Genomic DNA, 70,891 nt, shown 5'->3' with positions numbered 1-70,891 from the left:
TTTATGCAGAACTCTCGCGAAACTGTTGTACGACGCATCCATAATAGCCGTCAGCTAATCTTTAAACAATGCAAAGAAAAGAATGCCTGCAGAGAAAATCAGTTACAGGTGACTAAGGCGAAACTACACCCAGTGCAAATAAATGAAATGCAACTTGTTTCAGAACACGACATTTTCTGACAGGTCAACACAATGTAACTCGGATCAAACCAGTTCGTTCTGTACTTGTTGTTGAGATACAGATATGTGTAACATCGCTGCTTCCGCATGTCACTTGTCTGTTGTTCAACCAATGCCGGGTATTTCTTGTTAACATTGTCTTAGATAATTTTTCTGAGCTTCTGCAGAGCGAGCAAACCGAATGTTTTTTTACATACAGGTAGTGATTGTCCATTGCAACCTTCATTCCTCTTCCCTGGTGAAGTCACATGCTTTAATGACAACAAAGCAAGTTCGACTCCAAATGGTCGCAAATTGATCGTTTCAATATTTGAAGGATGGAATACGTGAGTGGCCAAGCTCAGTTTACAATGCATTATTCAAATGTCCAAATCGGGGCTTCTGGCCCTTTGTCACAAATATTCTAGAACGCCCCATGATAATATCCCACGACCCAATTACCACGCATCACGGGTAATTTCTGTACGTCTAGACTCTAGAGCAGGGGTGGGCAAACTTTTCAGTGCAAGGGCCGCATTCAGAGGTTTTTAATCTTATCGGGCCGCATAGTATTTCACCAACGTACGCCAATTGCTTACTTGTTTTTTTGTTTTTTTCACATATATATATATCATTTTAAGTCGCCTAAAATGCCCAGATTAATAATTTCTAACTTGGTGCATTAGTTCAGCTGAACGGAGCTAACTGTTTATGACGTCATAAAGTTTATGTATGACATAAACTGTATTGTGACGATTGCGGTGCCTGTTCTTTCACATTGTTTGCACACAATAAGCGGATAAAAAGCCTGGCGTATATGGTCACTAGGCTGGTAATCTTTTTTCCAGTCTCACGAAAGCTGTTTTTAGCTGTTTGAAAATCAAAATATTAGGCAAAATAGTTTTAGTTACGTCACGGCCGCCAGTACATGTATTTTAACATACATGGCCACGACCGCACAAACTTGTCTCCGCGGCCGCATGTCGCCTTACGGCCGCACGTTGTGTACCCCTGATTTAGCCCAAAATATTAACATAGTATATTTTCAGCTATGTGCAAATACGTTTGTTGTCACTTTAATGATTGTACACACATTGGTTGAAACGCTACAATTGTAATTGTTTTCAAAAATAAACAAGCATTTGTTTCAACATAGGCTACACCACGTTTTTTTGTTAATAAATTCCTTGCGCTAACATTAAACAATGCGAGCCACTTTTAATAGCCGTGTTTAATGTTCGTTTGCAAAGAACTGTAACGACCTAAACTTGATCCAAAGTGACCAAAGTTTTGGCGTCAACATTGCAAAGTGGGCTGTATTTGAAAACGTAAACCGCTTTTACTTTATCGAACAAAGAAATTGTGTCAAGTGACGATTTGCATAATAACGTGGCAGAAACAACCGGCTAAAGCACATAAAAAGTATCTGCGTTTAGGCAAGTCGCATCCCCGGTATTTTTAAAACTCTACGCCTGTGCTTATAATTCTATTCAGCGTTGCTTGGTCACTTTCTCTTCAAAGTTTGCGAACATTTGGCGGGCCGCACAAACTCCTTTGCCGGGCCGCATGCGGCCCGCGGGCCGTAGTTTGCCCACCCCTGCTGTAGATGCATTTTAACATACATGGTCACGGCCGCACAAACTCGTCTCCGCGGCCGCATGTGGCCGTACGGCCGCAGTTTGTGCACCCCTGATTTAGCCCAAAATATTAACATATTAATTAGCAAAATATTAACAGTATATTTTTAGCTATGTGGAAATACGTTTGTTGTCACTTTGTTTGCACAAACATTGGTTGAAACGTTACAATTGTAATTGTTTCAAAATAAACAAGCATTTATTGCAATATAGGCTACACCACGTTTTTTTGTTAATAAATTCCTTGCGCCAACATTAAACAAAGCGAGCCGCTTTTAGTATCCATCTTAAGTGTGGTGTGGTATGTGTTAACGATTCTAAAGCCGTGTTTAATGTCCGGTTGCAATGTACTTCAACGACCTAAACTTGATCCAAAGTGACCAAAGTTTTGCCGTCAACAGTACAAAGTGGGCTGTATTTGAAAACGTGAATAGCTTTTACTTTTATCGAACGAAGAAATTGTTTTAAGTGAATATGTGCATGATAACGTGGCAGAAACAACAGGCTAAAGCACGTAAACATCCCCGGTAGTTCTTAAAAACTACGCCTATGGTTATAATACTATTCAGCGTTGCTCGGTAACTTTCTCTTTAAAATTTCCCAACATTTGGCGGGCCGCATGAACTCCTTTGCCGGGCCGCATGCGGCCCGCGGGCCGTAGTTTGCCCACCCCTGATTTAGAGTGTGTCGCATCAACTGACTTTAAGTGATACATTTTTGCGGGGCAAAGATTGTTAGCATTTGCGTGTGATACCCACTCTTTCGGTTTGATTATTCTCTATGATAAAAATGTATGATGAATACGTCCCGCAAATCATTACATCTTAAGTTGCTTTGGACTTTGATTGTAACAACCCATTACCAAGCTGTGCACACAAACTGCAATTGCGGACCGACAAAGTGGTGTTTGTGTCGAGTTTGGTTTAAAGTTTAAACGCTAAAACTGTTGTGAGATATCTATAAACAAAAAAACAAAAAAATATGAATTGTTTTATGAGAGTTACAGGGTCAAATGCCTCATCCTACTAAAAGAAATCTTAAGTTTGAAAATACAGATATTGAGTATATCAAGCGAACCTCACTGGAACTTCACTAATAAATTTAATTAGAGCAATATTTTGGGTTTCTACTATCGGGTTCTGGTTTTGGGTGGCAAAGAATGTTTGTTTTTGCGTATGTAGGTTCAGCTGGCGCAGGAGAACATTTACAAACTAAAAGTCAGTACAGGGCCTAGTTATTCATTGCAGGAACCGCACACACGACGCGCGCAAGCCACTATATAGGTTTAAAGTGTTTCCAATGTAAAAAGTCTTACCTGAGCCAACTTATGTTTGAACATGAATCTTTTGAGTAAAACTGAAGTAGTGGTTGAACCAGTTTTGTGAGTTTTCACGAACACAAAATTAAAAACCGGTTTGTGACATTGTTTCCAGTTCCCGATCAATTGAGTCAAATTTTTGGTCTGTGTCGATAACGGTGTACTCATAGAAGCAAAAACCTTCTTCTGCCATTAAACGAAGATGCTATTTAGGCATTATGTCAAAACGGACCGTTTGATTCCGAAACGGTGCCTATATCTTCCTAACTTAGTAATAACACATAAAACAAAGATTGATCACTTTGATATTGTACGTATCGTTTTCTTCCAAGTAGTAGAGTTTTGATAGACTTGCCTTTAATTCGATCCCCTTCAGGGCAACAACTTTGTTCATTTCCTGTTTTAGTAGAATACCCGGGGCGAAAAACAATATGTTCCACAAACACACTGCGGTTAATGACAGAAAGACAGAAAAAATAAAACTCAAATGACAAAGACCTGGTCTATACATTTTGGTTTCAGGGTTTCTGTAAACAATTTCTAGTTAGATATTGCTATCTCTTACCGTTAAACCTTAATTACAAAGTAAACGACAAATGCGGTCAATTATGTCCGTGAGATTTACCACTTTCGTATTTATTTTTTAGCCGATATTACACTTACTGACTTACTAGTATACAGTTAGTCTTCCATCTACGATATTGAGAACGTCGGGGAAAAAACAAGTTCCGTTAAGTGAGTCAAAGGCATTGTTAAGATTTATGATTTGTTCCCGAACTTTACACGGTGAGATTCGTGTCCTAGATTGATAATACCGGGTCACTGACTCGATGGCCAATGTTTGGCCTTTCAATGATCCCGTTACGCAATAGCTAATTTTCCGATTATTATTGCAATGTACTTTTCTGCGTGACAAACAAAAAAATTGTATTGGATTGAAATTACATCGTATTTGCTAGTAATTGATGATTTCTATTGATTCCCGCTTTTCCCCACCACAACTTGTGTTGCAATCTATTGCTTTGAATCTATACGTAATATTCGACTGCCACTTTTGCTTGATGACGCAACGTGGTTAGTTCTTTTCGTTGCTGACTTCCGTTGAGCAGGGTGCTGCGTGGGTTGTATTAGAAAAGACGTTTGTTGTCGTGTTGACGATTATTGTTAAGTCACTTTATATAAATGTGTTTGTGGACTCCAAAATATGAATTACTATAATAAATGCGAAATTAAGTGCAATGACTTAATATGTCATTTCGCTTTGTATCATTTGCACTGTACATGTAGTTGAATTCAGTTTTTCTTTAAGATGTATTTGTTTCTTCAGCATTCTTGTACGATACTCACGTGAAAAGCGTGATTTTTTCGATTTTTTTACACTGTCGCTCAACTTAGTTTGGTAACAGTTGTCAAACTATGAGTTGCATTGCTACATTTAAAGCACACTGTTAATGCCATGCTTTAGGTACAAACCGTTTACTACCGTCCTCTTCGTTCTTCATTCACTCAAGTGTTTGCACAATAACATCTACAATACACCCTATCTGAGTGGACAGCTTGTTGGAGGCCTTTAGGAATCGCGTTTTAATTCTCTTCTCGGGTGACGTTCCGAGATATAACCGGGGCGCGTTTACGGGACGTTACAACTCGATTTGTACGCACAAAAAACTGCAATATCTAACAACCTGTCGAAAATACAATTGTTAGCCGTTTCTGCTGTATGCAACACTATATGATTCGCATCCTTGAACGACAAGCACTGTACGACTGGTAATCTCTTAAATCAGAAGCTTACACTAACTTTTAATTGCCGACTTAATTAAAGCTATTTTACAATTTCTACCTAATTATGAAACGAATACATATATTATGCTAAACAGAGGACCGTATAGTATGCCGTGCATTATAAATGTACATCTGTAACTAGCTACAGCAGTAGGCTATACGCAATTGGTTGCCAAAAAATGACACCGCAAACTGATTGGTCAGAAACAATTGAAACGTCGGAAATGACTTCACAATACACGATGCAGCAAGCATTCAATACAATTGGAGCGTGCTCTTCGACAGGTTACAATAGTTACAATAGCCGAATTGAGCCATTAGCTCTATGACAATCTACTAAAATACAGCGCTGTATTTTCAAATCTTTTTGTGTTAATTTTGTAGAAGAAGATACATTTTTGTAGAAGAAGACTGTATCTGTTGGGTGTTAAAAATTCGACATTTTTTCCATTTTTGATTAATTACATTAAAAATGACACTGGGATAATGCAACTGATTTTACTGAAAGTTATCGCAAACATTACTTTCAGTTTTTTACTCAATATATGCGTGTTTGATATCCAACAACTTGAAGGTGCAACACTCAGTTTAATCATGTTAATTTTATTTGGCCCACGCGTGAAAATTGCACACCCCTGCTTTAAAGCATTGCTTGTGTCTCAACTAAGTTTAATGTGGGCATGTATAAATCCAGTTTATCGCTTAGCTAGAGAAAATACTCGTCGCAAGCCAGTCATTATCTGAGCACTGTGGCCACTTAAAACGCCTTTCAAGCAACTTTCCGACCATAGTTTTTTTCATCCAGCCCGGAAAAGTGCAAATTTGGAGTTTCCCAATTGATTTTCTAGGACATTTCATTGGCAGTAAGTTAAAGTCTTCCAAACGTTCCTGCGCCTTCAAATAGCTTTCGGAGTTTGCAGGTATGGGAAACTTTTGTCACCGTTTCATTCCTGGCTCTGCACAAATAATGAAAAATCCTACAATCGTGCTTTGGAATGACACGTAAGATTCATAGCAAAAACCTCCCAAGCGAATGCCGCGCTGTTGCATCATTCCTTGCACCAACTGCTGTGAGTAGCGATGCATCACATCAGCATTCCATCGGGCCTGTTTTTCAGCAATTGATCAATAAAGCTTGGCGCCGATTGGCGGACTTGGATTTTTCGGCACTGGCAGCTGCTTAGGTCGCGCCAGAAGTTGACGCATATCGTAACGTTGTCACTAACCTTAAATCAGAAGACAAACAGATCGATCAATCTGGAACAACCATTCTGTGTGACGTTTCCACTTTGTCCCAACATCATGGCAACGCAAAGTTTTCATCATGTGACACGGTCTTTTGCGCTCGTCTATATGGTCCACACGCAAACTTGTTGCTTCAAATTTAGTATGGCACGGCTGAAAACACAAAAAAAAAACACATCTCGCAAGCTACGTGACACGCTTTCAACATATTAACGTCGACATTGTTGGACCGCTTGCAGCTTCACAGAGAAAAATACACCTCCTAGCCTTAGTCGACCGTTTTACTCTGTTGCCGAATACAATTCTGTATATCTGATGATACCACAATAACGGGTTCATGGACATCCGCATTCCATTGCACATCAATATCTTTCCATTTATCGCCACACGAAAAGCCCACTCATGGCACAACAAGCAGGCCCGAGATGAGAGGACGAGCTCTCCTGGATCTGCTTGAAATCCGCACAGATTAAAAGAAAGAACCGTAGATTTTATCTACTTTAACCAGCAGCCTTCCTGACAATTTTATTCGCTCAGAACAAAAAACTTTTACCCCTACTTTAAAATTTCTACTTTAAAAATATCTCACAACAGTTTTTGTGTTTAAACTTTAAACCAAACTTGGTGCAAAAACCACTTTGATGGCCAACACTTGCAGTTTGTGTACAAATCATAATCACAAGTTTTTACAATCCAAAACCAAAGTTAATAACGCAACTTAAAATTTATTGATTTGAGCGACGTATTTATCATACATTTTTAGCATAGAAAATAATCAAAACCAAAATAGTGCGTAACACACCCAAAAACTGCCATTATTTGGCCCAAAATAAGCATAACTTACTAACAACTCATTTGGTGCGACACTTTCTAAATAATTTATATACGTTTTGTAGTTTTCGACGCGTAGGTTTCCCGGTTATTTTGCGGGTGGCTACCCTGGTCGCTTTAAATGCAAGTTATTGCTTCCAAAAGGATCTTCCATTAATATTCAGCACATGAGGTTTGATTCAGAAGAAATGAAACAGTGTTTTCATCGCGACACAAGGTTCGTAATGTTTATTGCACATGTTGCTAAACAACATGCGCATGGTTAGCAGAATGCATTGTGTTCTCGAAAGGTTCGACGAAAAATTTGCTTGATCATTACAGATATTTAACAATTATTCGAAAACCGTGGGATCAATTTCTTTCGGCATTAAACTTTTTTCCTCACCACGAAAAACGCTCCTTCATGTGCGGTGGAATGCCAACAGTTTACATCGAACAGGGTAAAAACATGAGCACCGCTCAGTTTCTATCAAGAGCTGCTGTCATGCTAAACAATTCGGTTCCATTTTATTTCAGGTATGATTTTTTTCTTTTGGTTTTAAGTACGGAAACAATAATTATAACAAACATATTTTAAATACATTTTCACTACGATTTAAGAGCAGTTCATAAAAATATTGAAACATTTTACTCCTGGTACAGTGAGTAACTTATTTGGCAGTTGAGCGAACCTTCTGGGACAAAGTAATAAACCAAAACAACTCCACTAACATTTTTTTAGGTTTCGAAATTATCAATCGTATGATTTGGGAATCGATCCTATGTTGGAAGACGTCAATGAAATAAACAGTCAAATACAAAAGTTAGATAAAGATATGAATTTGGTAATGTTGCTTGAATATTTGGATGAATCTCTAATACTTTTGAAGGTATTTTTACTAGATTTCATATTTTTCAAGCCTTTAAATGTTTGCTTTTTTCTTTAATGTTGTGTTAAATAAATTCCAAATTATTTGTTAATCTTTAATGATGAACAAGAGTTACTACAATTGTCGGTGTTGGTAATTATTAGTCAAATTTGTTTATTTTTCGCGTTAAATCGTGAAAAGCCTTACAGAAATGTTTAATTGTTTTAGGATCTGCTGTGTTTAGATTGGAACGATTTGAGCAAGATTGGTCACAGCAACAAACGTTCTTACAATCAGTGTTTTTTTAAAGGGCCCCGGCAGCGGCGATGTGACTTTTTCTACATTTTAGCTATTTGGAATTGCCATAATTCGGGGATTCCTTATCACTAATTTTTTTCGTCGTATGATTTGTCGTTTTCGAGATATCCAATCAAACAAGGAGCTCTCGAGCGACACCTTGGTTTAAATTGCAGCAGCGATTGTTACGTCACCTCGTACCAACTTTTTACAATGGCATTGGTCAGCTGTTGTTTTTGTTGCTTGTTTTAGCTTTGATGCGTACATGTTTTACTGTTTACAACTGATAGAACCAACGTAAATATTTAGTTGACAGTTAGTGTGGCTGTACACAGACTGCGTATTGCGTCAACGTGCGTAAACGCATGCGAAAAACGGTCCGTAAATTACGTTCCGAAAATAGATGCGTTTGGTGGTATGCACAGGATCCGGACGATGCGACGTTTTCCTTGAGTGCGTCCAAGCACAAATCAGTTGTTTGGCTGTAAAGGGTGGGTGTTTGATGAAGGAAGGCCGCTAATTTCTTGCGTTTGGGTCTTCACGGTGCTGGTGGGATTTTAATATAACTCGAACCCACCGACCAATAAAATAAATCAAAATGTTTACAATCAACATTATCCAACCAACCCTTTGCATTTGCTGGTCCTTAACCTTGTTGAAATATGATGTCAGGACAATAACAACGCTAGTGGAAAACAAATGTCACACAATGTTTGTATTTTATTCCTGAAACACAGTTTCAAAGCAGATACAATATAAAAGTACATACATAATTCGTATGTGTCGAAGTAACACACAGTGCACATGAGCAATATGGATAAATAGTAAATCCAGGAATGAACAAACATTTAAAGGATTATTTGTGTATTTATACACACTGTTTCATACTTCTAAAGAATTTCATTTGCTTTTTTTTAAAAAACATGTACACTTTTTTTGATTGCACCCAGCCTTTTCTTATTTTGGAAAATAAAAGGCAATCCTAACATCAGCAGCTGGCTTCTTATAATTTGACAATGTGCTGGTTGTTGCCTGCAGGTCTTCTACAAATAACAAAAACATAAATGCAAAAGTTAGTTTAGAAGTCTAGTTGTTTTGGATCAGCAAAAACTAAACAAACAAAATCTTACAATGAATGTATTGTTGGTCGTAATTTTTGAGAGTGTATTTTGTTTAATCCACAAGTGTAATCTTTCATTTCATTTGACTCTTCGGTTTCCATCTCTCATGTAAAACACAAACCTTGGTTACAAAACTACAATGACAATGTGAAAAATAATGTTATTTTTGATCAGAATTCCTTCCCTACAGTACTCTGATAGCATATTGTTTGAGTCCAAACCTTACAAAACATAACACATATAGTAGGGTTTATTTATTTTACATATGGTGTTGTGTATAAATCTTGAACCATTCGATTTTCGGCCTTCTTTTTATATAGTATGTCCCTTTTCTTTCACATTTTTTCTGGTGAAAAAATGAACAGGCAAGAGTCACATATACTTCACAAAAAGTATATTTGATAAGCAATGTAAACCCTTCCCAAAGTACAATAAAAAAGTTGTCAAAACAACTTTATGGTAAAAAACACCATATTTCTATCACCATTAAAAATGTATCCACATTGTGCAATCAATTTTACACAAAGGTAAACTTACCGGTGAAACTTTTTCCACACTAAAGTCTTCTGTGGCGACAGAATGTTCAGCAATCTGCAATATTTTTTAATAACCACATATCTTTTGTTATCACCAAGTAATTGGTATGATAATAAACTGATTTAGTAAAACATAACGGTACTATTAAAGACTATAATGTTAAATAAGGTTAGGTCAGAAAACATTTAACTAACACATACCATACGCTGTGTGGCTACTTTTCGTGCAGCTGCTCTCATTGGCATATCTTGCTGAAGAAGACTATTACCATGAATACATGAAGTAGGGTTTAACAGAAGAACTTTTGCCATACCCCTGTCAAACTGCAATTTATTTGTGAAACTCATCCGCGAAATGAAGGCTACAAAGAACACTACATTTTGTTGGTCCTTTCCACTTTCTCTTCACGTTAACAAATTTAATCCACGCTGACCGAACTCGCTTTATACTTGCAAGTTTCCATGAAAAGCGAAAAAGTGTCACATTGTTGGCCTTTTGATTTCCTCTCGAATTGCAACCATACACAGAACACACTGTAGGCATTTTTGCACACTTGAGTCGAAAAATAAGAACAATTAAATACCAAAATACTTTAACTGACCAACGTTATTGGCGTCGCTGAACGCTCACAACCACAGACAACAACACGCACCAAACCAAGTTGGTACGAGGTGACGTCACATGACGTTTGGACAATGTGACAAAATAAAAACGGTCCCCCAAATTTCTCCAGTGGTTTCCCAAAATTTGGACTTGCAACTACAGTAGAAAAGTAATGGTTGTTTCTCGCTATGTCTTGTCAATAATACGATAGCCTACGATCAATAGTTCACGTCCGGAAAAAAAGAATAAGTGGAGGTACAGCTAACAGCTGAATCAAAGAGTTATTCACAAAAGAAGTGCACCTTCGATACTCGTCTATGTTTATTTCTGATTGATGGCGCATAATGATCAGTTTTTACGTGTGGAAACATAACAAGCAGAAGCCAACAAGCACACTTTGTTTGATTGTGCAGCAAACTTGTTTGGCGACCGTGTTGGGCAGGCTGTTTGGTCGCTGTCAAAATCATTTAAGCTGTGCCTTGTCGAATAATTCATTTTATGTTGCGTTGATTGTAAGTTTAAATGCCTAGGTTTGTACCGCATCTTTAGAGATTAATGTTTGTCCTAAAGTAACCTTTGAAATCAGAAATAACGTAATAATTGTTTTCTTGTGAAACCTAGATTCGAGTTAATTCTATTCCTTCTGGACTCTTCTCTGACTTAAACTGAATATTATGAAGCTTATGATGTTATAAACGTATTTACTCAACCTGACGTTTAGTTTTAACAATTGTTTGTGACGTAACTTAACCGAAGCTTCTCGTAGGTGGGAGAATATTTTTGGCATTATATAAGGCGGCATATTTTGAGTCTAAAAGAGAGGAAGGACAGAAATTAAGAAATACGTTGAAGTGCTGACAGTTGCTATCAAGTTTTAATGCGTTGTTTGCAAGTGCTATTGTAGATTACATCGCCCTTTTTGCCAGTTCTCTGAAGATTTTGATCAGCGATCTCAGAAGTAGAACTATTCAGTCGTTAATTGATCAGCGATCTCTTTCCTGGTAAAAGAAAAGGAAGACGTGACAGTCGCTATCTTGAGCATTTTTGAGATTTGAAAGATTGTTTTTGCGATAAAATTTAGAATAGGCTATTTCTTAAATACTCTTTCTATTTTTTAACTTAAAAGTTTTTGTGAGTTATTTCAGGTGAAAATGTCGCAGCGTAAACGCTTATCCTCTGATAAACCTAACAATCGAAGTATAAAGCAGTTCTTTTCTGGTAAACCGAAAACACGTACTGCTGCTCTAACCCCCGAAACCGCATCTGCCAACAGCACCACAAGTTCTGATTGTGTTTTACTGAATGACCGCAATTCTGCTGAAAATGTTCAAGAGCAGTCGACTCTTCCTGTTGCATCGTCGACGACTGTTCCAGCTGCACCATCCAACAAGATATTTCAATCGTGGATTAAACTGAAAGGTTTTGATGATGCTCTACGAATGAACGTGTTCACCCTCCATGCTGACGGAGGCATAATATGTTTGCTTTGCTCTAAGCATCCAGTAGCTATCACTGGCCGAGGCAAGTTTGCTGATGTTTACACCAGCGTACCCGCCAGACCTCAGCGCCCCTCTCGTCTGGATATGCATCTGAGCTCGGAGCAACACCAGCAAGCAGTTAAACTGGAACAGAACCAACGTGTCTCGCTATTTCACACAAAGTATCAAGATCGTGTATTAAATAAAACCAAAACAGTGGCTGAGAGAGTACACCTAATGTACTGGGTACTGAAAGAGGAAGTAGCGAATCGAAAAGTTGCTTCCTTGCAAACACTGGTTGACCGCATTGGTCACAATGACCGGCTTCGTGACCTGCGACATACCAGTTCAACAGCATTGACGGAAAATATTTTGCTCATCTCCGACCATCTGACTGATCGTATCGTTGCTGATGTCAAGCAAAGCCTATGCTGGGCTACATGGTCGACGAGACAACCGATATTGCTACTTTGCAGCAATATATTACATTTGTTCAGTACGTCAATAAAAAGGGACGCCAGGCAACTGCATTTTTGGATATCCGTCGGATAGACGCTCGCGGGGCAACTGCTGCCAACCTATTCCGACTCTGAAAAGAGGTCGCTGCTGACTACAGTCTTGATGTGGGTAAACATGTCGCTATTGCATGCGATGGAGCTGCTGCAATGATAGGCCGCCGAAATTCCCTCTCACAGAAATTGACTGCACAAAATCCGATTACCTACACAGTGCACTGCCATGCGCATCGCTCAGCCTTGGCATGTACAGACACGGTAAAGGAGCTACAACACATCCAGGATTGCGAACGTGGGTTAGTCCAGACATGGAAGTACTTTTCAATTTCGCCGCTCAAGACCGCAAAACTACAAGAAATGCAAACTGTTGATGTTGATTCGCTGGCTATCTCATGGTCAGGCTGTAATCGCACTCTCGAAGAACGTTTCCCTGAGCCTGAGGTACTCTCTGCTTTTCGAATCTTTGATGCTAATGACATTCCTCTTGATACCCCTCAGCGCCAGCTTTATGGGAATGATGATCTCTCGCTGCTTATCAGAAGATTTGACATTGTTCCTGCTGAACAAACCTTGAAAGTACTAAATGACTATCAAACGTTGAAAGATAGAATGACAATGCCAGAATTTGAGTTCTGCCAAGATCCCGGTGATGTCTGCAGCGAAATTGCTCGAGACAACGTATTCCAGCAAATGTTTCCGGAGCTGCATCGACTTTGCTGCATTGCATTGTCAATTCCTCTAGCAACCGCCTGGCCAGAGTGAGGATTTTCGACTCTATGTCGTGTTAAAACCAAGCAACGAAATAGGCTACTAGATATCACCCTGAATGCTCTAATCAACATTTCGATGAACGGTCCGGAGCAGCTCACTGACGAGGATGCACAAAAGATAGCTGAGACAGAGTTGCAAGTCGGGCCGGGTTTTTCGGGCCGGGTTCGGGTTCGGGCCGGGTTCGGGCTTAGGTATTTGTCAGAAAACGGGCTCAAAACGGGCCTGACTTTACGTTCCGTTTCCGCCATTTTTTAGTAACAATTCTCTGGCTTTGACCTAATGCCCACCCTACTCTAAAACGTATTGTTTACCCCATTGTCTACTATTGTTCATTGTGTTTGTTAGCTTTTCTCTGTTTTTCTTTCTCATACTTTGTCGCAAGGCTTTCGTGGATAAGCCTGTCAATCAAAATTTCGGGCCTAAACGGGCTTTTCAAAAACGTTTCGGGTTCGGGCCGGGCTTCGGGCTTATACTTTCGGGTTCGGGCCGGGTTCGGGCTCAGATTTCGGACCCGCTTGCAACTCTGAGCTGAGAAGTGGCAAAAAACAAAGGACCGACGAACAGTGACAGTGCGAGCATTGAAGGCGTTGGAATCTGCAAACAACGAAGAAATGGAAGCTGGCGGATGGGAACGGGATTGCGAATCTGTTTTGTTGCATCAGATAGAACCTGAAAAATTTGTTCTGTGATTGTGCACTGCCAGTATCCTAATAAATAATTCGTTTAAGCAAAAATGGCTATTTTTGGTATCTAAATGAAACACTTGCGATCTCTTAAAACTACTTAGCGGTCACCCAAACCAAACCTTAAAAAAAACCTGCTTACAATCGAAAGCCTATATTGGACGAACAAGAAAAGGAAAACTTTGAGCAACACTACAACATAGTAAGTATATGGACCATTGCAAGAGTATGTTTCAACGTGTATGGTTACAGTATTGATCACCAATTGGCTGAAAAAGTATGTTCTGTATTTAAAGTAAACTTTTGTTCAAATAACACAGTTTATGCAATGTTGTAAATTTGGTCATCCTAGTTATTTCGTAGAACTGGGACATAATGAACTGCATGAGGCTAAAATAAATATGTTTTTAGCAAACAATTTCTCTTTTTCCAAGGACAACGCACTTTACAATCACTTTAACAAAACTTCCTGGAAACTGGTTGAGGTGTATGGACGAGGCAGAATGGACAAAGATGTGAAGATACTTCGCAGCAAACAAAATCCTTTGATTGATAAACTGCCTGTTTCACCTAAGTGGAAATTGAACATAAGTTCAACCCTAAGAGCTGATTTGCAAAAATACATGTTCGAAAATAACGGAAATTGCATGTACTCTAGCTGGAAAGAGCCTTTATACATTGTATGAATGGACAAAATTGTAATAAACAAGGTGTTGCTTAAGTAAGGCATTGGCAAGCATCAGCACAAAATATTTAATGAGCCACAAAATTTGGAACCTAAAAGTTTCTACTTAAAATAGGTAACCCCAAAAATCTTGCCTTTTTGAGATATCTTTCTCTTTTCTTCACCAGTTTGAGCTTGTGCAAAATAAATTGTCATTGATGAGATGGTGCAATCATAAGTGGTTTTCTGATTTGTTCTTCTTATTTAAATTTTACCATATTCAATTTATGTTCAATTAATTACATGTGAACCCATAGTTTGAATTATGCCACCGATCTTGTTCATTTTTGAAAAGACATCAACATCATACCTTGCGTTAGTGAATAAAATTGATAAATACCACTAGGTGTACCAAAGAGATGTTGCGTCTACATAAAAAAATATGTTAGAATGATAACTGGGGTTATTTTGGAAGGAGGTTTTTTTTAATAGAAAATGAAAATAAAAGTAACTTTAAATGTTATGTCCTAAAAAAATTAACACAAACTTTTTGCCAGCCATACCCTTGTCAAACTGCTAATTTTTCAATGAATGAGCAAATTTCGAGTAACGGAAAAAAATTATAAAAAAAAACATACCAGACGTCCAATAAATTTATTCTTTCTTTTGAAATAAGTATGTCATACTCATACTTCAACTTAAAAAGATTTACTTAGTGGGTTGGACAAATATTAGTCCTGCGAACTTATTCCTTTGAACATTTTTGTTTTCTTGTACCTCGCCAATAAAAACTGTCACTGTTATAAGGCAGTCGGTGAACATATGGTATGTTGACCGTACACAGTACAAACGTATGTTTTTTGTATGGTGGAATTTTGTAATTTAATTACTTGTTATGTGTGCTAATGCGTTTGAAGGGTAATTTTGTTTGCCTCGCAAAAAAACTAAACTAATATCGCCGTCCATAACATTGCATCCATAATTTTACAATAACAAAGCTTTGGAATCTCCTTACATGTATTTCGCTATTTAGTTTGTTGGTTTTCTAGACAAATAAATGAAAAGTCAGATATAGTATGACAAGAAAGAGTAGTGGCCTAGGCGATATTTAACATATATTCTCAAATCTAAGTTCGTGGATTGCACATATGTTCTCTTGCGATTTGTTTTCGTAAACAATTTTGGCACAAAATCGGTGACCAATTACAGCTTTATAGGAAGCATAAGGTTAGAACTTTATGTTTATCGAGTAAAGTTTGCATCCTAATTAAAATGTGACAGCAAATATTGCAAAGTTCATTCCATGATTTGGCAATACATTGAATTAAATTGTTACAAAGTTGAATATCCTGGCGAACTTTTAGCTCGCAAGTGCGAACGAGCTGGATAGGTAAACAACTGCTACTAATTTTGCAAAATAATCATCGCTGTGCTACTTCACTCACATATTGGGATCGTAGTTTCACATTGAATATGTTGTTTATGTCATACTGATGTGTCATGAACAATTTTAATCAGTTGAAGCATTAATAAGCGCTGCTCAGTTGACGTAACATTTTTTTTTTCATGAAAAATTGAAAACTTTTAGTTTAAACTAGAATAAAGAACAATCCAAGAACTGTAATACAAAAACCAAAACCAAAGTTTCCTCCGCTTAAACCACTTTATCTTAAATGACAAGAAAGTGAAACAAAATTTGCACTAAAAACAAGAAAACAAATCTTAATTTTAAGTAAGTTTTCATTTTACCCACTTCTTTCTACTCAGTGTCTTAATAAGGCATTTCGACTGACACGTCGTTACAACAGTATCTTTATATATATATACGGTGTGGTGGGATTCAAATTTGTTGTCAGCCGGTTCTATAACAAAAGTCATATTTTTCAGCCGGTTCTGTTACAAAAAGTCTACTGACAGTAACCAGTAATGCCAACCGGTTCGCTGATCTCATAAAATTTCCTGAGACGGTTCTATAGAACCGGTGCGAACCGGCTGAATCCCACCACGGTATACACCACTAAATAAGCAATAGGTTTATAATTGTAAATAGTGTGTCCGACAGCAATCCTTTATTTATTACGCAAAAGTATGAAAGCTAAAATGGTAGCATTCAAAGTTTTGGTAGTACACTGTACAAATCACCACATCATTCAACATTATCTGCCAATGCAATCGAAAAAAAACACGCATTTAGGGTCATGAAAAACATTAGATGACTCGTGCTGAGTAGGCATGGGCAGCTTGTGGAAATCATGAATCATTTACATATAGTGTCCATGGACTACTGTGGCAAAAAAATGTAGGCGCTCTCATATCTATTTTAATGTGCAAGTATAATTATAACATACTTATTTCAAGAGACAGCAAAAATTTACTTGTTCGGCATCGATAGGTGGTGAAAAGAGCTGAACTTGTAACTTTGGCCTCACAAAAAAACCGTAAAATTTGAATAAGACAAACCAATTACCAAACCACTTTGCACTTAGGTTGCATTTACGTAATTATTAGATTTTAAAACAATGACTTGTAAGACACAAAAATCATTTAATCAACAATAATTTATAATCAAAACCAAAAACTGGTGTACAATATACATATCTCAACGAGGCAAAAAGTGTTTAGGGTAAACTAGTTTTTTTTGACGTACAAAGGCTCTTTCCAGCTCGGGTAAATACATTTTCCGTTATTTTCGAACATGTATTTTTGCAAATCAGCTCTTAGTGTTGAACTGATGTTCAATTTCCTCTTAGGTGAAACAGGCAGTTCATCAATCAAAGGATTTTGCTTGCTGCGAAGTATCTTCACATCTTTGTCCATTCTGTCTCGTCCATACGCCTCAACCCGTTTCCAGAAAGTTTTGTTAAAGTGATTGTAAAGTGCAATGTCCTTGGAAAAAGAGAAATTGCTTGCTAAACATGTGTATTTTAGCCTCATGAAGTTCATTATGTCCCAGTTGTACGAAATAACTAGGATGACAGATTCACATGTTATTTAAAATTGAACAAAAGATTACTGTGAATACAGAAAATACGTTTTTATGCAATTGGTGATCAATATTGTAACCATACAGATTGAAATATACTCTTTCACTTACTATGTTGTAAAGTTGCTCAAAGTTTTTCCTTTCTTGTTCGTCCATTATAGGCTTTCGATTGTAAGAACGTTTGTTGCTGTGACCAATCTTGCTCAAATCGTTCCAATCTAAACACAGCAGATCCTAAAACAATTAAAAAATTCTGTAAAAACTTTCCAAGAATTTAGAAATTTGACTACACCGACAATTGAAATAACTCTTTTTCATAATTGAAAATTAACAAACAATTGGGAATTTATTTAACACAACAATTTAGAAAAGCAAACATTTAAAACAGTGGTGGCCAAACTACGGCCCGCGGACCGCATCCGGCCCCCAGTCCTGTTTCATCCGGCCCGCCAAACACCTTGCCTGGTTTTTTTATTCCAAAAATAGCAACGCTTGCCTAAGCACCATATTTACCACTGTGAACAAGCAGTGCAACAGCGCTGGCTGCTACTAGCACCAGCTTGTGGCAAGCGTTGCTATTTTTGGAATAAATGCCCAAGATGGTGTTATTTGTTGTTATTCTACTACAATAATATATATTTTAATAAAAATGGCAACCAGTTACGACAAATGTTTCGTAAATCTCATTTAATCCAGCCCTCCAGTGGCAAGACAGTTGCAAATTTGGCCCTCTGGTAAAAAAGTTTGGCCACCCCTGATTTAAAAGCTTGAAAAATATGATATCTAGATAAAATACCTTCAAAAGTATTAGAGATTCATCCAAATATTCAAGCAACATTACCAAATTCATATCTTTATCCAATTGTTGTATTTGAATGTTTATTTTATTGACATCTTCCAACATGGGATCGATTCCCAAATCATACGATTGATAATTTTGAAATCTATACAACAAAAATGTTAGTGCAGTTATTAATCGTTGATTACTCTGTTCCAGAAGGTTTGAGGAACTGGCAAACAACTTTGTGTCCCTAGAGGGAAATGTTTCAATCTTATTGTTAATTGAAATTGAATCGTAACCAAAATGTACTTAATGTATGTTTGTTGTGATTTTTATTTTCGTACATAAACCAAACGAAAAAAGCATACCTGAAATAAAATGGAACCGAAGTGTTTAGCATGACAGCAGCTTTTGATAGAAACTGAGCAGTGCTCATGTTTTTACCCTGTTCGATGTAAACTGTCGGCATTCCACCGCACATAAACGTGCGCTTTTCGTAGTGAGGAAAAAAGTTTAATGCTGAAAGGAAATGATCCCACGGTTTTCGAATAATCGTAAAATATCTGTAATGGACAAGCAAATTTTTCGTCGAACCTTTTGAGAACACAACGCATTTTGCTAATCATGCGCATGTTGCTTAGCAACGCATGCAATAAGCATTACGAACCTTGTGTCGGGATGAAAACACTGTTTCATTTCTTCTGCATCAAACCTCATGTGCTCAACATTAATGGAAGATCCTTTTGGAATCAAGAACTTGCACTTAAAGCGACCAGGATAACCACCAACAAAACCACCGGGAAACACACGGGTTGAAAACTGCAAAACGTATTTACATTATTTAGAGTGTGTCGCATCAACTGACTTTAAGTGATACATTTTTGCGGGGCAAAGATTGTTAGCATTTGCGTGTGATACCCACTCTTTCGGTTTGATTATTCTCTATGATAAAAATGTATGATGAATACGTCCCGCAAATCATTACATCTTAAGTTGCTTTGGACTTTGATTGTAACAACCCATTACCAAGCTTTGCACACAACTGCAATTGCGGACCGACAAAGTGTTGTTTGTGTCGAGTTTGGTTTAAAGTTTAAACACAAAAACTGTTGTGAGATATCTATAAACAAAAAAACAAAAAAATATGAATTGTTTTATGAGAGTTACAGGGTCAAATGCCTCATCCTACTCAAAAAAATCTTAAGTTTGAAAATACAGATATTGAGTATATCAAGCGAACCTCACTGGAACTTCACTAATAAATTTAATTAGAGCAATATTTTGGGTTTCTACTTTCGGGTTCTGGTTTTGGGTGGCAAAGGATGTTTGTTTTTGCGTATGTAGGTTCAGCTGGCGCAGGAGAACATTTACAAACTAAAAGTCAGTCCAGGGCCTAGTTATTCATGGCCGGAACCGTACACACGAGCGCGCGAAAGCCACTATATTAGTTTAAAGTGTTTCCAATGTCAAAGTCTTACCTGAGTCAATCTATGTTTGAACATGAATCTTTTGAGTAAAACTGAAGTAGTGGTTGAACCAGTTTTGTGAGTTTTCACGAACACAAAATTAAAAACCGGTTTGTGACATTGTTTCCAGTTCCCGATCAATTGAGTCAAATTTTTGGTCTGTGTCGATAACGGTGTACTCATAGAAGCAAAAACCTTCTTCTGCCAATAAACGAAGATGCTATTTAGGCATTATGTCAAAACGGACCGTTTGATTCCGAAACGGTGCCTATATCTTCCTAACTTAGTAATAACACATAAAACAAAGATTGCTCACTTTGATATTGTACGTATCGTTTTCGTCCAAGTAGTAGTGTTTTGATAGACTTGCCTTTAATTCGATCCCCTTCAGGGTAACAACTTTGTTCATTTCCTGTTTTGGTAGAATACCCGGGGCGAAAAACAATATGTTCCACACACACACTGCGGTTAATGACAGAAAGACAGAAAAAATAAAACTCAAATGGCAAAGACCTGGTCTATACATTTTGGTTTCAGGGTTTCTGTAAACAATTTCTAGTTAGATATTGCTATCTCTTACCGTTGAACCTTAATTACAAAGTAAACGACAAATACGGTCAAGTATATGTCCGTGAGATTTACCACTTTCGTATTTATTTTTTAGCCGATATTACACTTACTGACTTACTAGTACACAGTTAGTCTTCCATCTACGATATTGAGAACGTCGGGGAAAAAAACAAGTTCCTTTAAGTGAGTCAAAGGCATTGTTAAGATTTATGATTTGTTCCCGAACTTTACACGGTGAGATTCGTGTCCTAGATTGATAATACCGGGTCACTGACTCGATGGCCAATGTTTGGCCTTTCAATGATCCCGTTACGCAATTGCTAATTTTCCGATTATTATTGCAATGTACTTTTCTGCGTGACAAACAAAAGAATTAAATTGGATTGAAATTACATCGTATTTGCTAGTAATTGCTGATTTCTATTGATTCCCGCTTTTTCCCACCACAACTTGTGTTACAATCTATTGCTTTGTGTGACGTAATATTCGACTGCCACTTTTACTTGATGACGCAACGTGGTTAGTTCTTTTCGTTGCAGACTTCCGTTGAGCAGGGTGCTGCGTCGGTTGTGTTAGAAAAGACCTTTATTGTCGTGTTGGCGATTATTGTTAAGTCACTTTATACAAATGTGTTTGTGGACTCCAAAATATGATTTACTATAATAAATGCGAAATTAAGTGCAATGACTTAATATGTCATTTCACTTTGTAACATTTGCACTGTACATGTAGTTGAATTCAGTTTTTTTAAGTTTTTTTTTTTTTTTAGAAAAACTACAATATCTAACAACCTGTCGAAAATACCATTGTTAGCCGCTTTCTACTGTATGCAACACTATATGATTCACATCCTTGAACGACAAGCACTGTATGTCTGGTGATCTCTTAAATAAGAAGCTTACACTAATTTGTAATTGCCGACTTAATTAAAGCTATTTTACAATTCCTACCTAATTATGAAGCGAATACATATATTATGCTAAACAGAGGACCGTGTAATATGCCGTGCATTATAAATGAACAGCTGTAACTAGCTACAGCAGTAGGCGATACGCAATTGGTTACCAAAAAATAACACCGCAAACTGATAGCTCAGAAACAATTGAAACGTCGGAAATGACTTCACAATACACGATGCATCAAGCATCCAATACTCTTCGACAAGTTACAATAGCCGAATTGATTTATTAGTTCTATGACAATCTACTAAAATACAGCGCTGTATTTTCAAATCTTTTTGTGTCGATTTTGTTGAAGAAGATACATTTTTGTAGAAGAAGACTGTATCTGTTGGGTGTTAAAAATTCGACATTTTTTTCCATTTTTGATTAATTACATTAAAAATGACACTGTTTTGAACTGTTTTGGATAATTTGGATAATGCAACTGATTTTACTGAAAGTTATCGCAAACATTACTTTCAGTTTTTTACTCAATATACGCGTGTTTGATACCCAACAACTTGACGGTGCAGCACTCAGTTTAATCATGTTAATTTTATTTGGCCCACGCATGAAAATTGCACACCCCTGCTTTAAAGCACTGCTCGTGTCTCAACTAAGTTTGATGTTGGCATGTATAAATCCAGTTTATCGCTTAGCTAGAGAAAATACTCGTCGCAAGCCAGTCATTATCTGAGCACTGTGGCCACTTAAAACGCCTTTCAAGCAACTTTCCGACCATAGTCTTTTATCCAGTGTGGAAAAGTGCAAATTTGGAGTTTCCAAATTGATTTTCTAGGACATTTCATTGGCAGTAAGTTAAAGCCTTCCAAACGTTCCTGCGCCTTCAAATAGCTTTCGGAGTTTGCAGGTATTGGAAACTTTTGTCACCGTTTCATTGCTGGCTCTGCACAAATAATGCTTCCTATTTATGAGGAAAAATCCTACAATCGTGCTTTGGAATGGCACGTAAGATTCATAGCAAAAACCTCCCTAGCGAATGCCACGCTGTTGCATCATTCCTTGCACCAACTGCTGTTAGTAGCGATGCATCACATCAGCATTCCATCGGGCCTGTTTTTCAGCAATTCATCAATAAAGCCTGGCGCCGATTGGCGGACTTGGATTTTTCGGCACTGGCAGCTGCTTAGGTCGCGCCAGAAGTTGACGCATATCGTAACGCTGTCACTAACCTTAAATCAGAAGAAAAACAGATCGATCAATCTGGAACAACCATTCTGTGTGACGTTTCCACTTTGTCCCAACATCATGGCAACGCAAAGTTTTTAACATGTGACACGGTCTTTTGCGCTCGTCTATATGGTCAACACGCAAACTTGTTGCTTCAAAGTTAGTATGGCACGGCTGAAAACACCAAAAAACACCTCTCGCAAGCTACGTGACACGCTTTCAACATATTAACGTCGACATTGTTGGACCGCTTGCAGCTTCACAGAGAAAAATACACTTCCTAGCCTTAGTCGACCGTTTTACTCTGTTGCCGAATACAATTCTGTATGGTTGATGATACCACAATAACGGGTTCATGGACATCCGCATTCCATTGCACATCAACATCTTTCCAAGCCCACTCATGGCAAGACCAGCAGGCCCGAGATGAGAGGACGAGCTCTCCTGGATCTGCTTGAAATCCGCACAGATTAAAAGAAAGAACTGTAGATTTTATCCACTTTAACCAGCAGCCTTCCTGACGATTGTATACGCTCAGAACAACAAAAACTTTTACCCCTAGCGTTTTTAACACTGCTGCTATCGGCTACAGTGCATAAACTTCAATTTCACGTAAAGTTCCTTTCCATACCACGATCCCAGCAGCATTGGCCTCAATGCCGTAGGTTTTTTTCACGGGTTCGAACCCAGGACACCCCCGGGCACGAATCAGGTTTTTATGCCTCGTTAAGTTTCAGTAAAGGATGTACAGCCTGCGGCCGCAGAGACGAGTTTGTGAAGCCGTGTCCATGTTCATTAAAGTATATGTACTGGCAGGGATTTCTACTTGAAAAATATCTCGCAACAGTTTTTGTGTTTAAACTTTCAACCAAGTTCGAATCCCACCGCAGGCTAGATTTTTCTAGCCTACGCCTTGCCATATGGTGGTGAATGCTTGGTGACCGGCTGATTCGGTATGACGCCTTTAATGGGTCTGGCGTACTGTGATTCAACCAAACTCGGTACAAAAACCACTTTGTTGGCCAACACTTGCAGTTTGTGTACAAATCATAATCACAAGTTTTTACAATCCAAAACCAAAGTTAATAACGCAACTTAAAATTTATTGATTAGAGGGACGTATTTATCATACATTTTTAGCATAGAAAATAATCAAAACCAAAATAGTGCGTAGCACACCCAAAAACTGCCATTATTTGGCCCAAAATAAGCATAACTTACTAACAACTCATTTGGTGCGACACTAACTAAATAATTTATATACGTTTTGTAGTTTTCGACGCGTAGGTTTCTCGGTTGTTTTGTGAGTGGCTACCCTGGTCGCTTTAAGTGCAAGTTCTTGCTTCCAAAAGGATCTTCCATTAATATTCAGCACATGAGGTTTTATTCAGAAGAAATGAAACAGTGTTTTCATTGCGACACAAGGTTCGTAATGTTTATTGCACATGTTGCTAAACAACATGCGCATGGTTAGCAAAATGCATTGTGTTCTCGAAAGGTTCGACAAAAAATTTGCTTGATCATTACAGATATTTAACAATTATTCGCAAACCGTGGGATCAATTTCTTTCGGCATTAAACTATTTTCCTCACTACGAAAAACGCTCGTTTATGTGCGGTGGAATGCCAACAGTTTACATCGAACGGGGTAAAACCATGACCACTGCTCAGTTTCTATCAAAAGCTGCTGTCATGCTAAACACTTCGGTTCCATTTTATTTCAGGTATGATTTTTTTTCTTTTGGTTTTAAGCACGGAGAGAATAATTACCACAGACATACTTTAAGTATATTTTCACTACGATTCAATTTCAGTTCATAAAAATATTGAAACACTTTTGGCACACCAAGTATCTCTTGGCACACCAAGTAACTTATTTGGCAGTTGATCGAACCTTCTGGGACAAAGTAATAAACCAAAGCAACTGCACTAACATTTTTGTTTTTTTAGGTTTCGAAATTATCAATCGTATGATTTGGGAATCGATCCTATGTTGGAAGACGTCAATGAAATAAACAGTCAAATACAAAAGTTAGATAAAGATATTGATTTGGTAATGTTGCTTGAATATCTGGATGAATCTCTAATACTTTTGAAGGTATTTTTACCAGATTTCATATTTTTCAAGCCTTTAAATGTTTGCTTTTCTTTAAGGTTGTGTTAAATAAATTCCAAATTATTTGTTAATCTTTAATGATGAACAAGAGTTACTACAATTGTCGGTGTTGGTAATTATTAGTCAAATTTGTTAATTTTTCGCGTTAAATCTTGAAAAGCCTTACAGACATTTTTAATTGTTTTAGGATCTGCTGTGTTTAGATTGGGACGATTTAAGCTAGATTGGTCACAGCAACAAACGTTCTCACAATCGAAAGCCGGTAACGGACGAACAAGAAAAGAAATACTTTGAGCTACTCTACAACATAGTAGGTATGCACCATTAAAGAGTATATTTCATTGTGTATGGTTAAAGTATTGATCACCAATTGCATAACAAAGTATGTTCTCTATTCAAAATAATCTTTTGTTCTAGTTCAAATAACGTAGTTTGTCCAATGTTCTAAATTCTGTCATCCTAGTTATTTCCTACAACTGGGACATAATGAATTACATGGGGCTAAAATAAACATGTTTTCAGCAAACAATTTCTCTTTTTCCAAGGACATTGCACTTTACAATCACTTTAACAAAACTTTCTGGAATCGGGTTGAGGTGTATGGACGAGACATAATGGACAAAGATGTGAAGATACTTCGCAGCAAGCAAAATCCTTTGATTGATAAATTAACTGATCGTGTTTCACCTCTATTAAAACTTTCAACCATAAGTTCAACCCTAAAAGCTGGTTTGCAAAAATGCATGTTCGAAAGATTTCATTTCACCGCAGAGTTTACTCCAGGTAAATTCATGCACACAGCTGATTTGTTATCAAGATGTGTGGAGAACAGTGTGTCCGTTCAATCGCTTTCTTGTCCGTTCAAACTTATTCCTTTGAACATTTTTGTTTTCTTGTACCTCGCCTATAAAAACTGTCACCGTTATAAGGCAGTCGGTGAACATATGGCATGTTAACCGTACACAGTAAAAACGTATGTTTTTTGTATGGCGGAATTTTGTAATTTAATTACTTGTTATGTGTGCTTATGCGTTTGAAGGGTAATTTTGTTTGCCTCGCAAAAAAACTAAACTAATATCGCCGTCCATAACATTGCATCCATAATTTTACAATAACAAAGCTTTGGAATCTCCTTACATGTATTTCGCTATTTAGTTTGTTGGTTTTCTCGACAAATAAATGAAAAGTCAGATATAGCATGACAAGAAAGAGTAGTGGCATAGGCGATTTTTAACATATATTCTCAAATCTAAGTTCGTAGATTGCACACATGTTCTCTTTCGATTTGTTTTCGTAAACAATTTTGGCACAAAATCGGTGACCAATTACAGCTTTGTAGGAAACATAAGGCTAGAACTTTATGTTTATCGAGTAAAGTTTGCATCCTAATTAAAATGTGACAGCAAATATTGCAAAGTTCATCCCATGGTTTGGCAATACATTCAATTAAATTGTTACAAAGTTTAATATCCTGGCGAAGTTTTAGCTCGCAAGTGGGAACGAGCTGGATAGGTAAACCACTGCTACTAATTTTGCAAAATAATCATCGCTGTGCTACTTTATCACACATTGGGATTGTAGTTTCACATTGAATATGTTGTTTATGTCATACTGATGTGTCGTGAACAATTTTAATCAGTTGAAGCATTAATAAGCGCTGGTCAGTTGACGTAAAAAATTTTTTTTTTCATGAAAAATTGAAAACTTTTAGTTTAAACTAGAATAAAGAACAATCCAAGAACTGTAATACAAAAACCAAAACCAAAAGTTTTAAACCACTTTATCTTAAATGACAAGAAAGTGAAACAAAACTTGCACTAAAAACAAGAAAACAAATCTTAATTTTAAGTAAGTTTTCATTTTACCCACTTCTTTCTACTCAGTGTCTTAATAAGGCATTTCGACTGACACGTCGTTACGCCAGTATCTTTATACACACGGTGTGGTGGGATTCAAATTTGTTGTCAGCCGGTTCTATAACAAAAGTCATATTTTTCAGCCGGTTCTGTTACAAAAAGTCCATTGACAGTAACCTGTAATGTCAACCAGTTCGCTGATCTCATAAAATTTCGTGAGACGGTTCTATAGAACCGGTGCGACCGGCTGAATCACACGGTATACACCACTAAATAAGAAAAATGTTTATAATTGTAAATAGTGTGTCCGACAGCAACCCTTTATTTATTACGCAAAAGTATGAAGCTAAAATGGTAGCATTCAAAGTTTTGGTAGTACACTGTACAAATCAGCACATCATTCAACTTTATCTGCCAATGCAATCCAAAAAAAAACACGCATTTAGGGTCATGAAAAACATTAGGTGACTCGTGCTTAGTAGGCATGGGTAGCTTGTGGAATTCATGAATCATTTACATATAGTGTCCAAAATAGATGGGTTACTGTGACAAAAAAATGTAAGCGCTCTCATATCTATTTTAATGTTCAAGTATAATTATAACATACTTATTTCAAGAGACAGCAAAAATGTACTTATTCGGCATCGATAGGTGGTGAAAAGAGCTGAACTTGTAACTTTGGGGCTCACATGCCAAAAAAATAAAAATTTGAAACTTTGGGCTCACAAAAAAACCGAAAAATTTGAATAAGACAAACCAATTACCAAACCACTTTGCACTTAGGTTGCATTTACGTAGTTATTAGATTTTAAAACAATGACTTGTAAAACACAAAAATCATGTAATCAACAATAATTTATAATCAACAACCATAAACTGGTGTACAATATACATATCTCAACAAGGCAAAAACTGTTTAGGGTAAACTAGTTTTTTTTGATGTACAAAGGCTCTTTCCAGCTCGGGTAAATACAATTTCCGTTATTTTCGAACATGTATTTTTGCAAATCAGCTATTAGTGTTGAACTTATGTTCAATTTCCTCTTAGGTGAAACACTACGACGTGGTTTATCAATCAAAGGATTTTGCTTGCTGTGAAGTATCTTCACATCTTTGTCCATTCTGTCTCGTCCATACGACTCAACCCGTTTCCAGAAAGTTTTGTTAAAGTGATTGTAAAGTGCAATGTCCTTGGAAAAAGAGAAATTGCTTGCTAAACATGTGTATTTTAGCCTCATGAAGTTCATTATGTCCCAGTTGTACGAAATAACTAGGATGACAGATTTACATGTTGTTTAAAATTGAACAAAAGATTACTGTAAATACAAAACATACTTTTTCATGCAATTGGTGATCAATATTGTAACCACACAGATTGAAATATACTCTTTCACTTACTATGTTGTATAGTAGCTTAAAGTTTTTCCTTTCTTGATCGTCCAATATAGGCTTTCGATTGTAAGAACGTTTGTTGCTGTGACCAATCTTGCTCAAATCGTCCCAATCTAAACACAGCAGATCCTAAAACAATTAAACATTTCTGTAAAGCTTTTCAAGATTTAAGAAATTTGACTACACCGACAATGGAAATAACTCTTCTCTATAATTGAAAATTAACAAATAATTTGGAATTTATTTAACACAACAATTTAGAAAAACAAACATTTAAAGGCTTGAAAAACATTATATCTAGATAAAATACCTTCAAAAGTATTAGAGATTCATCCAAATATTCAAGCAACATTACCAAATTCATATCTTTATCCAATTTTTGTATTTGAATGTTTATTTTATTGACATCTTCCAACATGGGATCGATTCCCAAATCATACGATTGATAATTTCGGAACCTGTGCAACAAAAATGTTAGTGCAGTTGTTTTCATTGATTACTCTGTTCCAAAAGGTTTGATGAACTGGCAAACGATTTACTTATTTGTAAATCCAACATGGTGCGATTTGCTAACCATGGTGTTATAATAACACAGACAAACAATCATTTCCGTCATGTCTCAAACAGCAGGCGAACAGCAGAAGGATGTGATATAGCTCGGTTTGCTCGGATGGGACAGGAAACGTTTAGGCTTGCATTGTTAAAAGAAACAAACCATGCATTTCAAAAACGAATAACTGACGCATTCGTTGTCGCAACTCTTGTAACTTTATTCGCATGTAGTCTCTTTTTGTAATGTAAAGTCAGAAGCGCATGAAGCAAGCTGGCAACCGGATATAAAGGCCGAGCCCAGCTGCGGCGGGATAGATATGCCTCGCCTAGCGACGGCGAGAGAGATGTTTTTGACTAAGCCTTTGGTGAAGCGTTGTATTTGTATAATCTTACATTGTATTGTATTCATTAAATCAGAAGGTGGTGTGCTAAAGGTTTTATGTATTTAGGGACATAGCCCTGCTAAATAGTTGAACTCTAATTTCAACTGAAAATAGTGCACAGATTCCATAAGCGTCAGAGTGAATTCACGCTTGATTAAGTATAAATTGAAAGATTTAACCTTTGATCATAAAAAATATATTTTAGTTTGTGCGACAGTTTAGACTTGAGACAGATAGTTCAGTCTAATAGGATAACTGGGAGCGTTTACACTTAATGTCCCAAGAGTAAAATTTTTCAATATTTTTATGAATTGAAATTGAATCGTAACCCAAGATACTTAATGTATGTTTGTTGTGATTATTATTTCCGTACTTAAAACCAAACAAAAAAAGCATACCTGAAATAAAATGGAACCGAAGTGTTTAGCATGACAGCAGCTTTTGATAGAAACTGAGCAGTGGTCATTTTTTTACCCTGTTCGATGTAAACTGTTGGCATTCCACCGCACATAATCGTGCGCTTTTCGTAGTGAGGAAAATAGTTGAATGCTGAAAGAAACTCATCCCACGGTTTGCGAATAATTGTTAAATATCTGTAATGGACAAGCAAATTTTTTGTGGAACCTTTTGAGAACACAACGCATTTTGCTAATCATGCGCATGTTGCTTAGCAACGCATGTGATAAGCATTACGAACCTTGTGTCGGGGTGAAAACATTGTTTCATTTCTTCTGCATCAAACCTTATGTGCTCAACATTGATGGAAGATCCTTTTGGAAGCAAGAACTTGCACTTAAAGCGACCAGGATAACCACCCACAAAACAACCGGGAAACATACGGGTCGAAAACTGCAAAACGTATTTACATTATTTAGAGTGTGTCGCATCAACTGACTTTAAGTGATACATTTTGGGGGGGGGGGGGGGGGGGGGGGCAAAGATTGTTAGCTTTTCCGTGTGATACCCACTCTTTCGGTTTGATTATTATTATCTATGATAAAATATGATGAATACGTCCCGCAAATCAATAACTTTTTAAGTTGCTTTGGACTTGGATAGTAACAACCCATTACCAAGCTTTGCACACAACTGCAATTGCGGACCGACAAAGTGTTGTTTGTGTCGAGTTTGGTTTAAAGTTTAAACACAAAAACTGTTGTGAGATATCTATAAACAAAAAAACAAAAAAATATGAATTGTTTTATGAGAGTTACAGGGTCAAATGCCTCATCCTACTCAAAAAAATCTTAAGTTTGAAAATACAGATATTGAGTATATCAAGCGAACCTCACTGGAACTTCACTAATAAATTTAATTAGAGCAATATTTTGGGTTTCTACTTTCGGGTTCTGGTTTTGGGTGGCAAAGGATGTTTGTTTTTGCGTATGTAGGTTCAGCTGGCGCAGGAGAACATTTACAAACTAAAAGTCAGTCCAGGGCCTAGTTATTCATGGCAGGAACCGTACACACGAGCGCGCGAAAGCCACTATATTAGTTTAAAGTGTTTCCAATGTCAAAGTCTTACCTGAGTCAATCTATGTTTGAACATGAATCTTTTGAGTAAAACTGAAGTAGTGGTTGAACCAGTTTTGTGAGTTTTCACGAACACAAAATTAAAAACCGGTTTGTGACATTGTTTCCAGTTCCCGATCAATTGAGTCAAATTTTTGGTCTGTGTCGATAACGGTGTACTCATAGAAGCAAAAACCTTCTTCTGCCATTAAACGAAGATGCTATTTAGGCATTATGTCAAAACGGACCGTTTGATTCCGAAACGGTGCCTATATCTTCCTAACTTAGTAATAACACATAAAACAAAGATTGCTCACTTTGATATTGTACGTATCGTTTTCGTCCAAGTAGTAGTGTTTTGATAGACTTGCCTTTAATTCGATCCCCTTCAGGGCAACAACTTTGTTCATTTCCTGTTTTGGTAGAATACCCGGGGCGAAAAACAATATGTTCCACACACACACTGCGGTTAATGACAGAAAGACAGAAAAAATAAAACTCAAATGGCAAACACCTGGTCTATACATTTTGGTTTCAGGGTTTCTGTAAACAATTTCTAGTTAGATATTGCTATCTCTTACCGTTGAACCTTAATTACAAAGTAAACGACAAATACGGTCAAGTATATGTCCGTGAGATTTACCACTTTCGTATTTATTTTTTAGCCGATATTACACTTACTGACTTACTAGTACACAGTTAGTCTTCCATCTACGATATTGAGAACGTCGGGGAAAAAAACAAGTTCCTTTAAGTGAGTCAAAGGCATTGTTAAGATTTATGATTTGTTCCCGAACTTTACACGGTGAGATTCGTGTCCTAGATTGATAATACCGGGTCACTGACTCGATGGCCAATGTTTGGCCTTTCAATGATCCCGTTACGCAATTGCTAATTTTCCGATTATTATTGCAATGTACTTTTCTGCGTGACAAACAAAAGAATTAAATTGGATTGAAATTACATCGTATTTGCTAGTAATTGCTGATTTCTATTGATTCCCGCTTTTTCCCACCACAACTTGTGTTGCAATCTATTGCTTTGTGTGACGTAATATTCGACTGCCACTTTTACTTGATGACGCAACGTGGTTAGTTCTTTTCGTTGCAGACTTCCGTTGAGCAGGGTGCTGCGTCGGTTGTGTTAGAAAAGACCTTTATTGTCGTGTTGGCGATTATTGTTAAGTCACTTTATACAAATGTGTTTGTGGACTCCAAAATATGATTTACTATAATAAATGCGAAATTAAGTGCAATGACTTAATATGTCATTTCGCTTTGTATCATTTGCACTGTACATGTAGTTGAATTCAGTTTTTTTAAGTTTTTTTTTTTTTTTAGAAAAACTACAATATCTAACAACCTGTCGAAAATACCATTGTTAGCCGCTTTCTACTGTATGCAACACTATATGATTCACATCCTTGAACGACAAGCACTGTATGACTGGTGATCTCTTAAATAAGAAGCTTACACTAATTTGTAATTGCCGACTTAATTAAAGCTATTTTACAATTCCTACCTAATTATGAAGCGAATACATATATTATGCTAAACAGAGGACCGTGTAATATGCCGTGCATTATAAATGAACAGCTGTAACTAGCTACAGCAGTAGGCGATACGCAATTGGTTACCAAAAAATAACACCGCAAACTGATAGCTCAGAAACAATTGAAACGTCGGAAATGACTTCACAATACACGATGCATCAAGCATCCAATACTCTTCGACAAGTTACAATAGCCGAATTGATTTATTAGTTCTATGACAATCTACTAAAATACAGCGCTGTATTTTCAAATCTTTTTGTGTCGATTTTGTTGAAGAAGATACATTTTTGTAGAAGAAGACTGTATCTGTTGGGTGTTAAAAATTCGACATTTTTTTCCATTTTTGATTAATTACATTAAAAATGACACTGGGATAATGCAACTGATTTTACTGAAAGTTATCGCAAACATTACTTTCAGTTTTTTACTCAATATACGCGTGTTTGATACCCAACAACTTGACGGTGCAGCACTCAGTTTAATCATGTTAATTTTATTTGGCCCACGCATGAAAATTGCACACCCCTGCTTTAAAGCACTGCTCGTGTCTCAACTAAGTTTGATGTTGGCATGTATAAATCCAGTTTATCGCTTAGCTAGAGAAAATACTCGTCGCAAGCCAGTCATTATCCGAGCACTGTGGCCACTTAAAACGCCTTTCAAGCAACTTTCCGACCATAGTTTTTTATCCAGTGTGGAAAAGTGCAAATTTGGAGTTTCCAAATTGATTTTCTAGGACATTTCATTGGCAGTAAGTTAAAGCCTTCCAAACGTTCCTGCGCCTTCAAATAGCTTTCGGAGTTTGCAGGTATTGGAAACTTTTGTCACCGTTTCATTCCTGGCTCTGCACAAATAATGCTTCCTATTTATGAGGAAAAATCCTACAATCGTGCTTTGGAATGGCACGTAAGATTCATAGCAAAAACCTCCCTAGCGAATGCCACGCTGTTGCATCATTCCTTGCACCAACTGCTGTTAGTAGCGATGCATCACATCAGCATTCCATCGGGCCTGTTTTTCAGCAATTCATCAATAAAGCCTGGCGCCGATTGGCGGACTTGGATTTTTCGGCACTGGCAGCTGCTTAGGTCGCGCCAGAAGTTGACGCATATCGTAACGCTGTCACTAACCTTAAATCAGAAGAAAAACAGATCGATCAATCTGGAACAACCATTCTGTATGACGTTTCCACTTTGTCCCAACATCATGGCAACGCAAAGTTTTTAACATGTGACACGGTCTTTTGCGCTCGTCTATATGGTCAACACGCAAACTTGTTGCTTCAAAGTTAGTATGGCACGGCTGAAAACACCAAAAAACACCTCTCGCAAGCTACGTGACACGCTTTCAACATATTAACGTCGACATTGTTGGACCGCTTGCAGCTTCACAGAGAAAAATACACTTCCTAGCCTTAGTCGACCGTTTTACTCTGTTGCCGAATACAATTCTGTATGGTTGATGATACCACAATAACGGGTTCATGGACATCCGCATTCCATTGCACATCAACATCTTACCAAGCCCACTCATGGCAAGACCAGCAGGCCCGAGATGAGAGGACGAGCTCTCCTGGATCTGCTTGAAATCCGCACAGATTAAAAGAAAGAACTGTAGATTTTATCCACTTTAACCAGCAGCCTTCCTGACAATTGTATACGTTCAGAACAACAAAAACTTTTACCCCTAGCGTTTTTAACACTGCTGCTATCGGCTACAGTGCATAAACTTCAATTTCACGTAAAGTTCCTTTCCATACCACGATCCCAGCAGCATTGCCGTAGGTCTTTTTCACGGGTTCGAACCCAGGACACCCCCGGGCACGAATCAGGTTTTTATGCCTCGTTAAGTTTCAGTAAAGGATGTACAACCTGCGGCCGCAGAGACGAGTTTGTGAAGCCGTGTCCATGTTCATTAAAGTATATGTACTGGCAGGGATTTCTACTTGAAAAATATCTCGCAACAGTTTTTGTGTTTAAACTTTCAACCAAACTCGGTACAAAAACCACTTTGTTGGCCAACACTTGCAGTTTGTGTACAAATCATAATCACAAGTTTTTACAATCCAAAACCAAAGTTAATAACGCAACTTAAAATTTATTGATTAGAGGGACGTATTTATCATACATTTTTAGCATAGAAAATAATCAAAACCAAAATAGTGCGTAGCACACCCAAAAACTGCCATTATTTGGCCCAAAATAAGCATAACTTACTAACAAGTCATTTGGTGCGACACTAACTAAATAATTTATATACGTTTTGCAGTTTTCGACGCGTAGGTTTCACGGTTGTTTTGTGAGTGGCTACCCTGGTCGCTTTAAGTGCAAGTTCTTGCTTCCAAAAGGATCTTCCATTAATATTCAGCACATGAGGTTTTATTCAGAAGAAATGAAACAGTGTTTTCATTGCGACACCAGGTTCGTAATGTTTATTGCACATGTTGCTAAACAACATGCGCATGGTTAGCAAAATGCATTGTGTTCTCGAAAGGTTCGACAAAAAATTTGCTTGATCATTACAGATATTTAACAATTATTCGCAAACCGTGGGATCAATTTCTTTCGGCATTAAACTATTTTCCTCACTACGAAAAACGCTCGTTTATGTGCGGTGGAATGCCAACAGTTTACATCGAACGGGGTAAAACCATGACCACTGCTCAGTTTCTATCAAAAGCTGCTGTCATGCTAAACAATTCGGTTCCATTTTATTTCAGGTATGATTTTTTTTCTTTTGGTTTTAAGCACGGAGAGAATAATTACCACAGACATACTTTAAGTATATTTTCACTACGATTCAATTTCAGTTCATAAAAATATTGAAACACTTTTGGCACACCAAGTATCTCTTGGCACACCAAGTAACTTATTTGGCAGTTGATCGAACCTTCTGGGACAAAGTAATAAACCAAAGCAACTGCACTAACATTTTTGTTTTTTTAGGTTTCGAAATTATCAATCGTATGATTTGGGAATCGATCCTATGTTGGAAGACGTCAATGAAATAAACAGTCAAATACAAAAGTTAGATAAAGATATTGATTTGGTAATGTTGCTTGAATATCTGGATGAATCTCTAATACTTTTGAAGGTATTTTTACCAGATTTCATATTTTTCAAGCCTTTAAATGTTTGCTTTTCTTTAAGGTTGTGTTAAATAAATTCCAAATTATTTGTTAATCTTTAATGATGAACAAGAGTTACTACAATTGTCGGTGTTGGTAATTATTAGTCAAATTTGTTAATTTTTCGCGTTAAATCTTGAAAAGCCTTACAGACATTTTTAATTGTTTTAGGATCTGCTGTGTTTAGATTGGGACGATTTAAGCTAGATTGGTCACAGCAACAAACGTTCTCACAATCGAAAGCCGGTAACGGACGAACAAGAAAAGAAATACTTTGAGCTACTCTACAACATAGTAGGTATGCACCATTAAAGAGTATATTTCATTGTGTATGGTTAAAGTATTGATCACCAATTGCATAACAAAGTATGTTCTCTATTCAAAATAATCTTTTGTTCTAGTTCAAATAACGTAGTTTGTCCAATGTTCTAAATTCTGTCATCCTAGTTATTTCCTACAACTGGGACATAATGAATTACATGGGGCTAAAATAAACATGTTTTCAGCAAACAATTTCTCTTTTTCCAAGGACATTGCACTTTACAATCACTTTAACAAAACTTTCTGGAATCGGGTTGAGGTGTATGGACGAGACATAATGGACAAAGATGTGAAGATACTTCGCAGCAAGCAAAATCCTTTGATTGATAAATTAACTGATCGTGTTTCACCTCTATTAAAACTTTCAACCATAAGTTCAACCCTAAAAGCTGGTTTGCAAAAATGCATGTTCGAAAGATTTCATTTCACCGCAGAGTTTACTCCAGGTAAATTCATGCACACAGCTGATTTGTTATCAAGATGTGTGGAGAACAGTGTGTCCGTTCAATCGCTTTCTTGTCCGTTCAAACTTATTCCTTTGAACATTTTTGTTTTCTTGTACCTCGCCTATAAAAACTGTCACCGTTATAAGGCAGTCGGTGAACATATGGCATGTTAACCGTACACAGTAAAAACGTATGTTTTTTGTATGGCGGAATTTTGTAATTTAATTACTTGTTATGTGTGCTGATGCGTTTGAAGGGTAATTTTGTTTGCCTCGCAAAAAAACTAAACTAATATCGCCGTCCATAACATTGCATCCATAATTTTACAATAACAAAGCTTTGGAATCTCCTTACATGTATTTCGCTATTTAGTTTGTTGGTTTTCTCGACAAATAAATGAAAAGTCAGATATAGCATGACAAGAAAGAGTAGTGGCATAGGCGATTTTTAACATATATTCTCAAATCTAAGTTCGTAGATTGCACACATGTTCTCTTTCGATTTGTTTTCGTAAACAATTTTGGCACAAAATCGGTGACCAATTACAGCTTTGTAGGAAACATAAGGCTAGAACTTTATGTTTATCGAGTAAAGTTTGCATCCTAATTAAAATGTGACAGCAAATATTGCAAAGTTCATCCCATGGTTTGGCAATACATTCAATTAAATTGTTACAAAGTTTAATATCCTGGCGAAGTTTTAGCTCGCAAGTGGGAACGAGCTGGATAGGTAAACCACTGCTACTAATTTTGCAAAATAATCATCGCTGTGCTACTTTATCACACATTGGGATTGTAGTTTCACATTGAATATGTTGTTTATGTCATACTGATGTGTCGTGAACAATTTTAATCAGTTGAAGCATTAATAAGCGCTGGTCAGTTGACGTAAAAATTTTTTTTTTTCATGAAAAATTGAAAACTTTTAGTTTAAACTAGAATAAAGAACAATCCAAGAACTGTAATACAAAAACCAAAACCAAAAGTTTTAAACCACTTTATCTTAAATGACAAGAAAGTGAAACAAAACTTGCACTAAAAACAAGAAAACAAATCTTAATTTTAAGTAAGTTTTCATTTTACCCACTTCTTTCTACTCAGTGTCTTAATAAGGCATTTCGACTGACACGTCGTTACGCCAGTATCTTTATACACACGGTGTGGTGGGATTCAAATTTGTTGTCAGCCGGTTCTATAACAAAAGTCATATTTTTCAGCCGGTTCTGTTACAAAAAGTCCATTGACAGTAACCTGTAATGTCAACCAGTTCGCTGATCTCATAAAATTTCGTGAGACGGTTCTATAGAACCGGTGCGACCGGCTGAATCACACGGTATACACCACTAAATAAGAAAAATGTTTATAATTGTAAATAGTGTGTCCGACAGCAACCCTTTATTTATTACGCAAAAGTATGAAGCTAAAATGGTAGCATTCAAAGTTTTGGTAGTACACTGTACAAATCAGCACATCATTCAACTTTATCTGCCAATGCAATCCAAAAAAAACACGCATTTAGGGTCATGAAAAACATTAGGTGACTCGTGCTTAGTAGGCATGGGTAGCTTGTGGAATTCATGAATCATTTACATATAGTGTCCAAAATAGATGGGTTACTGTGACAAAAAAATGTAAGCGCTCTCATATCTATTTTAATGTTCAAGTATAATTATAACATACTTATTTCAAGAGACAGCAAAAATGTACTTATTCGGCATCGATAGGTGGTGAAAAGAGCTGAACTTGTAACTTTGGGGCTCACATGCCAAAAAAATAAAAATTTGAAACTTTGGGCTCACAAAAAAACCGAAAAATTTGAATAAGACAAACCAATTACCAAACCACTTTGCACTTAGGTTGCATTTACGTAGTTATTAGATTTTAAAACAATGACTTGTAAAACACAAAAATCATGTAATCAACAATAATTTATAATCAACAACCATAAACTGGTGTACAATATACATATCTCAACAAGGCAAAAACTGTTTAGGGTAAACTAGTTTATTTTGACGTACAAAGGCTCTTTCCAGCTCGGGTAAATACAATTTCCGTTATTTTCGAACATGTATTTTTGCAAATCAGCTATTAGTGTTGAACTTATGTTCAATTTCCTCTTAGGTGAAACACTACGACGTGGTTTATCAATCAAAGGATTTTGCTTGCTGTGAAGTATCTTCACATCTTTGTCCATTCTGTCTCGTCCATACGACTCAACCCGTTTCCAGAAAGTTTTGTTAAAGTGATTGTAAAGTGCAATGTCCTTGGAAAAAGAGAAATTGCTTGCTAAACATGTGTATTTTAGCCTCATGAAGTTCATTATGTCCCAGTTGTACGAAATAACTAGGATGACAGATTTACATGTTGTTTAAAATTGAACAAAAGATTACTGTAAATACAAAACATACTTTTTCATGCAATTGGTGATCAATATTGTAACCACACAGATTGAAATATACTCTTTCACTTACTATGTTGTATAGTAGCTTAAAGTTTTTCCTTTCTTGATCGTCCAATATAGGCTTTCGATTGTAAGAACGTTTGTTGCTGTGACCAATCTTGCTCAAATCGTCCCAATCTAAACACAGCAGATCCTAAAACAATTAAATATTTCTGTAAAGCTTTTCAAGATTTAAGAAATTTGACTACACCGACAATGGAAATAACTCTTCTCTATAATTGAAAATTAACAAATAATTTGGAATTTATTTAACACAACAATTTAGAAAAACAAACATTTAAAGGCTTGAAAAACATTATATCTAGATAAAATACCTTCAAAAGTATTAGAGATTCATCCAAATATTCAAGCAACATTACCAAATTCATATCTTTATCCAATTTTTGTATTTGAATGTTTATTTTATTGACATCTTCCAACATGGGATCGATTCCCAAATCATACGATTGATAATTTCGGAACCTGTGCAACAAAAATGTTAGTGCAGTTGTTTTCATTGATTACTCTGTTCCAAAAGGTTTGATGAACTGGCAAACGATTTACTTATTTGTAAATCCAACATGGTGCGATTTGCTAACCATGGTGTTATAATAACACAGACAAACAATCATTTCCGTCATGTCTCAAACAGCAGGCGAACAGCAGAAGGATGTGATATAGCTCGGTTTGCTCGGATGGGACAGGAAACGTTTAGGCTTGCATTGTTAAAAGAAACAAACCATGCATTTCAAAAACGAATAACTGACGCATTCGTTGTCGCAACTCTTGTAACTTTATTCGCATGTAGTCTCTTTTTGTAATGTAAAGTCAGAAGCGCATGAAGCAAGCTGGCAACCGGATATAAAGGCCGAGCCCAGCTGCGGCGGGATAGATATGCCTCGCCTAGCGACGGCGAGAGAGATGTTTTTGACTAAGCCTTTGGTGAAGCGTTGTATAGGGGGCAAAGATTGTTAGCTTTTCCGTGTGATACCCACTCTTTCGGTTTGATTATTATTATCTATGATAAAATATGATGAATACGTCCCGCAAATCAATAACTTTTTAAGTTGATTTGGACTTGGATAGTAACAACCCATTACCAAGCTTTGCACACAACTGCAATTGCGGACCGACAAAGTGTTGTTTGTGTCGAGTTTGGTTTAAAGTTTAAACACAAAAACTGTTGTGAGATATCTATAAACAAAAAAATATGAATTGTTTTATGAGAGTTACAGGGTCAAATGCCTCATCCTACTCAAAAAAATCTTAAGTTTGAAAATACAGATATTGAGTATATCAAGCGAACCTCACTGGAACTTCACTAATAAATTTAATTAGAGCAATATTTTGGGTTTCTACTTTCGGGTTCTGGTTTTGGGTGGCAAAGGATGTTTGTTTTTGCGTATGTAGGTTCAGCTGGCGCAGGAGAACATTTACAAACTAAAAGTCAGTCCAGGGCCTAGTTATTCATGGCAGGAACCGTACACACGAGCGCGCGAAAGCCACTATATTAGTTTAAAGTGTTTCCAATGTCAAAGTCTTACCTGAGTCAATCTATGTTTGAACATGAATCTTTTGAGTAAAACTGAAGTAGTGGTTGAACCAGTTTTGTGAGTTTTCACGAACACAAAATTAAAAACCGGTTTGTGACATTGTTTCCAGTTCCCGATCAATTGAGTCAAATTTTTGGTCTGTGTCGATAACGGTGTACTCATAGAAGCAAAAACCTTCTTCTGCCATTAAACGAAGATGCTATTTAGGCATTATGTCAAAACGGACCGTTTGATTCCGAAACGGTGCCTATATCTTCCTAACTTAGTAATAACACATAAAACAAAGATTGCTCACTTTGATATTGTACGTATCGTTTTCGTCCAAGTAGTAGTGTTTTGATAGACTTGCCTTTAATTCGATCCCCTTCAGGGCAACAACTTTGTTCATTTCCTGTTTTGGTAGAATACCCGGGGCGAAAAACAATATGTTCCACACACACACTGCGGTTAATGACAGAAAGACAGAAAAAATAAAACTCAAATGGCAAACACCTGGTCTATACATTTTGGTTTCAGGGTTTCTGTAAACAATTTCTAGTTAGATATTGCTATCTCTTACCGTTGAACCTTAATTACAAAGTAAACGACAAATACGGTCAAGTATATGTCCGTGAGATTTACCACTTTCGTATTTATTTTTTAGCCGATATTACACTTACTGACTTACTAGTACACAGTTAGTCTTCCATCTACGATATTGAGAACGTCGGGGAAAAAAACAAGTTCCTTTAAGTGAGTCAAAGGCATTGTTAAGATTTATGATTTGTTCCCGAACTTTACACGGTGAGATTCGTGTCCTAGATTGATAATACCGGGTCACTGACTCGATGGCCAATGTTTGGCCTTTCAATGATCCCGTTACGCAATTGCTAATTTTCCGATTATTATTGCAATGTACTTTTCTGCGTGACAAACAAAAGAATTAAATTGGATTGAAATTACATCGTATTTGCTAGTAATTGCTGATTTCTATTGATTCCCGCTTTTTCCCACCACAACTTGTGTTGCAATCTATTGCTTTGTGTGACGTAATATTCGACTGCCACTTTTACTTGATGACGCAACGTGGTTAGTTCTTTTCGTTGCAGACTTCCGTTGAGCAGGGTGCAGCGTCGGTTGTGTTAGAAAAGACCTTTATTGTCGTGTTGGCGATTATTGTTAAGTCACTTTATACAAATGTGTTTGTGGACTCCAAAATATGATTTACTATAATAAATGCGAAATTAAGTGCAATGACTTAATATGTCATTTCGCTTTGTATCATTTGCACTGTACATGTAGTTGAATTCAGTTTTTTTAAGTTTTTTTTTTTTTTTAGAAAAACTACAATATCTAACAACCTGTCGAAAATACCATTGTTAGCCGCTTTCTACTGTATGCAACACTATATGATTCACATCCTTGAACGACAAGCACTGTATGACTGGTGATCTCTTAAATAAGAAGCTTACACTAATTTGTAATTGCCGACTTAATTAAAGCTATTTTACAATTCCTACCTAATTATGAAGCGAATACATATATTATGCTAAACAGAGGACCGTGTAATATGCCGTGCATTATAAATGAACAGCTGTAACTAGCTACAGCAGTAGGCGATACGCAATTGGTTACCAAAAAATAACACCGCAAACTGATAGCTCAGAAACAATTGAAACGTCGGAAATGACTTCACAATACACGATGCATCAAGCATCCAATACTCTTCGACAAGTTACAATAGCCGAATTGATTTATTAGTTCTATGACAATCTACTAAAATACAGCGCTGTATTTTCAAATCTTTTTGTGTCGATTTTGTTGAAGAAGATACATTTTTGTAGAAGAAGACTGTATCTGTTGGGTGTTAAAAATTCGACATTTTTTTCCATTTTTGATTAATTACATTAAAAATGACACTGGGATAATGCAACTGATTTTACTGAAAGTTATCGCAAACATTACTTTCAGTTTTTTACTCAATATACGCGTGTTTGATACCCAACAACTTGACGGTGCAGCACTCAGTTTAATCATGTTAATTTTATTTGGCCCACGCATGAAAATTGCACACCCCTGCTTTAAAGCACTGCTCGTGTCTCAACTAAGTTTGATGTTGGCATGTATAAATCCAGTTTATCGCTTAGCTAGAGAAAATACTCGTCGCAAGCCAGTCATTATCCGAGCACTGTGGCCACTTAAAACGCCTTTCAAGCAACTTTCCGACCATAGTCTTTTATCCAGTGTGGAAAAGTGCAAATTTGGAGTTTCCAAATTGATTTTCTAGGACATTTCATTGGCAGTAAGTTAAAGCCTTCCAAACGTTCCTGCGCCTTCAAATAGCTTTCGGAGTTTGCAGGTATGGGAAACTTTTGTCACCGTTTCATTCCTGGCTCTGCACAAATAATGCTTCCTATTTATGAGGAAAAATCCTACAATCGTGCTTTGGAATGGCACGTAAGATTCATAGCAAAAACCTCCCTAGCGAATGCCACGCTGTTGCATCATTCCTTGCACCAACTGCTGTTAGTAGCGATGCATCACATCAGCATTCCATCGGGCCTGTTTTTCAGCAATTCATCAATAAAGCCTGGCGCCGATTGGCGGACTTGGATTTTTCGGCACTGGCAGCTGCTTAGGTCGCGCCAGAAGTTGACGCATATCGTAACGCTGTCACTAACCTTAAATCAGAAGAAAAACAGATCGATCAATCTGGAACAACCATTCTGTGTGACGTTTCCACTTTGTCCCAACATCATGGCAACGCAAAGTTTTTAACATGTGACACGGTCTTTTGCGCTCGTCTATATGGTCAACACGCAAACTTGTTGCTTCAAAGTTAGTATGGCACGGCTGAAAACACCAAAAAACACCTCTCGCAAGCTACGTGACACGCTTTCAACATAATAACGTCGACATTGTTGGACCGCTTGCAGCTTCACAGAGAAAAATACACTTCCTAGCCTTAGTCGACCGTTTTACTCTGTTGCCGAATACAATTCTGTATGGTTGATGATACCACAATAACGGGTTCATGGACATCCGCATTCCACTACACATCAACATCTTTCCAAGCCCACTCATGGCAAGACCAGCAGGCCCGAGATGAGAGGACGAGCTCTCCTGGATCCAGTGGCGTAGCCAGGGAGGGGCCAAAGGGGCCATGGCCCCTCCCAAATTTTCAAAGTTGTACATTGACAAACTTTAATTTAGTGTAGTTTCGTCCCTCATCATTGTGGTTTCGTCTCTCAACTATCAAAGGAATATATAAATTACCAAAAATGACTTTTGTCACCAAGTTGTAAGCCGAAATGCTTTTTTGGTTGATGCAGACATGGAATAAATCAATAAAGCGTTTGGCTGTCCCGTCGAACCACAGTTATAAGGCAAGTCGCGTGTTTGGTAAAAGCACGCCGAGCGTTAGCAAAAAGTTGTATTAGACAACAAATTATTTGGCCCCTCTAAAAATTTTTGGCTGCCTACGCCACTGCCTGGATCTGCTTGAAATCCGCACAGATTAAAAGAAAGAACTGTAGATTTTATCCACTTTAACCAGCAGCCTTCCTGACAATTGTATACACTCAGAACAACAAAAACTTTTACCCCTAGCGTTTTTAACACTGCTGCTATCGGCTACAGTGCATAAACTTCAATTTCACGTAAAGTTCCTTTCCATACCACGATCCCAGCAGCATTGGCCTCAATGCCGTAGGTTTTTTTCACGGGTTCGAACCCAGGACACCCCCGGGCACGAATCAGGTTTTTATGCCTCGTTAAGTTTCAGTAAAGGATGTACAGCCTGCGGCCGCAGAGACGAGTTTGTGAAGCCGTGTCCATGTTCATTAAAGTATATGTACTGGCAGGGATTTCTACTTGAAAAATATCTCGCAACAGTTTTTGTGTTTAAACTTTCAACCAAGTTCGAATCCCACCGCAGGCTAGATTTTTCTAGCCTACGCCTTGCCATATGGTGGTGAATGCTTGGTGACCGGCTGATTCGGTATGACGCCTTTAATGGGTCTGGCGTACTGTGATTCAACCAAACTCGGTACAAAAACCACTTTGTTGGCCAACACTTGCAGTTTGTGTACAAATCATAATCACAAGTTTTTACAATCCAAAACCAAAGTTAATAACGCAACTTAAAATTTATTGATTAGAGGGACGTATTTATCATACATTTTTAGCATAGAAAATAATCAAAACCAAAATAGTGCGTAGCACACCCAAAAACTGCCATTATTTGGCCCAAAATAAGCATAACTTACTAACAACTCATTTGGTGCGACACTAACTAAATAATTTATATACGTTTTGTAGTTTTCGACGCGTAGGTTTCTCGGTTGTTTTGTGAGTGGCTACCCTGGTCGCTTTAAGTGCAAGTTCTTGCTTCCAAAAGGATCTTCCATTAATATTCAGCACATGAGGTTTTATTCAGAAGAAATGAAACAGTGTTTTCATTGCGACACAAGGTTCGTAATGTTTATTGCACATGTTGCTAAACAACATGCGCATGGTTAGCAAAATGCATTGTGTTCTCGAAAGGTTCGACAAAAAATTTGCTTGATCATTACAGATATTTAACAATTATTCGCAAACCGTGGGATCAATTTCTTTCGGCATTAAACTATTTTCCTCACTACGAAAAACGCTCGTTTATGTGCGGTGGAATGCCAACAGTTTACATCGAACGGGGTAAAACCATGACCACTGCTCAGTTTCTATCAAAAGCTGCTGTCATGCTAAACACTTCGGTTCCATTTTATTTCAGGTATGATTTTTTTTCTTTTGGTTTTAAGCACGGAGAGAATAATTACCACAGACATACTTTAAGTATATTTTCACTACGATTCAATTTCAGTTCATAAAAATATTGAAACACTTTTGGCACACCAAGTATCTCTTGGCACACCAAGTAACTTATTTGGTAGTTGATCGAACCTTCTGGGACAAAGTAATAAACCAAAGCAACTGCACTAACATTTTTGTTTTTTTAGGTTTCGAAATTATCAATCGTATGATTTGGGAATCGATCCTATGTTGGAAGACGTCAATGAAATAAACAGTCAAATACAAAAGTTAGATAAAGATATTGATTTGGTAATGTTGCTTGAATATTTGGATGAATCTCTAATACTTTTGAAGGTATTTTTACCAGATTTCATATTTTTCAAGCCTTTAAATGTTTGCTTTTCTTTAAGGTTGTGTTAAATAAATTCCAAATTATTTGTTAATCTTTAATGATGAACAAGAGTTACTACAATTGTCGGTGTTGGTAATTATTAGTCAAATTTGTTAATTTTTCGCGTTAAATCTTGAAAAGCCTTACAGACATTTTTAATTGTTTTAGGATCTGCTGTGTTTAGATTGGGACGATTTAAGCTAGATTGGTCACAGCAACAAACGTTCTCACAATCGAAAGCCGGTAACGGACGAACAAGAAAAGAAATACTTTGAGCTACTCTACAACATAGTAGGTATGCACCATTAAAGAGTATATTTCATTGTGTATGGTTAAAGTATTGATCACCAATTGCATAACAAAGTATGTTCTCTATTCAAAATAATCTTTTGTTCTAGTTCAAATAACGTAGTTTGTCCAATGTTCTAAATTCTGTCATCCTAGTTATTTCCTACAACTGGGACATAATGAATTACATGGGGCTAAAATAAACATGTTTTCAGCAAACAATTTCTCTTTTTCCAAGGACATTGCACTTTACAATCACTTTAACAAAACTTTCTGGAATCGGGTTGAGGTGTATGGACGAGACATAATAGACAAAGATGTGAAGATACTTCGCAGCAAGCAAAATCCTTTGATTGATAAATTAACTGATCGTGTTTCACCTCTATTAAAACTTTCAACCATAAGTTCAACCCTAAAAGCTGGTTTGCAAAAATGCATGTTCGAAAATAACGGAAATTGCATGTACCCTAGCTGGAAAGAGCCTTCATACGTTGTATGAATGGACAAAATTGTAATAAACAAGGTCTTGCTTAAGTAAGGCATTGGCAAGCATAAGCACAAAATATTTAATGAGCCACAAAACTTGGAACCTAAAATTTTTCTACTTGAAATGGGTAACCCCAAAAATCTTGCCTTTTTGAGATATCTTTCTCTTTTCTTCACCAGTTTGAGCTTGTGCAAAATAAATTATTATTGATGAGATGGTGCAATCATAAGTGGTTTTCTTATTTGTTGTTATTATTTAAATTTTACCATATTCAATTTTTATTCAATTAATTACATGTGAACCCATAGTTTGAATTAAGCCACCGATCTTGTTCATTTTTAAAAAGACATCAACATCATACCTTGCGTTAGTGAATAAAATTGATAAACACCACTAGGTGTACCAAAGATATGTTGGGTCTACATAAAAAAATATGTTAGAATGATAACTGGGGTTATTTTGGAAGGAAGTATTTTTTAATAGAAAATGAAAATAAAAGTAACTTTAAATCTTATATCCTAAAAAAAATTAACACAAATTTTTTTGCCCGCCATACCCCTGTCAAACTGCTAATATTTCAATGAATGAGCAAATTTCGAGTAACGAAAAACAAATTAAAAAAAAACAACAAAATAAAAACACCAGACGTCCAATCATTTTTTTTTAAATAAGTATGTCATACTGATACATGAACTTAAAAAAGATTTACTTCGTGGGTTGGACAAATATTAGTCCACCTTTGCATGTGAAAGATTTTATCAGTATGTTTATGGTCGGAAATTTGTGGTAGAAACTGATCACAAACCTCTCATAGCGTTGTTTCTCAAGGAGTTAAATAACTGTCCGTTGCGCATTCAACGTCTAATGATCCGGTTGCAAAGATTTCATTTCACCGCAGAGTTTACTCCAGGTAAATTCATGCACACAGCTGATTTGTTATCAAGATGTGTGGAGAACAGTGTGTCCGTTCAATCGCTTTCTTGTCCGTTCAAACTTATTCCTTTGAACATTTTTGTTTTCTTGTACCTCGCCTATAAAAACTGTCACCGTTATAAGGCAGTCGGTGAACATATGGCATGTTAACCGTACACAGTAAAAACGTATGTTTTTTGTATGGCGGAATTTTGTAATTTAATTACTTGTTATGTGTGCTTATGCGTTTGAAGGGTAATTTTGTTTGCCTCGCAAAAAAACTAAACTAATATCGCCGTCCATAACATTGCATCCATAATTTTACAATAACAAAGCTTTGGAATCTCCTTACATGTATTTCGCTATTTAGTTTGTTGGTTTTCTCGACAAATAAATGAAAAGTCAGATATAGCATGACAAGAAAGAGTAGTGGCATAGGCGATTTTTAACATATATTCTCAAATCTAAGTTCGTAGATTGCACACATGTTCTCTTTCGATTTGTTTTCGTAAACAATTTTGGCACAAAATCGGTGACCAATTACAGCTTTGTAGGAAACATAAGGCTAGAACTTTATGTTTATCGAGTAAAGTTTGCATCCTAATTAAAATGTGACAGCAAATATTGCAAAGTTCATCCCATGGTTTGGCAATACATTCAATTAAATTGTTTAATATCCTGGCGAAGTTTTAGCTCGCAAGTGCGAACGAGCTGGATAGGTAAACCACTGCTACTAATTTTGCAAAATAATCATCGCTGTGCTACTTTATCACACATTGGGATTGTAGTTTCACATTGAATATGTTGTTTATGTCATACTGATGTGTCGTGAACAATTTTAATCAGTTGAAGCATTAATAAGCGCTGGTCAGTTGACGTAAAAAAAATTTTTTTTCATGAAAAATTGAAAACTTTTAGTTTAAACTAGAATAAAGAACAATCCAAGAACTGTAATACAAAAACCAAAACCAAAAGTTTCCTCCGCTTAAACCACTTTATCTTAAATGACAAGAAAGTGAAACAAAACTTGCACTAAAAACAAGAAAACAAATCTTAATTTTAAGTAAGTTTTCATTTTACCCACTTCTTTCTACTCAGTGTCTTAATAAGGCATTTCGACTGACACGTCGTTACGCCAGTATCTTTATACACACGGTGTGGTGGGATTCAAATTTGTTGTCAGCCGGTTCTATAACAAAAGTCATATTTTTCAGCCGGTTCTGTTACAAAAAGTCCATTGACAGTAACCTGTAATGTCAACCAGTTCGCTGATCTCATAAAATTTCGTGAGACGGTTCTATAGAACCGGTGCGACCGGCTGAATCACACGGTATACACCACTAAATAAGAAAAATGTTTATAATTGTAAATAGTGTGTCCGACAGCAACCCTTTATTTATTACGCAAAAGTATGAAGCTAAAATGGTAGCATTCAAAGTTTTGGTAGTACACTGTACAAATCAGCACATCATTCAACTTTATCTGCCAATGCAATCGAAAAAAACACGCATTTAGGGTCATGAAAAACATTAGGTGACTCGTGCTTAGTAGGCATGGGTAGCTTGTGGAATTCATGAATCATTGACATAGAGTGTCCAAAATAGATGGGTTACTGTGACAAAAAAATGTAAGCGCTCTCATATCTATTTTAATGTTCAAGTATAATTATAACATACTTATTTCAAGAGACAGCAAAAATGTACTTATTCGGCATCGATAGGTGGTGAAAAGAGCTGAACTTGTAACTTTGGGGCTCACATGCCAAAAAAATAAAAATTTGAAACTTTGGGCTCACAAAAAAACCGAAAAATTTGAATAAGACAAACCAATTACCAAACCACTTTGCACTTAGGTTGCATTTACGTAGTTATTAGATTTTAAAACAATGACTTGTAAAACACAAAAATCATGTAATCAACAATAATTTATAATCAACAACCATAAACTGGTGTACAATATACATATCTCAACAAGGCAAAAACTGTTTAGGGTAAACTAGTTTATTTTGACGTACAAAGGCTCTTTCCAGCTCGGGTAAATACAATTTCCGTTATTTTCGAACATGTATTTTTGCAAATCAGCTATTAGTGTTGAACTTATGTTCAATTTCCTCTTAGGTGAAACACTACGACGTGGTTTATCAATCAAAGGATTTTGCTTGCTGTGAAGTATCTTCACATCTTTGTCCATTCTGTCTCGTCCATACGACTCAACCCGTTTCCAGAAAGTTTTGTTAAAGTGATTGTAAAGTGTAATGTCCTTGGAAAAAGAGAAATTGCTTGCTAAACATGTGTATTTTAGCCTCATGAAGTTCATTATGTCCCAGTTGTACGAAATAACTAGGATGACAGATTTACATGTTGTTTAAAATTGAACAAAAGATTACTGTAAATACAAAACATACTTTTTCATGCAATTGGTGATCAATATTGTAACCATACAGATTGAAATATACTCTTTCACTTACTATGTTGTATAGTAGCTTAAAGTTTTTCCTTTCTTGATCGTCCAATATAGGCTTTCGATTGTAAGAACGTTTGTTGCTGTGACCAATCTTGCTCAAATCGTCCCAATCTAAACACAGCAGATCCTAAAACAATTAAATATTTCTGTAAAGCTTTTCAAGATTTAAGAAATTTGATTACACCGACAATGGAAATAACTCTTCTCTATAATTGAAAATTAACAAATAATTGGGAATTTATTTAACACAACAATTTAGAAAAACAAACATTTAAAGGCTTGAAAAACATGATATCTGGATAAAATACCTTCAAAAGTATTAGAGATTCATCCAAATATTCAAGCAACATTACCAAATTCATGTCTTTATCCAATTTTTGTATTTGACTGTTTATTTTATTGACATCTTCCAACATGGGATCGATTCCCAAATCATACGATTGATAATTTCGGAACCTGTGCAACAAAAATGTTAGTGCAGTTGTTTTCATTGATTACTCTGTTCCAAAAGGTTTGATGAACTGGCAAACGATTTACTTATTTGTAAATCCAACATGGTGCGATTTGCTAACCATGGTGTTATAATAACACAGACAAACAATCATTTCCGTCATGTCTCAAACAGCAGGCGAACGGCAGAAGGATGTGATATAGCTCGGTTTGCTCGGATGGGACAGGAAACGTTTAGGCTTGCATTGTTAAAAGAAACAAACCATGCATTTCAAAAACGAAAAACTGACGCATTCGTTGTCGCAACTCTTGTAACTTTATTCGCATGTAGTCTCTTTTTGTAATGTAAAGTCAGAAGCGCATGCAGCAAGCTGGCAACCGGATATAAAGGCCGAGCCCAGCTGCGGCGGGATAGATATGCCTCGCCTAGCGACGGCGAGAGAGATGTTTTTGACTAAGCCTTTGGTGAAGCGTTGTATTTGTATAATCTTACATTGTATTGTATTTATTAAATCAGAAGGTGGTGTGCTAAAGGTTGTATGTATTTAGGGGCATAGCCCTGCTAAATAGTTGAACTCTAATTTCAACTGAAAATAGTGCACAGATTCCATTAGCGTAAGAGTTAATTCACGCTTGATTAAGTATAAATTGAAAGACTTGAGACAGATAATTCAGTCTTAATAGGCTAACTGGGAGCGTTTACACTTAATGTCCCAAGAGTAAAATTTTTCAATATTTTTATGAATTGAAATTGAATCGTAACCCAAGATACTTAATGTATGTTTGCTGTGATTATTATTTCCGTACTTAAAACCAAACGAAAAAAGCATACCTGAAATAAAATGGAACCGAAGTGTTTAGCATGACAGCAGCTTTTGATAGAAACTGAGCAGTGGTCATTTTTTTACCCTGTTCGATGTAAACTGTTGGCATTCCACCGCACATAATCGTGCGCTTTTCGTAGTGAGGAAAATAGTTGAATGCTGAAAGAAACTCATCCCACGGTTTGCGAATAATTGTTAAATATCTGTAATGGACAAGCAAATTTTTTGTGGAACCTTTTGAGAACACAACGCATTTTGCTAATCATGCGCATGTTGCTTAGCAACGCATGCAATAAGCATTACGAACCTTGTGTCGGGGTGAAAACATTGTTTCATTTCTTCTGCATCAAACCTTATGTGCTCAACATTGATGGAAGATCCTTTTGGAAGCAAGAACTTGCACTTAAAGCGACCAGGATAACCACCCACAAAACAACCGGGAAACATACGGGTCGAAAACTGCAAAACGTATTTACATTATTTAGAGCAGGGGTGTGCAACCCGCGGCCCGCGGGCCACAATCCGGCCCGCCAAGCCATTTAGTGTGGCCCTCAACAACACTCTGATTCTCTGATTAGTTTTCGGTAAATCTCCTAAGTTGCTATACGTAACAAGAATAAGCTAAACCAGCGCATGAAACTTAATACACCCAGACCTATGGTCTTCTATTCGCACTAGGTGCTTGTTGCGTATCTATACCGAATGTGACGTAATATACCTCTTTGTCTTGTAAACAATTACTTTGTTATGAAAGGCAGTGTTGCGACGAAACCTACTTGCACCTAACATTTTAAAGTTGATTTTAAAAGCAAAATAAAACAAAACGGAGGGGTGTGGAAATAATATCGACATGATATTATAATGCAAGCCGCACAAACAGTAGTGTAAAAAAGTGTAAATACGGTACATGAAAAAAACTGTGTGGCCCTCGCTTGATGTCCGAAATTGGTTATATGGCCCACCGCCGAAAAAGGTTGCACACCCCTGATTTAGAGTGTGTCGCATCAACTGACTTTAAGTAATACATTTTTGGGGGGGGCAAAGATTGTTAGCTTTTCCGTGTGATACCCACTCTTTCGGTTTGATTATTCCCTATGATAAAAATGTATGATGAATACGTCCCGCAAATCAATAACTTTTTAAGTTGCTTTGGACTTGGATAGTAACAATCCATTAACAAGCTTTGCACACAACTGCAAAATTGCGGACCGACAAAGTGTTGTTTGTGTCGAGTTTGGTTTAAAGTTTAAACACAAAAACTGTTGTGAGATATCTATAAACAAAAAAAACAAAAAAATATGAATTGTTTTATGAGAGTTACAGGGTCAAATGCCTCATCCTACTAAAAGAAATCTTAAGTTTGAAAATACAGATATTGAGTATATCAAGCGAACCTTACTAATAAATTTAATTTGAGCATTATTTTGGGTTTCTACTTTCGGGTTCTGGTTTTGGGTGGCAAAGAATGTTTGTTTTTGCGTATGTAGGTTCAGCTGGCGCAGGAGAACATTTACAAACTAAAAGTCAGTCCAGGGCCTAGTTATTCATGGCAGGAACCGTACACACGAGCGCGCGAAAGCCACTATATTAGTTTAAAGTGTTTCCAATGTCAAAGTCTTACCTGAGTCAATCTATGTTTGAACATGATTCTTTTGAGTAAAACTGAAGTAGTGGTTGAACCAGTTTTGTGAGTTTTCACGAACACAAAATTAAAAACCGGTTTGTGACATTGTTTCCCGTTCCCGATCAATTGAGTCAAATTTTTGGTCTGTGTCGATAACGGTGTACTCATAGAAGCAAAAACCTTCTTCTACCAATAAACGAAGATGCTATTTAGGCATTATGTCAAAACGGACCGTTTGATTCCGAAACGGTGCCTATATCTTCCTAACTTAGTAATAACACATAAAACAAAGATTGCTCACTTTGATATTGTACGTATCGTTTTCGTCCAAGTAGTAGTGTTTTGATAGACTTGCCTTTAATTCGATCCCCTTCAGGGCAACAACTTTGTTCATTTCCTGTTTTGGTAGAATACCCGGGGCGAAAAACAATATGTTCCACACACACACTGCGGTTAATGACAGAAAGACAGAAAAAATAAAACTCAAATGGCAAACACCTGGTCTATACATTTTGGTTTCAGGGTTTCTGTAAACAATTTCTAGTTAGATATTGCTATCTCTTACCGTTAAACCTTAATTACAAAGTAAACGACAAATACGGTCAATTATATGTCCGTGAGATTTACCACTTTCGTATTTATTTTTAGCCGATATTACACTTACTGACTTACTAGTACACAGTTAGTCTTCCATCTACGATATTGAGAACGTCGGGGGAAAAAACAAGTTTCTTTAAGTGAGTCAAAGGCATTGTTAAGATTTATGATTTGTTCCCGAACTTTACACGGTGAGATTCGTGTCCTAGATTGATAATACCGGGTCACTGACTCGATGGCCAATGTTTGGCCTTTCAATGATCCCGTTACGCAATTGCTAATTTTCCGATTATTATTGCAATGTACTTTTCTGCGTGACAAACAAAAGAATTGAATTGGATTGAAATTACATCGTATTTGCTAGTAATTGCTGATTTCTATTGATTCGCGCTTTTCCCCACCACAACTTGTGTTGCAATCTATTGGTTTGTGTGACGTAATATTCGACTGCCACTTTTGCTTGATGACGCAACGTGGTTAGTTCTTTTCGTTGCAGACTTCCGTTGAGCAGGGTGCTGCGTGGGTTGTATTAGAAAAGACGTTTGTTGTCGTGTTGACGATTATTGTTAAGTCACTTTATATAAATGTGTTTGTGGACTCCAAAATATGAATTACTATAATAAATGCGAAATTAAGTGCAATGACTTAATATGCCATTTCGCTTTGTATCATTTGCACTGTACATGTAGTTGAATTCAGTTTTTCTTTAAGTTGTATTTGTTTCTTCAGCATTCTTGTACGATACTCACGTGAAAAGCGTGATTTTTTCGATTTTTTTACACTGTCGCTCAACTTAGTTTGGTAACAGTTGTCAAGCTATGAGTTGCATTGCTACATTTAAAGCACACTGTTAATGCCATGCTTTAGGTACAAACCGTTTACTACCGTCCTCTTCGTTCTTCATTCACTCAAGTGTTTGCATAATAACATCTACAATACACCCTATCTGAGTGGACAGCTTGTTGGAGGCCTTTAGGAATCGCGTTTTAATTCTCTTCTCGGGTGACGTTTCGAGCTATAACCGGGGCGCGTTTACGGGACGTTACAACTCGATTTGTACGCACAGAAAACTACAATATCTAACAACCTGTCGAAAATACCATTGTTAGCCGTTTCTGCTGTATGCAACACAATATGATTCGCATCCTTGAACGACAAGAACTGTACGACTGGTAATCTCTTAAATCAGAAGCTTACACTAACTTTTAATTGCCGACTTAATTAAAGCTATTTTACAATTCCTATCTAATTATGAAACGAATACATATATTATGCTAAATAGAGGACCGTATAGTATGCCGTGCATTATAAATGTACAGCTGTAACTATAGCTACAGCAGTATAGGCTATACGCAATTGGTTGCCAAAAAATGACACCGCATACTGATTGGTTAGAAACAATTGAAACGTCGGAAATGACTTCACAATACACGATGCATCAAGCATTTAACACAATTGGAGCGTGCTCTTCGACAGGTTACAATAGTTACAATAGCCGAATTGATCCATTAGCTCTATGACAATCTACTAAAATACAGCGCTGTATTTTCAAATCTTTTTGTGTTAATTTTGTAGTAGAAGATACATTTTTGTAGAAGAAGACTGTATCTGTTGGGTGTTAAAAATTCGACATTTTTTTCCATTTTTGATTAATTACATTAAAAATGACACTGGGATAATGCAACTGATTTTACTGAAAGTTATCGCAAACATTACTTTCAGTTTTTTACTCAATATACGCGTGTTTGATATCCAACAACTTGAAGGTGCAACACTCAGTTTAATCATGTTAATTTTATTTGGCCCACGCGGGAAAATTGCACACCCCTGCTTTAAAGCATTGCTTGTGTCTCAACTAAGTTCAATGTGGGCATGTATAAATCCAGTTTATCGCTTAGCTAGAGAAAATACTCGTCGCAAGCCAGTCATTATCTGAGCACTGTGGCCACTTAAAACGCCTTTCAAGCAACTTTCCGACAATAGTTTTTTTATCCAGCCCGGAAAAGTGCAAATTTGGAGTTTCCAAATTGATTTTCTAGGACATTTCATTGGCAGTAAGTTAAAGCCTTCCAAACGTTCCTGCGCCTTCAAATAGCTTTCGGAGTTTGCAGGTATGGGAAACTTTTGTCACCGTTTCATTCCTGGCTCTGCACAAATAATGCTTCCTATTTATGAGGAAAAATCCTACAATCGTGCTTCGGAAAGACACGTAAGATTCATAGCAAAAACCTCCCAAGCGAATGCCACGCTGTTGCATCATTCCTTGCACCAACTGCTGTGAGTAGCGATGCATCACATCAGCATTCCATCGGGCCTGTTTTTCAGCAATTGATCAATAAAGCTTGGCGCCGATTGGCGGACTTGGATTTTTCGGCACTGGCAGCTGCTTAGGTCGCGCCAGAAGTTGACGCATATCGTAACGCTGTCACTAACCTTAAATCAGAAGACAAACAGATCGATCAATCTGGAACAACCATTCTGTGTGACGTTTCCACTTTGTCCCAACATCATGGCAACGCAAAGTTTTTGACATGTGACACGGTCTTTTGCGCTCGTCTATAGGGTGCACACGCAAACTTGTCGCTTCAAAGTTTGTATGACACGGCTTAAAACGCTAAAAAAACCTCTCGCCAACTACGGGACACGCTTTCAACATCTTAAAGTCGACATTGTTAGACCACTTGCAGCTTCACGGAGAAAAATACACCTCCTAGCCTTAGTCGACCGTTTTACTTAGTTGCCGAATGCAATACCCTATATGTGATGATACCACAATAACGGGTTCATGGACATCCGCATTCCATTGAACATCATCATCTTTCTATTTTATCGCCTCATGAAAAGCCCACTCATGGCACGACAACAGGCACGAGATGAGAGGACGAGCTCTCTGCTTGAAATCCGCACAGCCTAAAAGAAAGAACTGTAGTCTTTATCTACTTCAACCAGCAGCCTTCCTGACGGTTTTATTCGCTCAGAGCAACAAAAACTTTTACCCCTAGCGTTTTTAACACTGCTGTTGTCGGCTACAGTGCACAAACTTCAATTTCACCTCAAGTTCCTTTCCATACCACGATCCCAGCAGCATTGGCCTCAAATCCGTACGTTTTCTTTAGGGGGTTCGAACCCAGGACACCCCCGGGCACGAATCCCGATCAGGTTTTTATGTCCGCATATGGGTTAGGCGCTCCAGGCCATTCAGCCAAGTTCCTTCCCGATTCCGTACGTTTTCGTACGAAAGGAGTAACAGTCCCCCTCTTAATGACGCCACCTTACGATGACACTTTCCGCGTGGTAGATCGAGGGCGCAAAAGTTTTATGGTTGCTATTGGAGATAGCAACCAGCTCGTTTTCATCGACAGCGCACTTAACCTGTGTAGGTGGCCCCAACCCTGTTTTATTTTATTTTTGTTCTAGTATGCGGTTTATTTTACAACGTTAAGGAAAATGTGTTACTCGTAAAAAGAACAACAATTAAAGGTCGCTTTTATTTGAAGGACACACCTACCGTTTTAGCTCAAAACTGTTTTCCTAAACATTTTCTCATTTTGCCAACAAAAAATTCTTTCAACCATTTTATATATTTACACCAGAGATAGATAAATTAGAAGAACCGATGTGCTGTAACAACACGTCAAGTTTAACGACACACGTGCTGAGTTAGTTATATCAAGCACAGCTGACGATATAAATTAACAGGTTTGCTATTGCTTTGAAATCTAAAGTAAAGTTTTGTTGCATAAAAGAGAGCTAAGGTGTCAGTTGAAAAACATTATTTGGAAAATAACACTTTCCCGAGTTTTCAAACATGTATTGTTCCAACTCCGACCTCAGTTTCTTTTCTATTTTTTCCTGTGGTTTACAACTTGGTGACCAAATTTGACACTTGGCTTGTTTGCTGCGAAGTGTTTCTAAATCTTGGGCCGTCCTGTCTCGTCCATAGGCATCTACCCGCTTCCAGAAGGTTCTATTAAAGTGGTCGTAAAGTGCAATGTCCTAGAAAAACATAGCGTTCAAGCGTCTCTCTAAGGCAGTGGTCGGCAACCTCGAGGCGGCGGCCCGGTACCGGACCGCGACGAGTTCGTTACCGGGCCGTATACCTTTTCAGGTTAAATGCTTTGAAACGTTTTGCTCATGTATCCCGGAGATGATAAATATTTGATGCGTTTTCATATCTAAATATTTGTTATTTTTTGAAAGCCGGTCTGCGATAAAATTTCAGTTTCGAAAACGGTCCGCAGTATAACAAAGGTTGCCGACCCTTGCTCTAGGGAAAACTAAATCTCAAAAATAACATTGGAAAAGTCCACAATCGCTTCTACGACATTCACTGAACATTTAGATCAACTGTAGGTGCACAACCTGCGGTCGTACGGCTACATGCGGCCGCAGTAACGAGTTTGTGCGGACGTGAACATGTTTACTGAAATATATGGACTGGCGGGCGTGACGTAAACAAAAATCTTTTGCTAAATACTTTGAGTTTCAAACTGCTCTAAGCAGATTTTGTGGCACTTGAAAGATTTTATTATTAGAAATTAATCTGGGCTTTTCAGGTGCTATTAGATGGGATGTATTTGAGATAAACCTATCCTTTTACATCCGTAGAACTAAAACAAAAACAAGCAGAAACTTAGCGGCAGCTGTCGTAGAAAAAATGTTGTGCACCCCTGATTTAGATCTTTGAAACCCTTGTAAATGAAAATTTGAGACTTCACACGTACGATTTTGTACAGTTGCTCAAAACCTTTCTTTCCTGTATTTTTTTTCTTCATATTTTTCAAAGGTATAGTGAAGCTTGTTTGTGTAACCCAAATTATTAAAACGTCCCAATCAAAGCAAAGAAGATCTTGTATCAAAAGGAGGTTTTAAGTTGACATCTTACAGGCTCTCAATAAGCAACAACCCCATAGGCCAATTAGTGAGAAGATTTTTGTGGTCACGTAAAATCAGTGCGTCAAACCCTGTAATTAGTCACGAAATCGACACTTAATATCTTCAGAACCGTTCGTGCCATACTGTGACACACACAAGGTAAAATACCTTAAACAACAGAAAAAAATGCCAGTTTATCAACAATATATTGATATTTGTGTCAGAAACATTAAAATTATTTCCCACAAGAACCGAAACAATCATGCAAATTTATAAAACCCCAGTCGTACATAAAACTATGGACTGGTTTATTAACATTTATGAAACTTAGCAAATAAATAGCCTACCTTGTATTCGTGTGAAAACAGTTTTGTAGTTCTTCGGCATCAAACCTCATGTGTTGAATATTAATTGAATATTAAGATCTCTTCGGCACCATAAACTTGCATTTAAAACGGCCAGGACAACCACGCACAAATCATCCAGGATACATGTGGGTGGCAACTGCACAATAAGTCAATACATGCACACTGTAAAGCTAAGTGTAAAATAATAGAAGTGTAATCATATTTGTTATTAATTTATGTCATCATGCACAAACAGTCCAACAACACAGCAAAACCAGAAGACAACAAAATCCTTGGTTAAAACAGAATCAGTCGGTTTATGTTAAGGAATATATTTCGCCTCATCAGTTCCAGAAAATGTGTGCTAAAACAATCACGGTAAAATAAATTAACTAATTACATGTGGATCGGTTTTATAAGCTTGGTACAGTTAGTGAAACTGAATTAACTATCTCATTTACCTATGTTTGGATTCATGGAGTTCGCAAAATGCGAGTCTTTTGTCGCACTATTCCAAGATATTATAGCTAGTTGCAAAGTTGTGACATCATTTAATTACCTTTGTCACTGTGGGGCCATATACGCGCCTGACCCATATACAGACATAAAAAAACCCTGATCGGGATTCGTCCCCGGGAGAGTCCTGGGTTCGAACCCCGTGAAAAAAAAAAGGAAAAAAAGAAAAAAAAGAAGAAAACGTACGGAATTGGGAAGGAACTTGGCTGAATGTTCTGGCGCGCCTGACTCATATGCAGATACAAAAACCTGATCGGGATTCGTGCCCGGGGTGTCCTGGGTCCGTAAAAAAACGTACGGATTTGAGGTCAATGCTGCTGGGATCGTGGCATGGAAAGGAACTTGAGGTGAAATTGACGTTTATGCACTGTAGCCGATAACAGCAGTGTTAAAAACGCTAGGGGTAAAAGTTTTTGTTGTTCTGAGCGAATAAAATTGTCGGGGAGGCTGCTGGTTGAATTAGATAAAGACTGCAGTTCTTTCTTTTGAGCTGTGCGGATTTCAAGCAGAGAGCTCGTCCTCTCATCTCGTGCCTGCTTGTCGTGCCATGAGTGGGCTTTTCATGTGGCGATAACATGTTGATGTGCAATGGAATGCGGATGTCCATGAACCCGTTATTGTGTTATCATCACATATAGGGAATTGTATTCGGCAACAGAGTAAAACGGTCGACTAAGGCTAGGAGGTGTATTTTTCTCCGTGAAGCTGCAAGTGGTCTAACAATGTCGACTTTAAGATGTTAAAAGCGTGTCACGTAGCTTGCGAGAGGTGTTTTTTGGTGTTTTCAGCCGTGCCATACTAACTTTGAAGCAACAAGTTTGCGTGTTGACCATATAGACGAGCGCAAAAGACCGTGTCACATGTCAAAAACTTTGCGTTGTCATAATGTTGGGACAAAGTGGAAACATCACAATAAATGGTTGTTCCAGATTGATCGATCTGTTTGTCTTCCAGTTTAAGGCTAATGACAGCGTTACGATATGCTCGAACTTCTGGGGCAACCTGAGCAGCTGCCAGTGCCGATTAATCTAAGCCAGCGGGAGTACGCGTCGGGAACATGGCTTTGTTTACCTTTGATGTGTCGCACATCTATGGTAAACTCAGAAATGGCGGTTAGATGGCGTTGTTGGTGCGCTGACCACAATTTACACATTTTGACGTGCTGACCAAAATTTAACAAAAGCAAAGGTCAAGTCCTGTGATCGGTGTAAGGAGTAAGCAGTGAAGACACGACATAAAAATACATAACGAAAATAACAAATAGCGAGATGCAATGCTAGCAGTTCCCTGTCAAAGGCGCTATATTTCAGTTTTGGCGGTCGCCGGCGTTTGATAAACAATGTGACAAAAGTTTTCCATACCTGCAAACTCATGAAGCTATTTGAGTGCACAGGAACGTTTGGAAGATTTCAACTTGTTGGGAAGGGCTGAGCGCCAGTACTGCCAATGCAATATCCTAGGAAATCGATTTGGAAACTTCAAATTTGCACTTTCCGAAGCTTGATGACAAAACTATGACCGGAAAGGCGTTTTAAATGGCCGTAGTTCTCGGATAATGACTGGCTTGCGACGAGTATTTTATCTAGCTAAGCGATAAACTGGATTTATGCACGCCCACATTGAACTTAGTTGAGGCACGAGCAATGCTTAACAGCAGTGGTGTGCAACTTTCATGGGTGGGCCAAATAAAATTAACATGATTATAGTGCGTACTGCACCTTCAAGCTGTTGACTTTGTTGCGTATCAAACACGCGTATATTGAGTTAAAAACTAAAAGTAAAATTCGCAAAAATTTTCAATAATCAGTTACATTATCCCAATGCGATTTTTAAATTAATTAACCAAAAATAGAAAGAATGTCAAATTTTAAACACCCAGCAGATACAGTCTTCTTCTACAAAAATGTATGGCGCTTAACAGAAAAAGATTTTAATAATACAGCGCTGTATTTTAGTAGATTGTCATAGAGGTAACGGATCAATTCGGTATGAGCTATAGTAAGCTGTTAAAGTGTACGCTCTAATTGTATTGAATACTTGAAGCATCGTGTATTGTCATTTCCGACGTTTGATTGTTTCTGAGATATCTGTTTGCGGTGTTGCTATGGCTGCTATGGCTGGTTACAGGTGTACATTTAAAATGCTAGGTATACGTTACGGTCCTCCGTTTAGCATAATCTATGTATTCGGTTCATAATTAGGTAGGAATTGTAAAATGGCTTTTAGCTGGCTCTTAGAAACTAGTGTAGCTTGTTATTAGCCTCCTATTAAATATATCAAGAGTCACAGAATGCTTGTCGTTCAAGGACGCGGACAGTATAAAGTGTTGCATTTAGACAACAAGCATCATCATCTTAACTCCAATTTGGACAAATAGTAGAAAGTGACTATAGAGGTGCCCTGTCAGAGTCTGACGTCGGCGACAATCAAATGTTCCTGTTTTTCCATACACTTCCGGATGATGTCCAGCGTCGATCCGTCCGTGACACGTGACAGCCATCCAAGATAAGTCAAACGCGGCCGACCACGACCTTTTCGCCCATCCACCTTTCCAGTAAGCACCAGATGTTCCAATTGCTTCTTACGAAGCACGTGGTGGCCGAGAAAATCGAACCTGTCTCATGACGATGGTCCGCATCAATTGTGTTGTTGCTCCAGCCTGCTGTAGCACCGTGTCATTTCGCATCTTCTTCGTCCAGGGTATGCGCATCATTCTTCGCAGAAACCACATTTCCGCTGCTTCCAGACGCTTCTGCATCGTTGGGCTGATTGTCCAACACTCACAGCCATATACGAGAACCGACCACAAGAGTCGAAGTCTTGTTGTAATGCTGATCGAGCGAGAGGTCAGAACGCTTTTCATGTTTTTGTAGGCAGTCTTTGCAATTCCAATGCGCCTGCGGATATCAATGTCGCACTTTCCTGTCGATGTCAAAATGCGGCCCTACTACAGGAATTGGCTAAGCTGTTCCAGCACCTCTCCCTTCACTTTGATGTTGCACGGCGGCGTGACAGGTTTCTTGGAGAAAACCATCACGAAAGATTTTCTTTTGTTAATGGTAAGCCCTTTCATTTCACTTTCCTCGACCGTCTTTTTTATCATGTTCTGCAGCTTCTCTTCTGTGTCGGCGATGAGTACAGTGTCATCGGCGTATCTCAAGTTATTGATATTATTACCCCGCTAATGATGAAACCTTTCAGATCTTTGATGTGGCGCATTATCATTTCCGTGTAAAGGGAGAACAGGTCTGGTGACATGATACACCCTTGCCTCACTCCGCGTTCGATGTTCACATACTCACTCAGCGCACCATCTATCCTCGCTGCTGCCTGCTGGTCCCAGTACAGATTCTTGATCAATTCGATGTCCTTCCCATCGATGTCCAGTGTCTCCAGCATTTCGATCAACGGTACGTGTCTGACCTTATCAAACGCCTTCACATAATCGATGAAACAGGCACAGATATCACGCTGCATTTCAATTGCTCTCTCCGTTATCATCCTCAAAATGAAGATGGCGTTCCGCGTACCCTTATCCGGAGTGAACCTGTACTGCTCTTCGCTGACTTCACCAGTTGTTCTGCCTCGGATGCGGTTAAGTAGGATTCGAAGGGCAAGCTTCGTGAGGTGACTCATGAGGCTGATGGTTCTATGTTCCTCACATTTTGTGGCACCCGGTTTCTTTTGTGAGGTGATGAAAACAGATTTGCACATCTCCGCTGGAAAATGACCTTCATCGTAGATTCGATTCGCTAGCTTTGTTATCGTTTTGACCCCAAAATCGGCAAGAGCTTCGATCATTTCCATTGCGATTCCGTCCGGGCCGGTTGCTTTGCCTATCGATAACCTCTGTATGGGTCGTTCTACTTCATCTTTAAGTATCAGACTTCCTCCGGTCTTCTTCATATTAGGCCGTGGTCTTCTGTCATCAGCAAACAGTTCTCCTATGTACTCCTGCCATCTCTTCAGGATCTGGAGGTTCCAATTTTCTGCCGCCACATTACTTGACGAACTTTTTCATGCATCCGCTGTGGGTTGTTGCATTCCAGGAGCTCAATTTCTCTACATTGGTCACTGAAAAATTTATCTTTTTCTTCTTGACACTTGTTGCGGATTGTTCGATCCAGCCGCCTGTACTCCGATGACCTCCTTTTGAGCTTCCGTCGTTCGTTCATCAGTTCAAGGATTTCCGGTAACATCCAATCATGATTTGCGACACGGGTGACCGATGGTACCACTTTCTCAGCGGCTTTCGTCATTGCATGCGCCAGTACAATAAACTCCTTGTTAAGGCTGTTTTAGGTGTCTTCTCCGTTGTTATTCACTAAACTACTCGGATCATCGTCTGATGTTGACTTCTTACTGTTTCGTCCTTCCATAACATCTTCAGATCGAGCTTTGGAGGCTGCTTCGCTTTGATGATCTTTTTTAGTTTTAGCCTCATGGTAGCTACTAGAAGTACATGGTCAGTATTGCAATCAGCACCCGGGTAGCCTTTCACATACAAGATTGAATTTCGGAATCTTCGGTTGATCGTGATGAAATCAATCTGATTCTTAGTATTGTCATCTGGACTTCTCCATGTCCACAAACGCCTCGGGCTGTGTTTGAACCAAGTATTGGTAATTATCTGATTGTTTTGTTCGCACCACTGCACCAATGTATCGCCTTTACGTCACTGTAGTTTTTTGTGGGTCATATTTGAATTTCATCTTGTAAAGTTCAAGAACAATACCACAATGCCTTTGACACACTTAAAGGAACTGGTTTCTTTTGTGACATTCTTAATATCGTATAGTGTAATATCGGCACATCGGCAGCAAAATAGCATTGAGCGTAGCAAAAAACTGAGGCTGTGGAATATGTAATACATCATTTTACATTGATGATCGTGTTATCTAAAAATCAAAAAATCAAACGCACTTAAAAAGAAAAGTGGTAAATTTAAAGGACATCCTATTTACCAGGTTTTTTTGTTTACTTTGCATTTATAGTTCAACGGTAAGAGTTGAGAATATCTAACTAGCAAGTGTTTGCTGAAAACTCCGAAACCAAAATGGAGAGATCTGGTCACTGCCATTTGAGTTTTATTTTTTCTGTCTTTCTGTCAATAACCGCAGTGTGTGTGTGGAACATATGGTTTTTCACTCCGGCTATTCTACTAAAACAGGGAATCAACAAAGTTGTTGCCCACAACAAAGTCAAATTAAAGGCAAGTCCATCAAAACAATACTACATGGACAAAAACGATCGGTACATAACCGAAGTGAGCAATCTTTATTTCATGTGTTATTACTAATTTAAAAAGATAAAAGTTTAGTTATCTTTTCAAAATCACACGGTCCGTTTTGACATAAAACGTCTAAACAGCATTCGTTTTACGGCAGAAAGTTTTTGCTTCTATGAGTACACCGTTATCGACACAGACCCAAAATACGACTCAGTTGATCGGGAACTGGAAACAATGTCACAAACCTGTTTTTAATTTTGTGTTCGTGAAAACTCACAAAACTGGTTCAACCACTACTTCAGTTTTACTCAAATGATTCATGTTGAAACATAACTTGATTCAGGTAAGACTTTGACATTGAAAACACGTTAAAATGATATAGCATTTTTATGTGACATTTAATGTTGTACGAAGAAATATTTCCCAATCAAATGCGAGTTTCGGGCTGGGACATAACTTCATGGGTCTGTGTTAGTATCCACTAAACGCAGGGGTCACCACACTTTTTCACAGCGGGCCAGATAACTTTAATAATTCCGCGCGTAGGCCACTTGGCTCACAAGGCCAAGGGCTCATGTGTTTCCACAATCTTTTTGGTATTGATATGGTGCCAATGGTAATTGTAAAATTATGATGAATATGAAAGTGTCTCCGTTTCCAACTGTTCACCTTTATTGTATCGCAAGTTGTTAAAGGATGCAATTGTTCGTTCACAATTACTTTTCTTTGCTCTTTCGGGGATGTAATAATGGAAGCATTCAATGAATCATGCTTATCTTGCTTGACCAGGTGTAATTATTGCTAGAATTCATTTTGCAGCTTTGCGCAATCATTAACGTATTTGCAAAATGTTCAATATGTTTTGCTGTGCAAAAATACTGTTAGCTGGCCGAATAAAATTACGCCGAGGACCGGATCCGACCCGCATGTCATAGTTTGCTGAGCCCTGGCCTAAAGGGTCGTAGTTGGCCTAAAGGGTCGTAACCCGAAAGTAGAAACCCAAAATGTTGCTCAAATTAAATTTCTTAGTTAAGTTCCAGCAAGGTTCGCTTGATATACTCAATATCTGTCTGTTCAAAAGAGTGACGCATTTGACCCTGTAACTTTCAAAAAACAACATATTTTTTTGTTTTTTTACTGTATCCAAGTGCAAATCAACTTAAAATTTGTTGATTTGAGGGACGTATTCGTCAAACATTTTTAGCATAGTGGATAATCAAACCGAAAGAGTGTGTATCACACGGAAAAGCCAACAATCTTTGCCCCCCAAAAATGTATAACTTAAAGTCATTTGATGCGAAACATTCTAAACAATGTAAATACGTATTGCAGTTTTCGACCCGTATGTTTCCTGGTTGTTTTGTGGGTGGTTATCCAGGTCGCTTTAAGTGCAAGTTCTTGCTTCCAAAAGGATCTTCCATTAATGTTGAGCACATGAGGTTTGAAGTAGAAGAAATGAAACAGTGTTTTCATCGCGACACAAGGTTCGTAATGCTTATTGCATGCGTTGCTACGCAACATGCGCATGATTAGCAAAATGCGTTGTGTTCTCAAAAGGTTCGACAAAAAATTTGCTTGTCCATTACAGATATTTAACATTTATTCGCAAACTGTGGGATCAATTTCTCTCGGCATTAAACTTTTTTCCTCACCACGAAAACCGCACGTTTATGTGCGGTAGAATGCCAACAGTTTCACTGATATCTATAAACACTGGATCGCGCTACTGGCCGTCACGGTTGAAAATTGAAGCGTAATGCCGGCTGCAAAAGGAGGCCCCAAAAATGCATTGCGGGCAATGGGGAGAGAGTGGAAAAATGACGATAATTTTTGTTTTAGGCATGTGCATAGCGATTTTTGCAGATATGATTTGCAGATTAATATGACGCATGTATTCCAGTGTGTAATGACCAATAAATATGCGTCGATTGACTGTGATGTATATTAGTGTAGGTGTACTGGATATACGTTATTAAGTTAGTGTTGAAATAAATCTTTACTGAGCAGTAATAAATGTTTTTTTGTGCAATATAAGTAATGTTCGTGCTTTTTTAAGTATTTTGGACTTAAATCCAATAAGATGACTATTTTCTCCACACAAGATGATGTGATACTTTGTATGACATTACCTTGCTTATCCAAACTGCTTGGCTTTGACTGTCATCAAACTCCTGGAATTCTGAGGAACAAGTGGTTTGAGCGTTTTTTTAATTAAAAACACAAAATAATAACATATTATTTCAACTATTATGCTCCAAATATTTTTAGCAGTATTTGATTTGTTTTTCTTGATTGAGTGCATTTGATTTGGGTGTTTATTATCTATTATAAAATTGGTGATAATATAAAATTTTACAATTCTCAATTTCTCATGAAGTTGTTTCTGAACATTTCAGATACAATAGGGTTTATGTTTCTCCAATAAGCAACATTAATTGTCTCAGGAAAAATTCCACTGGAAATGTTTCAGTCTCTTCCCAAACCCTCAAGTTTTATGACACTGCAGGATTACAGTACGACCTTTTTCTGCGCCAAATACACTATGAAGGAATTGGAATCACATAAGATATTTTATTTGTGTATACTGTTTTACTAGCACTGTGTATGTTTTGTAATCATTTCTGAAGCATAGCCTGTAACATGATATGCTGCACATTTTAAATTTAATTAAAAACTTAGATTTTTTTTTATCTGATGAATGCACTATTTGTTATAATGGGATCACCAATAATAGTGATGCATCTGACAATAAATGCAGGATATCTGTATAAACTTGGCTACAAGCAAAATAATGTTGAACCTACTACAACAATCTTTTAAACAGTCACATTTTAGTTCCAAGACTTTGGTGACAATCAAAAACAGCAGTTTGGATCAGCACAAGATGATGTTAAATGAAGTATCACATCATCATGTGTGAAGGAAAGAGCCATTCTTGTTGGATTTGTGTCTTAAATATAGAGGAACGCATGTTAGCTACTCATATTGCACTAAAAAAACATTTATTACAACTCAGTAAAGATTTATTTTAACACTAACTTAAAAACGTTTTAATTCCCAGTACACATACAAACACCTCACAGTCAATCTACGCATATTTATTGGTTATTACACACTGGAATACATGCCTCCTATTAAACTACAAATCATATCTGTAAAAATCGCTATGAATATGCTTAAAACAAAATTTATCGACATTTTTCCACTCTCTCCCCATTGCCCGCAATGCATTTTTGGGGCTTCCTTTTGCAGCCGCCATTACGCTTCAATTTGCTTCAAAAATCACCCAACCGTTCAACGCAGTAGCGCAATCCAGGGTTTATAGAGATCAGTGCAACAGTTTACATCGAACAGGGTAAAAACATGACCACTACTCAGTTTCTATCGAAAGCTGTTGTCATGCTAAACACTTCGGTTCCATTTTATTTCAGGTATGCTTTTTTCGTTTGGTTTTAAGTACGGAAATAATAATCTCAACAAACATACATTAAGTACATTTGGGTTACGATTCAATTTCAATTCATAAAAATATTGAAACATTTCCCTCTTGGGACACAAAGTACATTGTTTGCCAGTTCATCAAAACTTCTGGAACAGAGTAATCAACGAAAATAACTGCACTAAAATTTTTGTTGTTTAGGTTTCGAAATTATCAATCGTATGATTTGAGTATCGATCACATGTTGGAAGATGTCAATAAAATAAACATTCAAATACAACAATTGGATAAAGATATGGATTTGGTAATGTTGCTTGAATATTTGGATGAATCTCTAATACTTTTAAAGGTATTTTATCTAGACATCATATTTTTCAAACCTTTGAATGGTTGTTTTTCTGAATTGTTGTGTTAAATAAATTCTCAATTATTTGTTAATTTTCAATTGTAAAAAAGAGTTATTTTAATTGTCGATGTAGTCAAATTTCTAAATTCTTGCAAAGCTTTACAACAATTTTTAATTGTCTTAGGATCTGCTATGTTTGGATTGGGACGATTTGAGCAAGATTGGTCACAACAACAAACGTTCTTACAATCGAAAGCCTATAATGGACGAAGAAGAGAAGAAAAACTTTGAGCAACTCTACAACGTAGTAAGTATATGCACAAATGAAAGAATATATTTCAATGTGCATGTTTACAGCATTAATCAAATAATGCATCAGAACTTCGACTTAATGCATTTATGGAGTTTAAATAAATATGTGTTTAACAAGCAATTTTTCTCTTTTTTAAGGACATTGCACTTTACAATCACTTTAACAAAACTTTCTGGGAACGGGTTGAGGCGAATGGACGAGACAGAATGGACAAAGATGTGAAGATACTTCGCAGCAAGCAAAATCCTTTCATTGATAAACTACCTCGTAGTGTTTCACCTGAGTGGAAATCGACCATAAGTTCAACCCTAAAAGCTGATTTGCAAAAATACATGTTCGAAAATAATGGAAATTGTATTTACCCGAGGTGGAAAGAGCCTTCGTACATCAAAATAAAATAGTTTACCCTAAACACTTTTTCCCTCATTGAGATACCTATGCATATTGTACACCAGTTTTTGGTTGTTTAATATAATTTTTGTTGTTTACATGATTTTTGTGTTTTACAAGTCATTGTTTTAAAATCTAATAACTCCGTAAATGCAACCCAAGTGCAAAGTGGTTTGATAATTTGTTTGTCTTATTCAAATTTTACCGTTTATTTTTTTTATTTTTTTTACGTGTGAGCCCAAAGTTTCAAATCAGTCACGAATATTGTTCATCTTTGAAAATACACTAAAAAATTCGTGGATGATTTGAAAATCTTTTAAACATCATATCTCGCGTCGGCAAATAAAAATGATAAATACCGGATGGTGTAGCAAAGAGCACGGCCGTCTTTAAAAAAAATATTCTATTAAAAGGCTTGGGATTATTTTGGATGGAAGGTTTTTTTGTAATAAAAATATAAATAAAAGCAATTTTCTTACTTAGATCAGAAATAAAAAACTTATCAATATTTGCGCCCAGCCATTTATCTCTGTCAAATCGCTAATTTATTATTTTGTAAAAAAAACTTCAGCTCTTTTCACCACCTATCGATGCTGAGCAAATCAATTTTTGCTGTCTCTTGAAATAAGAATGTTATACTTATACTTTGAAAATAGATTTAAACTAGTACGTTGTTTGGTAGAGCGCTTTCATTTTTTTGCCGCAGTAGTTCATCCATTTTTGACACTATATGTCAATGATCCTTGAATTCCACAAGCTTACCCACGCCTACTAACCACGAATCACCTAATGTTTTTCATGACCCTAAATGCGTCGTTTTTTCGATTGCATAAGCAGATAAAGTTGAATAATGTGTTGATTTGTACATTGTGCAACCAAAACTTTGAATGCTACCATTTTAGCTTTCATACTTTGCGTAATAAATAAAGGGTTGCTGTCGGACACACTATTTACAATTATAAACCTATTGCTTATTTAGCGATGTATATAAAAAATACTGGCGTAACGACGTGTCAGTCGAAAAGCCTTATTAGGACACTGAGTAGAAAGTAGTGGATAAAATGAAAACTTAAAACTTAAAAATTAAGATTTATTTTCTTGTTTTTAACAAAATTTTGTTTCACTTTCTTGTTATTTAAGATAAAGTGGTTAAACGTTTAAGCGGAGGAAACTTTTGGCTTTGGTTTTTGTATTACAGTTTTTGGATTGTTCTTTATTCTAGTTTAAACCAAGAGTTTTCTATTTTTCATGAAAAAAAATACTTTACGTCAACTGAGCAGCGCTTATTAATGCTTCAACTGATTAAATTTGTTCATGACACATCATTATGACATAAACAACATATTCAATGTGAAACTACAATTTTGTTATTTTTTAGCGTCCTCGAAGGGTCGCCCACATGTGTTTCAATTTCGCGGTACCGATTGTTTTCATTGAGTCGTTTTTTTTTGTTGTTGTTTTTATTAAGCGGTCTGATATTGATAATTGCGTGCGTAAATGGGAGCACATAATCAATTGAAAAACTAGATAACATTGGGCATTTAAATTTATCAAAACGTGCATATATTATACAACCGTAAGTGCTTATACATCGTTTCATAAACCGTATTACAACTGTAGTCATAATTGGTTCCAAACAGGTTCCAAACAACCGGATCTTGTTTTGCACAAAGTCGATATAAAACCGAAGTAGTAAAACCTAAATTGGACCATTTTTACAAAATAGAGAACTTTAACGCGAATTTGATTGGTTATAAAAGTCAGGCAAATTACGTGTTTTTCCTTGTACCTGATGAATTATTTTGTACACAAAAATTGTGTCCATCAGTTCAATAAAGACTATAACGTAACCATGGGTCGGAACAAGTGTTTTTTATAGACTTCGGTTTTGCCTACGTCAGCGTGGTCCAACATTAGGGGCACGCACCAATTGTAGTCCAATTTTTAAATTACAACAATAATTTGTGTTTTGTTTTTACTGTTTCAAAATGTGAAGATTAAACGACACAAAAAACTGCATATTCTCCCATTGTGACGCATGACAAGGTATATGATGTGTTATAAAGGGTTTCTGCGTCAAGAAACCGTTCGGTCATTTTTGCGCCATAGAGTAGAAGCTAAATGTTTTGAATAGTAGCTACTTGGTATATAACAATAAAATATTAAAAGAAACTTATCTATTGATTTGAAACGGTATATGGTCACCCTGATGCTTGTGCCAGAAAAAAGTTTTACCCACAAAAAAACTTTAGGCACTGGACCGTGAAGTAAGTCAACGGTTTTCAATAGCCCGTAAGTAAATAAAGTTGGACCATGCACTGGCCTACGTCAATTGCAGTCAGGCGTAGAGACCACAGGAAACCACGAGACCCACCAAAAGTAATGGTATGTTTTAGTTACTGGACTGTTCTGCAATTGACACAAATCGCAATGACCAAGCGAATGTGCGAATTCGTTGCAACTAGTAAACACCGAAAAAAACCTTTGTGTTTTAAAATGTGCTATCATTCTGATAAAGGCGTCTCTTTTGGGAAGTCGAAACATGGAATAAAAATCTACTGGATGAGTAATACTTGTTAATAAAGTATGCCTGGCAGCAACAGCTTATTTGTAATGCCGAAAGATAATATTTAAAGATTTTTAAAATCTAGCCACTTGGTTCAGTGAGTTATATGACCCTACAGTCTAAGCATAAGCAATCTTATCGTTTCCTCACTTGTTGTAAAAGAATGACAAGAATTTAACGATGGGAGCTTGCTAACGAACCGTCCATGTAACGCCTCGCTACAGTAGCACAAACCAGAGAATGCGTCAAAACGTGAGAAAAAGGGTCAAAGAGTGTGGTAGGGAGTTCAACCCTTTTTGCAAACCGCCTACTCAACAGAAGCAAGGAGTTGGGTTGCACGCGTTTCATTCTGGTTCACTACCTTCCACACACAAACAACACTCTGTTTAC

General features: G+C 37.2%; 5 protein-coding genes, 1 long non-coding RNA gene and 1 pseudogene across 10 annotated transcripts in view; 2 read left to right on the top strand and 5 right to left on the bottom strand.

Moving 5' to 3' along the window:
* LOC145217580 (uncharacterized) overlaps positions 1-2,807 on the top strand; it is a 3,263-nt gene extending 456 nt beyond the window's left edge. The window contains exons 2-4 of one of the 2 annotated variants that reach the window (XR_013857438.1): positions 10-108; positions 184-299; positions 380-2,807. This is a non-coding gene — a long non-coding RNA (uncharacterized LOC145217580). Of the gene's footprint in view, positions 1-9; positions 109-163; positions 300-379 lie in introns of both variants that reach the window. The other variant, XR_013857437.1, reaches the window with a different exon arrangement.
* A 13,374-nt stretch (positions 2,808-16,181) lies between these two features.
* Positions 16,182-21,209, bottom strand: LOC145217569 (galactosylceramide sulfotransferase-like). 2 transcript variants are annotated; one of them, XM_080084838.1, is made up of 7 exons: positions 20,039-21,209; positions 19,735-19,923; positions 18,924-19,075; positions 18,625-18,819; positions 18,272-18,419; positions 17,587-17,709; positions 16,182-17,378 (listed from the first exon to the last, which is right to left on the bottom strand). In XM_080084838.1, exons 1-7 carry the CDS (start codon positions 20,246-20,248, stop codon positions 17,121-17,123), a joined length of 1,275 nt encoding a protein of 424 aa, XP_079940964.1. In that variant the 5' UTR covers positions 20,249-21,209; the 3' UTR covers positions 16,182-17,120. The 2 variants fall into 2 exon arrangements, with proteins under 2 accessions (XP_079940964.1, XP_079940965.1); XM_080084839.1 differs by having other exon boundaries at positions 18,317-18,419.
* Positions 21,210-27,283: 6,074 nt separating this feature from the next.
* LOC145217567 (galactosylceramide sulfotransferase-like) lies at positions 27,284-31,723 on the bottom strand. The gene is made up of 7 exons (XM_080084837.1): positions 30,553-31,723; positions 30,249-30,437; positions 29,421-29,572; positions 29,122-29,316; positions 28,099-28,246; positions 27,795-27,917; positions 27,284-27,586 (listed from the first exon to the last, which is right to left on the bottom strand). Exons 1-7 carry the CDS (start codon positions 30,760-30,762, stop codon positions 27,323-27,325), a joined length of 1,281 nt encoding a protein of 426 aa, XP_079940963.1. The 5' UTR covers positions 30,763-31,723; the 3' UTR covers positions 27,284-27,322.
* A 5,343-nt stretch (positions 31,724-37,066) lies between these two features.
* LOC145217578 (galactosylceramide sulfotransferase-like) lies at positions 37,067-38,776 on the bottom strand. 2 transcript variants are annotated; one of them, XM_080084849.1, is made up of 3 exons: positions 38,456-38,776; positions 38,152-38,274; positions 37,067-37,943 (listed from the first exon to the last, which is right to left on the bottom strand). In XM_080084849.1, exons 1-3 carry the CDS (start codon positions 38,636-38,638, stop codon positions 37,680-37,682), a joined length of 570 nt encoding a protein of 189 aa, XP_079940975.1. In that variant the 5' UTR covers positions 38,639-38,776; the 3' UTR covers positions 37,067-37,679. The 2 variants fall into 2 exon arrangements, with proteins under 2 accessions (XP_079940975.1, XP_079940976.1); XM_080084850.1 differs by having other exon boundaries at positions 38,501-38,776.
* Positions 38,777-44,231: 5,455 nt separating this feature from the next.
* Positions 44,232-45,823, top strand: LOC145217579 (galactosylceramide sulfotransferase-like). Of its 2 annotated transcripts, none has more exons than XM_080084853.1 (4): positions 44,232-44,423; positions 44,650-44,797; positions 45,003-45,125; positions 45,361-45,823. In XM_080084853.1, exons 1-3 carry the CDS (start codon positions 44,311-44,313, stop codon positions 45,036-45,038), a joined length of 297 nt encoding a protein of 98 aa, XP_079940979.1. In that variant the 5' UTR covers positions 44,232-44,310; the 3' UTR covers positions 45,039-45,125; positions 45,361-45,823. The 2 variants fall into 2 exon arrangements, with proteins under 2 accessions (XP_079940979.1, XP_079940977.1); XM_080084851.1 differs by having other exon boundaries at positions 45,003-45,129.
* Positions 45,824-47,901: 2,078 nt separating this feature from the next.
* LOC145217573 (galactosylceramide sulfotransferase-like) lies at positions 47,902-51,013 on the bottom strand. Its single transcript, XM_080084845.1, has 5 exons — positions 50,566-51,013; positions 50,267-50,461; positions 49,293-49,440; positions 48,989-49,111; positions 47,902-48,780 (listed from the first exon to the last, which is right to left on the bottom strand). The coding sequence occupies exons 1-5, from the start codon at positions 50,703-50,705 to the stop codon at positions 48,517-48,519; spliced, it is 870 nt and encodes a 289-aa protein (XP_079940971.1). The 5' UTR covers positions 50,706-51,013; the 3' UTR covers positions 47,902-48,516.
* A 9,599-nt stretch (positions 51,014-60,612) lies between these two features.
* On the bottom strand, positions 60,613-61,320 carry LOC145217576 (uncharacterized; annotated as a pseudogene).
* Positions 61,321-70,891: the final 9,571 nt, after the last annotated feature.

The sequence above is a fragment of the Phallusia mammillata genome, chromosome 3, assembly GCF_965637545.1.
Source record: "Phallusia mammillata chromosome 3, kaPhaMamm4.hap1.1, whole genome shotgun sequence".
Taxonomy (NCBI): domain Eukaryota; kingdom Metazoa; phylum Chordata; class Ascidiacea; order Phlebobranchia; family Ascidiidae; genus Phallusia; species Phallusia mammillata.
This window is presented reverse-complemented; position numbering and strand designations above follow the sequence as displayed.

What these genes read in the sequence shown, in the direction of transcription:
- LOC145217578 (XM_080084849.1), bottom strand. Translation starts at nt 38,638, where the DNA reads ATGAAAACAACTGCACTAACATTTTTGTTGCACAGGTTCCGAAATTAT. An exon ending in AATCTCTAATACTTTTGAAG is followed by an intron (nt 38,275 to 38,455) that starts GTATTTTATCTA and finishes TAATTGTTTTAG; the next exon opens with GATCTGCTGTGTTTAGATTG. An exon ending in TTAAGCTACTATACAACATA is followed by an intron (nt 37,944 to 38,151) that starts GTAAGTGAAAGA and finishes TCTTTTTCCAAG; the next exon opens with GACATTGCACTTTACAATCA.
- LOC145217573 (XM_080084845.1), bottom strand. Translation starts at nt 50,705, where the DNA reads ATGTTTCCCGGTTGTTTTGTGGGTGGTTATCCTGGTCGCTTTAAGTGC. An exon ending in TGTTTTCACCCCGACACAAG is followed by an intron (nt 50,462 to 50,565) that starts GTTCGTAATGCT and finishes TGTCCATTACAG; the next exon opens with ATATTTAACAATTATTCGCA. An exon ending in AATCTCTAATACTTTTGAAG is followed by an intron (nt 49,112 to 49,292) that starts GTATTTTATCCA and finishes TAATTGTTTTAG; the next exon opens with GATCTGCTGTGTTTAGATTG.
- LOC145217567 (XM_080084837.1), bottom strand. Translation starts at nt 30,762, where the DNA reads ATGTATAGACCAGGTGTTTGCCATTTGAGTTTTATTTTTTCTGTCTTT. An exon ending in ACGATACGTACAATATCAAA is followed by an intron (nt 30,438 to 30,552) that starts GTGAGCAATCTT and finishes GTTTAATGGCAG; the next exon opens with AAGAAGGTTTTTGCTTCTAT. An exon ending in TGTTTTCACCCCGACACAAG is followed by an intron (nt 29,317 to 29,420) that starts GTTCGTAATGCT and finishes TGTCCATTACAG; the next exon opens with ATATTTAACAATTATTCGCA.
- LOC145217579 (XM_080084853.1), top strand. Translation starts at nt 44,311, where the DNA reads ATGTGCGGTGGAATGCCAACAGTTTACATCGAACGGGGTAAAACCATG. An exon ending in TCGGTTCCATTTTATTTCAG is followed by an intron (nt 44,424 to 44,649) that starts GTATGATTTTTT and finishes TTGTTTTTTTAG; the next exon opens with GTTTCGAAATTATCAATCGT. An exon ending in AATCTCTAATACTTTTGAAG is followed by an intron (nt 44,798 to 45,002) that starts GTATTTTTACCA and finishes TAATTGTTTTAG; the next exon opens with GATCTGCTGTGTTTAGATTG.
- LOC145217569 (XM_080084838.1), bottom strand. Translation starts at nt 20,248, where the DNA reads ATGTATAGACCAGGTCTTTGCCATTTGAGTTTTATTTTTTCTGTCTTT. An exon ending in ACGATACGTACAATATCAAA is followed by an intron (nt 19,924 to 20,038) that starts GTGAGCAATCTT and finishes GTTTATTGGCAG; the next exon opens with AAGAAGGTTTTTGCTTCTAT. An exon ending in AATCTCTAATACTTTTGAAG is followed by an intron (nt 17,710 to 18,271) that starts GTATTTTATCTA and finishes TAATTGTTTTAG; the next exon opens with GATCTGCTGTGTTTAGATTG.